Genomic DNA, 72,089 nt, shown 5'->3' with positions numbered 1-72,089 from the left:
CAAGATGACATGATATGCAATGCATGACACGCAAGCAATGACAAGGCAACAACAGCGAATAACTGGATGACACCTGGCACATCGGTCTCGGGGCGTTACAACACTCCACCACTACGAGAGGATCTCATCCCGAGATCTAGAATGGCACCGGAGGGAAAACGGAAGAGAAAGAGAAGAGGTAAAACTAAGTTGCTCCTTTGACAAACGAGTGAAACCAAAGAACCTTGAAAAGGTTAAGCCATATCAAGAAAAGAATACAACGGAGATAAATGAAGTTGAAAGCACTCCGGTAGGGAAGCGGAATAAGGAATTACAAATTCGGACAGCACTTCGGATGAAAAGAGATGAAAGGCTTGATAAAATGAAAGAGCTTGAGCAAAGGGGCACAACACTCCGGTTAAGAGGATAAACATGATGAGGACAAGAAAAAGGTTTGAAGAGAGCAGCAACACAATTCCTCCGGGAGAGAGTAATAGAAGATAGATGATTAAAATAAAGAATGGAGAAGAAAATGCCAACTTCCGTCACAAAGAGTTTGAAAAGGCATCTTTAGGAGAAGGGTCGAATGGAGTTGTTGGAACACCAACAACGAAAAGAATACACTTGATATGGTCTTATGGAATACATCTCAAATTATGAGGTGACAGCCTGCCACTCACGGGAAAAGAATTGGGTTGATATGAACAAGGAGACGAGAAACTTATTTCACCGGGAGGATAAATGAAGAACTTGGGTCCTTTGTAAACACCATAGATAGCAACAATCCTTAGGGAAGGCTTTGGTGAAATATAACCCAAGATAACTCCAAAGAAGAGATTGATGGATTTAAAATACCTCATTCTTAATAACATGTGAATCATGAACTCAAATTATCAAGAATGATGTAAAACCACCTCCAATGATACGGTAGAAAGAAATGCACTCCGGATAGCAAGATGAAGAAAGCTTGAGCTCCTTTGAAAAGAATCTCGATGAACACTTCGAGAAGGAATATAAATCCTTGATGAACCATCATGTAGAACCTTCATGAGAACTCCGGAAATAAAAGAATGGTCAAACGAAAGGAAGAGAAGCTGAAAACACAAGCTGAAACCTTATAACGATTTAGATGGATCTCCGTGATAATTAGAGCTTGGAACTCCGGGAAAGAAAAGATAAGGCATCTCGAACTGAGAATATGATATGAGGAACCACTCCGGAAAAAGAATTTATCACTTGGATGAAACAAGAATAAGAATTACATTATGCTTATCCTTCACCAATTTAAATTGATGACAATCAATGGATTTGGCATACTACTTATTCTCGTAGAAAAGATTAAAAGAGATATATCCAAACTTGAGAAGGTCTTCAACGAACCACCGGTAGAATTGAAATAACGAATAAATTGATATGATAACGAAGGAAGAGAAATCTTGAACGAACCACCGTAAGAATTGAAAACGATTGAAGAAAGGATAAAGAAGCACCGGGAAGAATTATAAAAAAACGAAGATACTTGAGACAATCTAGGTACATGAGAACGAAGGGATCACAAACTGATTGTAGATCACTTGAACGATGCACTGGTAAGATTTGGAGAACCATAGCTGAAAGCCAAGAATGAATACTTCTGAGATGATGGGCTCCGGATAAAACAAATTGAAATACTCTTGAAATGCTCCGGATAGGTGAAAGAATACTCACGATCAAAACAATTACGAGTGGATGGCAACAACCTAGAATCACGAATCTTTGAGAGAACGGATAAGATTGAAGGGAAACTCTTCTTCGGTCTTCAAAATCCGAGAATGACTTCGAGAAACACCACCATGAATTATTGAGGCACACCGGAATGAAGAATGGAAAAGTTAAGCCAACGACGAAAAGAATTTGAAAGATCTTGGAGAAAAGCATTTGACTGATGAAAATTCATTCATACGTCCAACTTGGAAAAGAATTTGAGAGTAACGCCGGGAAAAGAGAAGAGTCAGGTAAGATCCTGGGAAAAGACCTGTGGGTTAGGGCCCACTGAAAAGACACACCGTTGAATGATTGCTAGAAACTGAGATTGCACCGGTTGAATTAAAAGGCTTGAATGAGATAACAACCTCAAAAGATCTTGAACGAATGCAGAGTGGAAAACATGACTCTTCGAGATATCTTGAGCACTTCGGAACAATAGAATAGCGAGCGGTGAAAGATTATGAGGTGTACCGTTATGAGAAGGTTTTTGAAACGAGGAAAAAGATATGACCAACACCGAAAGCTTGAATTGGTTCCACTAGAGAAGAAAACGAGTGATGAGAGACGAACTTGAAGCTCCGTTAGAATCTTCCTGAGAATCACCGGATAAGAATATTGATAGAAAAGAATGGAGAGACTTCACATCAATAAGATGGATACTCGATTAAGAGATCTGAATCCTTGGAGAAAAACAAAGGGAGGGAGGGTGGGAAAAGCAAAGACAATTTGGAATGGATGAAACGAACACCGTTGAGAAGAACTGATACTTGTTCTTGCGGTTATTGAAATGATCGGATCCACTTGAAGAGAAACACGCCGGTTGAAAAACGATTGACATGACAGTCTTGATTACCAAGAAGGATTGGTATTCACATCGGAGCATGAGAACACCATTTAGGAAAGGTATTGAATCAACTCTTGACTTCGAAGCAACTCGAATACCACAACTCAAAACAAAAACAAAGGATTGGCTTGCGAAATAAGCCGGAACAAACATATAATAGAGATTTCGTCCGAAGTTTTCGTGGTGGGGCCTACACGGGCTCGATCGTACAACACCATCAGGTACAAGGCAGTGCACATGACATACGAAGCGTCCCCGAGTCGGCATAGCCAAGGACTCTTTAAGACACAATGAGACCACTTTAAACCTGTTGGGGACCGTTGCAGAAAACAAAAAAATTCTACATTTCACCAAGATCAATCTATGGAGTCAACTAGCAACGAGAGGAGAGTGCATCTACATACCCTTGTAGATCGCGAGCGGAAGCGTTCAATAGAACGGGGATGATGGAGTCGTACTCGCCGTGATCCAAATCACCGATGACCAAGTGCCGAACGGACGACACCTCCGCGTTCAACACACGTACGGGGCGGATGACGTCTCCTCCTTCTTGATCCAGCAAGGGGGAAGGAGAGGTTGATGAAGATCCAGCAGCACGACGGCGTGGTGGTGGATGCAGCAGTGATCGCAGCAGGGCTTCGCCGAGCTTCTGCGAGAGGGAGAGGTGTAGCAGGGGAGAGGGAGGTGCCAAAACTTCAGGGTTTTTCTGCCCTCCCTCCCCCCCTTATATATGCCCCCTAGGGGCTGCGCCGGCCCTAGGAGATGGGATCTCCTAGGGGGGGCGGCGGCCAAGGGGGTGGAGTGCCCCCCAAGGCAAGTGGAGGCGCCCCCTCCCCTAGGGTTCCTAACCCTAGGCGCATGGGGGGGCCCAAGGGGGGCGCACCAGCCCACTAAGGGCTGGTTCCCTCCCCACTTCAGCCCATGGGGCCCTCCGGGATGGGTGGCCCCACCCGGTGGACCCCTGGGACCCTTCTGGTGGTCCCGGTACAATACCAGTGACCCCCGAAACTCTCCCGATGGCCGAAACTGCACTTCCTATATATAATTCTTCACCTCCAGACCATTCCGGAACTCCACGTGACGTCCAGGATCTCATCCGGGACTCCGAACAACTTTCGGGTTACTGCATACTCATATTTCTACAACCCTAGCGTCACCGAACCTTAAGTGTGTAGACCCTACGGGTTCGGGAGACATGTAGACATGACCGAGACGACTCTCCGGTCAATAACCAACAGCGGGATCTGGATACCCATGTTGGCTCCCACATGCTCCTCGATGATCTCATCAGATGAACCACGATGTCGAGGATTCAAGCAACCCCGTATACAATTCCCTTTGTCAATCGGTACGTTACTAGCCCGAGATTCGATCGTCCGTATCCCAATACCTCGTTCAATCTCGTTATCGGCAAGTCACTTTACTCGTACCATAATGCATGATCCCGTGACCAGACACTTGGTCACTTTGAGCTCATTATGATGATGCATTACCGAGTGGGCCCAGAGATACCTCTCCGTCATATGGAGTGACAAATCCCAGTCTTGATCCGTGTCAACCCAATAGACACTTTCGGAGATACCCGTAGTATACCTTTATAGTCACCCAGTTACGTTGTGACGTTTGGTACACCCAAAGCACTCCTACGGTATCCGGGAGTTACACGATCTCATGGTCTAAGGAAAAGATACTTGACATTGGAAAAACTCTAGCAAACGAACTATACGATCTTGTGCTATGTTTAGGATTGGGTCTTGTCCATCACATCATTCTCCTAATGATGTGATCTCGTTATCAATGACATCCAATGTCCATAGTCAGGAAACCATGACTATCTGTTGGTCAACGAGCTAGTCAACTAGAGGCTTACTAGGGACATGTTGGTGTCTATGTATTCACACATGTATTACGATTTCCAGATAACACAATTATAGCATGAATAAAAGACAATCATCATGAACAAGGAAATATAATAATAATCCTTTTATTATTGACTCTAGGGCATATTTCCAACAGTCTCCCACTTGCACTAGAGTCAATAATCTAGTTACATTGTGATGAATCGAAAACCCATAGAGTTCTGGTCTTGATCATGTTTTGCCCTAGGGAGAGGTTTAGTCAACGGATCTGCGACATTCAGATCCGTATGTACTTTACAAATATCTATGTCTCCATCTTGAACATTTTCACGAATGGAGTTGAAGCGACGCTTGATGTGCCTGGTCTTCTTGTGAAACCTGGGCTCCTTGGCAAGTGCAATAGCTCCAGTGTTGTCACAGAAGAGTTTGATCGGCCCTGACGCATTGGGTATGACTCCTAGGTCAGTGATGAACTCCTTCACCCAAATTGCTTCATGCGCTGCCTCCGAGGCTGCCATGTACTCCGCTTCACATGTAGATCCCGCCACGACGCTCTGCTTGCAGCTGCACCAGCTTACTGCTCCACCATTCAACATATACAAGTATCCAGTTTGTGACTTAGAGTCATCCAGATCTGTGTCGAAGCTAGCGTCGACGTAGCCCTTTACGACGAGCTCTTCGTCACCTCCATAAACGAGAAACATGTCCTTAGTCCTTTTCAGGTACTTCAGGATATTCTTGACCGCTGTCCAGTGTTCCTTGCCGGGATTACTTTGGTACCTTTCTACCAAACTTACGGCAAGGTTTACATCAGGTCTGGTACACAGCATGGCATACATAATAGACCCTATGGCTGAGGCATAGGGGATGACACTCATCTCTTCTTTATCTTCTGCCGTGGTCGGACATTGAGCTGAGCTCAATTTCACACCTTGCAACACAGGCAAGAACCCCTTCTTAGACTGATCCATATTGAACTTCTTCAATATCTTATCAAGGTATGTGCTTTGTGAAAGACCTATGAGGCATCTTGATCTATCTCTATAGATCTTGATGCCTAATATATAAGCAGCTTCTCCAAGGTACTTCATTGAAAAACTCTTATTCAAGTTGGCCTTAATGCCGTCCAAAAGTTCTATATCATTTCCCATCAAAAGTATGTCATCTACATATAATATGAGAAATGCTACAGAGCTCCCACTCACTTTCTTGTAAACACAGGCTTCTCCATAAGTCTGCATAAACCCAAACGCTTTGATCATCTCATCAAAGTGAATGTTCCAACTCCGAGATGCTTGCACCAGCCCATAAATCGAGCGTTGGAGCTTGCACACCTTGTCAGCATTCTTAGGATCGACAAAACCTTCCGGCTGCATCATATACAATTCTTCCTTAAGGAAACCATTAAGGAATGTCGTTTTGACGTCCATTTGCCATATCTCATAATCATAAAATGCGGCAACTGCTAACATGATCCGGCCGGACTTCAGATTCGCTACGGGTGAGAAAGTCTCATCGTAGTCAACCCCTTGAACTTGTCGATAACCCTTAGCGACAAGCCGAGCTTTATAGATGGTCACATTACCATCCGCGGCTATCTTCTTCTTAAAGATCCATTTATTTTCTACGGCTCGCCGATCATCGGGCAAGTCAGTCAAAGTCCATACTTTGTTTTCATACATGGATCCTATCTCGGATTTCATGGCTTCCAGACATTTGTCAGAATCCGGGCCCGCCATCGCTTCTTCATAGTTCGAAGGTTCACCATTGTCTAACAACATGATTTCCAAGACAGGGTTGCCGTACCACTCTGGTGCGGAACGTGTCCTTGTGGACCTACGAAGTTTAGTAGCAACTTGATCTGAAGTTTCATGATCATCATCATTAACTTCCTCTCTAGTCGGTGCAGGCACCTCAGGAACATTTTCTTGAGTTGCGCCACTTTCTGGTTCAAGAGGTAATACTTCATCAAGTTCTACTTTCCTCCCACTTACTTCTTTCGAGAGAAACTCTTTCTCTAGAAAGGATCCATTCTTGGCAACAAAGATCTTGCCTTCGAATCTGAGGTAGAAGGTATACCCAATAGTTTCTTTAGGGTATCCTATGAAGACGCATTTTTCCGACTTGTGTTCGAGCTTTTCAGGTTGAAGTTTCTTGACATAAGCATCGCATCCCCAAACTTTTAGAAACGACAGCTTAGGTTCCTTCCCAAACCATAATTCATACGGTGTCGTCTCAACGGATTTCGATGGAGCCCTATTTAAAGTGAATGCGGCAGTCTCTAAAGCATAGCCCCAAAATGACAGCGGTAAATCGGTAAGAGACATCATAGATCGCACCATATCTAATAGAGTGCGATTACGACGTTCGGACACACCATTACGCTGAGGTGTTCCAGGCGGCGTGAGTTGTGAAACTATTCCACATTTTCTTAAGTGTGTGCCAAATTCGTGACTCAAGTATTTCCCCCACGATCTGATCGCAAGAACTTGATTTTCCTGTCACGTTGATTCTCAACCTCACTCTGAAATTCCTTGAACTTTTCAAAGGTCTCAGACTTGTGTTTCATTAAATAGACATACCCATATCTACTCAAGTCATCAGTGAGGGTGAGAACATAACGATAGCCACCGCGAGCCTCAACACTCATTGGACCGCACACATCAGTATGTATGATTTCCAATAAGTTGGTTGCTCGCTCCATTGTTCCTGAGAACGGAGTCCTGGTCATTTTACCCATGAGGCATGGTTCGCACGTGTCAAATGATTCGTAATCAAGAGACTCTAAAAGTCCTTCTGCATGGAGCTTCTTCATGCGTTTGACACCTATGTGACCAAGGCGGCAGTGCCACAAGTATGTGGGACTATCATTATCAACCTTACATCTTTTGGTATTCACACTATGAATATGTGTAGTATTATGCTCGAGATTCATTAAGAATAAACCATTCACCATTGGAGCATGACCATAAAACATATCTCTCATATAAATAGAACAACCATTATTCTCGGATTTAAATGAGTAGCCATCTCGAATTAAACGAGATCCTGATACAATGTTCATGCTCAAAGCTGGCACTAAATAACAATTATTGAGGTTTAAAACTAATCCCGTAGGTAAATGTAGAGGTAGCGTGCCGACGGCGATCACATCGACCTTGGAACCATTCCTGACGCGCATCGTCACCTCGTCCTTCGCCAGTCTCCGCTTATTCCGCAGCTCCTGCTTTGAGTTACAAATGTGAGCAACTGCACCGGTATCAAATACCCAGGAGCTACTACGAGTATTGGTAAGGTACACATCGATTACATGTATATCACATATACCTTTCGTGTTGCCGGCCTTCTTGTCCGCTAAGTATTTGGGGAAGTTCCGCTTCCAGTGACCACTTCCCTTGCAATAAAAGCACTCAGTCTCGGGCTTGGGTCCATTCTTTGGCTTCTTCCTGGCAGCTTGCTTACCGAGCGCGGCAACTCCCTTGTCGTCCTTCTTGAAGTTCTTCTTGCCCTTGCCTTTCTTGAACTTAGTGGTTTTATTCACCATCAACACTTGATGTTCCTTTTTGACTTATACCTCTGCTGATTTCAGCACTGCAAATACTTCAGCCATGGTCTTTTCCATCCCCTGCATATTGAAGTTCATCACAAAGCTCTTGTAGCTCGGTGGAAGCGACTGAAGGATTCGGTCAATGACCGCGTCATCCGGGAGATTAACTCCCAGCTGAGTGAAGCGGTTATGCAACCCAGACATTTTGAGTATATGCTCGCTGACAGAACTATTTTCCTCCATCTTACAGCTGAAGAACTTGTCGGAGACTTCATATCTCTCGACCCAAGCATGAGCTTGAAAAATCATTTTCAGCTCTTCGAACATCTCATATGCTCCGTGTCTCTCAAAACGCTTTTGGAGCCCCGGTTCTAAGCTGTAAAGCATGCCGCACTGAACGAGGGAGTAATCATCAGCACGTGTATGCCAAGCGTTCATAACGTCTTGTTCTGCAGGGAGAGCAGGTGCTTCACCTAGCGGTGCTTGTAGGACATAATCTTTCTTGGCAGCTATAAGGATGATCCTCAGGTTCTGGACCCAGTCCGTATAGTTGCTGCCATCGTCTTTCAGCTTGGTTTTCTCTAGGAACGCGTTGAAGTTGAGGACAACGTTGGCCATTTGATCTACAAGACATGTTGTAAGGATTTTAGACTAAGTTCATGATAATTAAGTTCATCTAATCAAATTATTCAATGAACTCCCACTCAGATAGACATCCCTCCAGTCATCTAAGTATAACATGATCCGAGTTAACTAGGCCGTGTCCGATCATCACGTGAGACGGACTAGTCAACATCGGTGAACATCTTCATGCTGATCGTATCTTCTATACGACTCATGCTCGACCTTTCGGTCTGCTGTGTTCCGAGGCCATGTCTGTACATGCTAGGCACGTCAAGTCAACCTAAGTGTTTGCATGTGTAAATCTGTCTTACACCCATTGTATGTGAACGTTGGAATCTATCACACCCGATCATCACGTGGTGCTTCGAAACAACGAACTGTCACAACGGAGCACAGTTAGGGGGAACACTTTCTTGAAATTATTATGAGGGATCATCTTATTTACTACCATCGTTCTAAGTAAACAAGATGCAAAAACATGATAAACATCACATGCTATCAAATAATAGTGACATGTTATGGCCAGTATCATATAGCTTCCTTTGATCTCCATCTTGGGGCTCCATGATCATCTTGTCACCGGCATGACACCATGATCTCCATCATCGTGTCTCCATGAAGTTGCTCGCCAACTATTACTTCTACTACTATGGCTAACACGTTTAGCAATAAAGTAAAGTAATTTACATGGCGTTTCTCAATGACACGCAGGTCATACAAAAAATAAAGACAACTCCTATGGCTCCTGCCGGTTGTCATACTCATCGACATGCAAGTCGTGATTCCTATTACAAGAACATGATCTCATACATCACATATATATCATTCATCATTCATCACAACTTTGGCCATATCACATCACAAAACACTTGCTGCAAAAACAAGTTAGACGTCCTCTAATTGTTGTTGCAAGTTTTTACGTGGCTGCAATAGGGTTCTAGCAAGAACGTTTTCTTACCTACGCCAAAACCACAACGTGAATTGCCAATTTCTATTTACCCTTCATAAGGACCCTGTTCATTGAATCCGATCTGACTAAAGTGGGAGAGACAGACACCCGCCAGCCACCTTATGCAACTAGTGCATGTCAGTCGGTGGAACCGGTCTCACGTAAGCGTCCGTGTAAGGTTGGTCTGGGCCGCTTCATCCCACGATGCCACTGAATCAAGATAAGACTAGTAACGGCAAGCAAATTGGCAATATCGACGCCCACAACTACTTTGTGTTCTACTCGTGCATAGTAACTACGCATAGACCTAGCTCATGATGCCACTGTTGGGGAACGTTGCAGAAAACAAAAAAAATTCCTACATTTCACCAAGATTAATCTATGGAGTCAACTAGCAACAAGAGGAGAGTGCATCTACATACCCTTGTAGATCGCGAGCGGAAGCGTTCAAGAGAACGGGGATGATGGAGTCGTACTCGCCGTGATCCAAATCACCGATGACCAAGTGCCGAACGGACGGCACCTCCGCGTTCAACACACGTACGGAGCGGATGACGTCTCCTCCTTCTTGATCCAGCAAGGGGGAAGGAGAGGTTGATGAAGATCCAGCAGCACGACGGCGTGGTGGTGGATGCAGCAGTGATCGCAGCAGGGCTTCGCCGAGGTTCTGCGAGAGGGAGAGGTGTAGCAGGGGAGAGGGAGGCGCCAAGGCTTCAGGGTGCAGCTGCCCTCCCTCCCCCCTTTATATGGCTCCCTAGGGGGGTGCACCGGCTCTAGGAGATGGGATCTCCTAGGGGGGCGGCGGCCAAGGGGGTGGAGTGCCCCCCAAGGCAAGTGGAGGCGCCCCCTCTCCTAGGGTTCCCAACCCTAGGCGCATGGGCGGCCCAAGGGGGGTGCACCAGCCCACTATGGGCTGGTTCCCTCCCCACTTCAGCCCATGGGGCCCTCCGGGATGGGTGGCCCCACCCGGTGGACCCCCGGGACCCTTCCGGTGGTCCCGGTACAATACCGTTGACCCCCGAAACTCTCCCGATGGCCGAACTGCACTTCCTATATGTAATTCTTCACCTCCGGACCATTTCGGAACTCCTCGTAACGTCCGGGATCTCATCCGGGACTCCGAACAACTTTCGGGTTACTGCATACTCATATCTCTACAACCCTAGCGTCACCGAACCTTAAGTGTGTAGACCCTACGGGTTCGGGAGACATGTAGACATGACCGAGACGACTCTCCGGTCAATAACCAACAGCGGGATCTGGATACCCATGTTGGCTCCCACATGCTCCTCGATGATCTCATCGGATGAACCACGATGTCGAGGATTCAAGCAACCCCGTATACAATTCCCTTTGTCAATCGGTACGTTACTAGCCCGAGATTCGATCGTCGGTATCCCAATACCTCGTTCAATCTCGTTACCGGCAAGTCACTTTACTCGTACCGTAATGCATGATCCCGTGACCAGACACTTGGTCACTTTGAGCTCATTATGATGATGCATTACTGAGTGGGCCCAGAGATACCTCTCCGTCATATGGAGTGACAAATCCCAGTCTTGATCCGTGTCAACCCAATAGACACTTTCGGAGATACCCGTAGTATACCTTTATAGTCACCCAGTTACGTTGTGACGTTTGGTACACCCAAAGCACTCCTACGGTATCCGGGAGTTACACGATCTCATGGTCTAAGGAAAAGATACTTGACATTGGAAAAACTCTAGCAAACGAACTATACGATCTTGTGCTATGTTTAGGATTGGGTCTTGTCCATCACATCATTCTCCTAATGATGTGATCTCGTTATCAATGACATCCAATGTCCATAGTCAGGAAACCATGACTATCTGTTGATCAACGAGCTAGTCAACTAGAGGCTTACTAGGGACATGTTGGTGCCTATGTATTCACACATGTATTACGATTTCCGGATAACACAATTATAGCATGAATAAAAGACAATTATCATGAACAAGGAAATATAATAATAATCCTTTTATTATTGCCTCTAGGGCATATTTCCAACATATCATGCACACAATAATCATGGCAAAAATGACAAATATCTAATTGGAGCAGCAGATCTGACAATTAACTCAAATAGCACTCTTCCAACAGCATTTCGGGCATCAAGATGAGCTCAAAAGAAAATGATGCAATGAGATGAAATGATGTACTCTCTAAGATGAACATTTTGATATGCTATATGCGCAAAACGGATCTACGGATGCGGAGTTACGACATGATGAACATGAGCATATGAATCTGGGAATTTTGGGGACTTCGTGGAATTATACCTCCGCGAAAGTCAACGCGGGACGGAGATATCCGGGACGAGGAGATCCGGATCGAGGGGCCGCGTTTGGATGAGATCCCGGTGGATCTCGTCCTGATCCACCGGATCTCACCGGAGAGGACGACGGCGGCCGGAGGGAGGACAATGCCGGCGAGGTCGGTGGCGGCGGCCGGGGTCGGCGGCGAGCTCTGCGGCGGAGGCGGCGGCCGGCGGCGAGCGAACATGGCGGCGGGGCGATGGCGGCGAGGAGAGGTGCGGGCGCCGGTGGAGTGGCGCGGCGGCGCGAAGTTCGGTGCGGTGGCGGTGCGCTGCGGTGGCGGCGGCCATGCCGGCGAGGGCGGCGCGGCGGAGCACCTGGCGACGGCGGGGGGGGCGCCTCGGGCACGCGGCAAGGAGGCAGGCGACGCGCGGGGGCTCGGGCCCGGTCGCGGCTCGGGCGGGCCGGCCTCGGGCCCCGCGGGCTGCGGCGGCGGGAGGAGAGAGAGAGAGGGTGACGTGGCGGCGTGGGATTCGCCGGGGACGGCGGTGCGGACACGTCCGGTCCGGGATGGACACGTCCGGCGGCTGGAGGTGGAAGAAGGCTAGGGTTCATCCGCGAATTTCGGGAGGGGAGCACATATTTATAGGTAGAGGGAGCTAGGAGAGTCCAAATGAGGTGCGGTTTTCGGCCACGCGATCGTGATCGAACGACCGAGATGATGGAGGAGGTTTAGGTGGGTTTTGGGCCACTATGGAGAGGTGTTGGGCTGCAGCACACACGAGGCCTTCTCGGTCCCTCGGTTAACCGTTGGAGCATCAAACGAAGTCCAAACGGTACGAAACTTGACAGGCGGTCTACCGGTAGTAAACCAAGGCCGCTTGGCAAGTCTCGGTCCAATCCGGAAATGTTTAATCCCCACACACAAGAAGAAGGTAGAAATGACCACCGGAGGAGAACGGAGCGCCGGAATGCAAAACGGACAACGGGGAAAATGCTCGGATGCATGAGATGAACACGTATGCAAATGAAATGCACAAGATGACATGATATGCAATGCATGACACGCAAGCAATGACAAGGCAACAACAGCGAAGAACTAGACGACACCTGTCACATCGGTCTCGGGGCGTTACAGTGCTACCTGGTCCTTCTTCCCGGAGCACAAATTTTCGATGATGAGCTAAGCTTACGTCGATCTTCCTCGTCATATCAGTTCGCCTTGAACAACAAGCTTGATTTCAAGTTTGTGTCCTACCCATGGTTCCAATAACCTTCCGCTTCATCATTCCTTTGACTGGATGTCGTCGCTGATTGATTACATCTTCATGAAATCTCTCGACAAATGTGTCGTGATCATCATCAACCTTATGAGCTCTTCCAGGATATCAATTGAGTTCATGATGAGAAATACCATCCTTGCCCTTGATGATCTGTGTTATCATCGACCACTTTATTGCCTTCCCACCAACACAAGCTTGTTCGTGTTTGGTGTTATACCTTGAGTTCCTTGCTATCCAGTAATTGTTCTTCTTTACCTTGGAACATATTTCCAAGACTTATAACAATGGTCTTTATGAGACCCGGTAAGGTGATGTCGTGCCTAGCACACCTAGCCAGAGGCCCTATTGTTATAGATTCCTTTTCAGCAAGTTTATCCATTCTTCCATTAGGAAACTATAAGTTGTTACCGATGGATCCTTTGTATCCAAAGTCTGACCTTTGCTTGAAGACCATGTCAATACTGTCTCGAAGCATGTCTGTGCTACTTCGATTTTCAACAAGAACATTTGAATCACAATGCCAAATGTTTCTTGCTCAATTGTCCAAACACGTTGTATGGATAATGTCATGAAATTTCTTCCCCCTTTCCTAAAAGGTTTTCTACATATATCCTATCGTGGATATCATGCTCTGTTTGTCCTTGGGAAGGATATACCCCTGAATAATGTGTTTAAACACATTTTCTTTTCCATTGTTCTATTTAATCTGATGATCACATTTTCCTTTCCATTGTTTTGTTTAACCTTTCTTGTGATCTATATGATTTAAGCAGTAATATTTCCCTACTTATGTAAACACCTCGGTTGTGCAACTCTGTCAGTAGGACCCTGTTACTATTGTTGATGACATTTCGGTAGCCACCGATGGACGAGAACTTTGCCTAATGGTCCGCCTCGTTCAACGAGCAGGAAAATGGTTCTCTTCGTCCCTCGCCCTTGGTATCGATGTTGTTGCCGACATAACTAACAGACTACCCTCTGACATGCCTTGCTATCGTGATCGTGCAAGATGTCAGCCTCCTTCCTACTTTTAATCCACATGGTGGGCCCATAACCCACAGTTCCATAGGATCGAAACCTGACTCTTCTGTACATCCTGTTGTCAAAGTTATTCCTCGCGCTTGACTTCATATGTAATTCACGGGCTGCCTGCCTAGTGATCTGTTCTGGTATCAGATGCAATACTTGTTCTCTTTGCTCTGAACCCCTTTCACCTTCTGTCTGGGCATTGAACGATTGCCTGGCTGCTTGAAACTTCTTATTGTACCTTCGAACTTTACTCTCGATGTGTTTTAATTGTTCAACTCGAGAGGTTCTCATATGCTCATTCATGGGTTAATCCCAGATTATTACCCCTATGGCATTCTGTCATTGTCGATCTGCCCCGTTACCTATTCGTAAGTACGAAGGAACCCCTGAAGAAAGGATTACGACTTCATACTGATGACCTGAAGCAGTGGAACGAAGACATAAACGTAATGGATCGACCTCTTCGAGAAGAGCAACTAAGACTGAGAAGAATCGTTAGAATTTCATAACCTATTCTTCCCCCTTACTCCCGGATAATTAGGCTACAATAAAACTCTCCTAATGATGCCAAGTCATCTTTGGTTACTGTTGCTAAACTTCCGTTAGTTCAAACCGATTCAAAAATCAATTCAAAAAAATTGACAAACAACAAATTTTTTAAAATATTGAACTAAAATGTTCGGAGTGTGCAGTTAAATGCCAGTGTAATTAAACACATTTTTATAAAATGCCTAAATGATTTAAAATGATTTAAAACAGAAAAGAAAATAAATAAAAAGAAAAGAAACTACAAAAATATAAAACAAACAAAAAAGGAAAAGGAGAGAAAGGCCCCCACTGGGCTTCGGCCCAGCAGGCCGGCCCATTCGGCCACAGGCCCAACCGGCCACCTCCCTCCCCTTATCCACTCACTCCCTCCCGAAACCCTAACCACCCCGCACTTCCCCCCCCCCCCCACTTCCTCGTCTCTCCCTCTCCCCCCCCCCCCCGATCCAGATCGGATCGGGGCTGACCCCGTGGCCATCGCCCGAAGCCGCCTCGCCGGCCCCTCCCTCATCCTCGCGCCCCCGTCCCCTCTCCCTCAGCGGCGCCCCTCGTCGCGCCTGCCGCGACGCCCCGACGCCCTGCGCCCGCCTTCCGTCGACTGCTGCTGCCCGGAACGCCGCCCGTCGTCGGACCTCCCTCGCCGGACTCCTTCAATGTTGTCCCCTCCCTCGTCGGACCTCCCCGACCTCTGTCAAGCCCACTGCCCCGTCCCTACGAACGCCTCGTGAGATCCCCCCTCTCCTCCTCCGTGCGCACGTACGTGCACACACTCACGCGCCGTCCCCCTCGCCCGCACGCTTGCCAGCGTTGCCGCCCGCCCGGCCGTGGCTAGCCGCCGCACTCGGTGCCCTGCTGCGTCGAAGGCCGCGCCCGCAGTCACGCGCGCCTTGCCGTCGACGCGTTCCGGGCCTCGCCTCTGCTGGTCCGTCGCCGCGCCACCGCACGCGACCGCACCTGCCCGCGCCCTTCGCCTCGCTCCACCGCGCCATCACCGCGCGCCGCCTGCCCCCTACTCGTCTGCTCCAACGCGCCCGCCGCCTGTTGTGCGTGCCCGCACGCAACCACCCCGGTGCCGGCCACAACGCCCGCACACCCGCGCCGGCCTTCCCCGGCTGAGCCCCGCCGTGGCCTCCGCTGGCCGCCCTGCTGGATCCAGCGGCTCCGCCCGGGTCCGTTCCCTCGGGCACGCGCCCGTTCGTGCGCCCGTGAGCCCCTGCGCCCGAACGCCCAGCGCCCGTTAAGGCCCTGGGCCACTTACACGCGGGCCCCAGCGCCCAGAACGTTCATAAAAACGTAAAAAAATAAAAAATAAAAGAATATATAAAATAAAATTGAATTAATTAAAATAATAATTAACTATTAAACAACTAATTAAACTAATTACACATTAGCAACCTAATTAACCTGATCTGTTAATTAGTTAATTAATTAGTATGACAGTTGGGCCCACCCCCTAATTAATACTAATTAGGGTAATTAACTTGTTTAATTAAAATGTGTCTCTAACCAGTGGGACCCACTGGTCAGGTTGACCAGTCAACCATGTTGACTGCTGACGTCAGCATGACATCATGCTGATGTCATAAATCCAATTTCGAATCAAATTAAATAATTAATTAAATTCCAAAAATTAATAAAATCTTTAGAAAATCATATCTTTTAATCCGTAACTCGGATTAAATTATTTTCATCATGAAAGTTGCTCAGAACGACGAGACGAATCCGGATACGTAGCCCGTTCGTCCGCCACACATCCCTAATATACTGAACTCACAACTTTCCCCCTCTGGCTCCTCTGCCCGAAAACACGAAACACCGGGGATACTTTCCCGGATGTTTCCCCCCTTCACCGGTATCACCTCATACCGCGTTAGGGCACGCATAGCTTCACGCCTTATCATGTCATGCATCGTCATGCATTTGCTTGCATTGTATTTATTGTTTCTTCCCCCTCTTCTCTCGCTAGACACGGAGACCGACGACGCTGCTACCCAGTATGACTACGGAGTTGACGACCCCTCTCTCTTGCCAGAGCAACCAGGCAAGCCCCCCCCCCTGATCACCAGATATCACCTATTCTTCTCTATACTGCTTGCATTAGAGTAGTGTGGCATGTTACTGCTTTCCGTTAATCCTATCCTGATGCATAGCCTGTCCTTTCTACTACTATTGTTACCTTTACCTGCAACCCTACATGCTTAGTTTAGGATGCTAGTATTCCATCTGTGGCCCTACATTCTTGTCCGTCTGCTGTGCTATACTATCGGGCCATGATCACTTGGGAGGTGATCACGGGTATATACTATATACTTTATACATGATACATGTGGTGACCAAAGTCAGGTCGGCTCGAGGAGCACCCGCGAGTGATTCACGGATTGGGGCTGAAAGGACCTTTGTCCCAACGGCCCTCTATGTGGATCTTTGTGGCGGAGCGTCAGGGCAGGTTGAGACTACCTGGGTGAGAGGTGGGCCTGGCCCTGTTCGGCGTTCGCGGATACTTAACACGCTTAACGAGATCTTGGTATTTGATCTGAGTTGGGTCGTTGACCTTATACGCACTAACCGCCACGTGGGACAAGATATGGGCAACCGGCGTCGTGGTATCAGCCGAAGCATTTCGTGACGTTAGCGACTGAGAGGCGCACGCCGGATTGGACTGGAACGCCTGTTAGGCTAGGTCTGCTTCCGGCCACCCACGGAACGTGCAGGTGTGCTAAGGGTGATGGGCCCAGACCCCTGTGCGCTTAGGTTTAGACCGGCGTGCTGACCTCTCTGTTGTGCCTAGGTGGGGCTGCGACGTGTTGATCTTCCGCGGTCGGGCATGACCCAGAAAAGTGTGTGCGGCCAAATGGGATCGAGCGTGTCGGGTAATGTGGTGCACCCCTGCAGGGAAGTTTATCTATTCGAATAGCCGTGATCTTCGGTAACATGACGACTTGGAGTTGTACCTTGACCTTATGACAACTAGAACCAGATACTTAATAAAACACACCCTTCCAAGTGCCAGATACAACCCGGTGATCGCTCTCTAACAGGGCGACGAGGAGGGGATCGCCGGGTAGGATTATGCTATGCGATGCTACTTGGAGGACTTCAGTCTACTCTCTTCTACATGCTGCAAGACGGAGGCTGCTAGAAGCGTAGTCTTCGACAGGATTAGCTATCCCCCTCTTATTCTGGCATTCTGTAGTTCAGTCCATCGATATGGCCCTTTACACATATACCCATGCATATGTAGTGTAGCTCCTTGCTTGCGAGTACTTTGGATGAGTACTCACGGTTGCTTTCTCCCCCTTTTCCCCCTTTCCTTTCTTCTGGTTGTCGCAACCAGATGCCGGAGCCCAGGAGCCAGACGCCACCGTCGACGACGACTCCTACTACACCGGAGGTGCCTACTACTACGTGCTGCCCGCTGACGACCAGGAGTAGGTAGGAGGATCCCAGGCAGGAGGCCTGCGCCTCTTTCGATCTGTATCCCAGTTTGTGCTAGTCTTCTTAAGGCAAACTTGTTTAACTTATGTCTATACTCAGATATTGTTGCTTCTGCTGACTCGTCTATGATCGAGCACTTGTATTCGAGCCCTCGAGGCCCCTGGCTTGTATTATGATGCTTGTATGACTTATTTATGTTTTAGAGTTGTGTTGTGATATCTTCCCATGAGTCCCTGATCTTGATCGTACACATTTGCATGCATGATTAGTGTACGATTGAATCGGGGGCGTCATAGGCATGACCCAAGAAAGTGTGTCCGGCCAAATGGGATCAAGCGTGTTGGGTTATGTGGTGCACCCCTGCAGGGAAGTTAATCTATTCGAATAGCCGTGATCTTCGGTAACAGGACGGCTTGGAGTTGTACCTTGACCTTATGACAACTAGAACCGGATACTTAATAAAACCGACCCTTCCAAGTGCCAGATACAACCCGATGATCGCTCTCTAACAGGGCTACGAGGAGGGGATCACCGGGTAGGATTATGCTATGCGATGCTACTTGGAGGACTTCAGTCTACCCTCTCCTACATGCTGCAAGACGGAGGCTTCCAGAAGCATAGTCTTCGACAGGATTAGCTATCCCCCTCTTATTCTGGCATTCTGCAGTTCAGTCCACCGATATGGCCCTTTACACATATACCCATGCATATGCAGTGTAGCTCCTTGCTTGCGGGTACTTTGGATGGTACTCACGGTTGCTTTTCTCCCTCTTTTCCCCTTTCCCTTCTACCTGGTTGTCGCAACCAGATGCCGGAGCCCAGGAGCTAGACGCCACCGTTAACGACGACTCCTACTACACCGGAGGTGCCTACTACTGCGTGCAGCCCGCTGATGACGACCAGGAGTAGTTAGGAGGATCCCAGGCAGGAGGCCTGCGCCTCTTTCAATCTGTATCCCAGTTTGTGCTAGCCATCTTATGGCATCTTGTTTAACTTATGTCTGTACTCAGATATTGTTGCTTCCGCTGACTCGTCTATGATCGAGCACTTGTATTCGAGCCCTTGAGGCCCCTGGCTTGTATTATGATGCTTGTATGACTTATTTTATTTGTAGAGTTGTGTTGTGATATCTTCCTGTGAGTCCCTGATCTTGATCGTACATGTTTGCATGTATGATTAGTGTACGATTGAATCGGGGGCGTCACAAGTTGGTATCAGAGCCGACTGCCTGTAGGAGTCCCCTTCCACACTCCTTGGCCGAAGTTGAGTCTAGTCGATGAAAATTGTTTTACTAACACGGATGTGCGGCCCATGGGCCCACGGCACCGTTGGGTGTTATTAGGATCTTTTATTCCTCGACCTATACTTTGGGACTCTGATCTCTCTTCTATTCGGGTTAAATGATGTTCCTAAAATCTAACTCTAGGTTCTCGTTACCACTTCCTGCCGGAGAGCCCCTTCATTACAGATGATCGACTGCTTCACCAGAAGATTCCGAAGATAATCCCCGATGTTCTCTCGAGACAGTTGTGCCCACCGCCTTTGCAAATTCCCTACGACTGTTATATTATTATGGATAACTACCTACACTTGTCCTTTCAATCCCATTGATCTTGTTATTACAAGATACCCCGAAAATTCTCTCTATTGTTTCGAGAATACTTTGTGCCTACTGCCTTGCAGTTCATTACCCACATGAACACCCCAATGGATAATTCCTCGCACTTCCGAGTATCCGCCCATCCCCAGTTGTTTATGTGTTTCACTAAGTTCTTCGAAATAATATTCGATATTCCGAAAATCCTTAGCAGCTTATTGTTATTGAAATTCTTGGTTGCTTGCATTATGGTTAATCCCATAAGTATAGTAATCTTATGGGCAGCCTTTGTCACTATCATTTTGAGTACATTGATTCAATATGTTGCGAATGCTCGCAATCCTCAATCAGATCCTAGAATTCATCCTTTCGGCTCAGACATCGCCTTAAGCATGAGCTGGATCTCGACCAATCAAATTGTTGGCGATTTTACCCCTAAGCTTACTCAACTTATCCATCCTTAATCAGAGTGTTTGCTTCTGATCCTTTGATTTGAAAATCATAATCCCTTTGCATTTGAGCTCTGGATTAGTCTGTTGTTTCTATAATTCAAAGCCCTTGCTTTGTTTTGTCCTCTAATTGTGTGCCGATGCTCACATCAGCTCCATTATGGACCGGCAGATCCTTTGTTGGGTTTTATCCAACAGCGTCCTTCATACTCAATAACCTTGTGAGCCTTCCCTCATATACATAATGCCTTTGGTAATTTGTATCCTCTGCTTTCTCAACCATGCTTAGCTTTCGAGCTGGTGGTATTTACTATTGAAGCTTGTGGTATATATTTCCACGATACCCTGATGGGTTGAACCTATGCCTTCCTTAATATGTGTGAACTCGAAAGTTTTCACGAGTCATGCATACACTTCTGGTATTTTTCCAGATAAAATTTCAACACTACAACTTCCTCGAAGGTGAGAAGTGAATGAAAGGTTATGCATTGGAGAAGTGGGAGTCGACCTTGAACTTTGTGTTCATGCCCATGGACACGATGTAGATCTTATCATTAAAGCTTCTCTTAAATTAATCATTCCTTTGGTATAAGTTCATTTTATATCTAGGATCTGGCCTTTTGCAATCGTGGTTCCGACCATGTTCTCCTTTAAATACCATTTCCATGCAAGTTTAAGCGCTTGTCTTCTGTAGAGCAATACCCCAGTCCAACCTCTACTTGGATCTGTCATCGAGTATTACCCCCTCTGGTATCTCGAGATTATCACAGAACTGCATAACTTCTTATGAGTTCTTCTTCAAGTATTATTTCTCACTGATTCCAAAATTTTCCCCGGGTTCTGAGTTGTTAGACACTCAAGGACACCGATAGTGAATCGAGTCTGTACTCCGATTCAATAACTATAAGTAATTTTCATTGCTTACGAGTTTAATAACCCTTCAAGTCATTCCTATCCCGGTTGGCTATATCATTATCGTGCTAAATTTTAACTGTGCTACCTGGTCCTTCTTCTCGGAGCAAAATTTTCGAAGATGACCTAATCTTACGTTGATCTTCCTCGTCATATCATTTCTACTGGAACAACAAACTTGATTTCGAGTTTGTGGCATACCCTTGGTTCCCATAACCTTTCACTGCATCATCATTTGACTTGATGTCATCGCCGACCGATTACATCTTCATGAAACCTCTCGACAAATGTGTCATGGTCATCATCAACATCCTGAGCTCTTCCAAGATATATATCGAATTCTTGATGATAAATACCATCCTCGCCCCTCAATGGTTTGTGTTTCATCGACCACTTTATTGCCTTCCGTTCAACACAAACTTATTCATGTTTTGTGTTATACCTTGAGATCCTTGCTATCCAGCATTTTTTCTTCTTTACCTTGGAATATTACCACCTTTTATGTCAAGAATGTCATGGTAATTTTACCACCTCTTGAGAATTCTTGATATAGTAATATCTCTCGCCTTTTGCGTTCATTTCTTGGTCTCCGTGTTGTTTCTAACCGGAATACCGACAAATGGTCTGTGATGTGTAAATTCTAAACTTCTAGCAACCCTATTGCTTTGAAGTTATTGGTCTACAGTTTCATTCTAAGTCTATTGCTTATTGAATCATCATTCGAACATTGATCATGCTACCTAGTCCAGATTCCTGGGTGCACCCTTCTATCATTGTTCAGTTGTGTATGTTTCCCTCGAGCATACATCATTATATCATTTGATCCGACAAATGATATTTCCTTGTTCACATAATTGTGGAAATTCATCCTTTGGAAATCTCAATGATTTGTTGCTGAGCCTATCAGCCACCTCCTCATCATCTCCTTGGTTTACTGATGAACTCTTGTTTCAGAGCTCACTTCCATAGATCATTTCTGAGAATCTCACAATGTCATCTCGTCAAATTGTGTTGCACCTTTTCTTCTCAGGCATCCTGAGTCTGAGGTATCCTGACACCAATCAAATCTAAAACTCGGTCACATATGATGGTTGCAATATTTTTCCAAGAGTCATAACATTGGTCCTTATATGACCCGGTAAGGTGATGTCATGCCTAGCACACCTGGCCGGAGAACCTATTGTTATAGTTTCCTATTTAGCAAGGTTAACCATTCTTCCATGAGGAAATCGTAAGACTTATTCTATATGTTGTTCCTGATGAATCCTTTCTGTATCCAAGTTCGACCTTTACTTGAAGACCATGTCAATGCTATCTCGAAGCATGTCTGCGGTACTCTGATTTTCAACAAGAACATTTGAAGCCCAATGCTAAATGTTTCTTGCTCAGTTATCCAAACACTGCTGTATGGGTAATGTCATTAAATTTATCTCCCCTTACCTAAATGATTTTCTACTTTATATCATGTCATGGATATCTTGCTCTTCTTGTCCTTGGGAAGGAAATGCCCTTGGTTTATGTGTCGAACACATTTTCCTTTCCATTATTCTGTTTGATCTGATGATCACTGTCGGGGTAATCGACCACGAGTGCCCCGAGGACGGCAAGACGATATTTCAAGACATCGGGGCTAGCAAAGCCCCTCAGTCCGACTGCCCGGCTGCTCCTGCCGGCTCCCCGTCCGACTGCTCTACCCGGCCGGCTGCCAACTACGCCAACCAGCCAGCTGCCGACTCCGCCAACCAGCCGGCTGCCGACTGCAGCCCAACCCGACACCGACAAGACACCGATGAGACGGCCATACCGCGGACAAGACAACTGTACCGCGACGACATCATGTACAGTGTCACTTGTCCCCTGGCACTATTTATGAAGTGACCCAGGGGACAAGCATGACATGCACCATGCCTTACCCATGCCCACTACCAAGCTTACATCCTAAGCTACCCTCTCCTATATAAAGGGGCAGACATCCATCCATCCAGGGATGGACTCTCACGCACACACGCAAGCTAGCAAGCAAGCTAGCTATCCATCCATCCATCCATCCACATGAGCGCATATGCTCACGGCCATGAGTATGGCCGGCCACTAGCATGCCTCATATAGGCATATACAAAGCCAGATGCCTATGGCACTGATCTCAGATACAGCTCTAGGAGCGACTCTGTACCAGATATATCAGATACACTCAGACATGCAGCAGTAGGAGTATTATCTCTACGGAGAGCTCCGAAGCTGGGTAAACTAGAGCGTGCTACTCGCATACCCGCTCTCGGTCCTATCAGCAGCAGTCTTACCCTCACACTAAGCCCTTGTGGCATATGTCGACTCGCAAGCCCCCCGTGAGAAATACCACGACAGTTGGCGCCCACCGTGGGGCGGTACTATGCTACCGCGCTGCTGCTGGTTTCGCAGTCCGGGCGGGACCATCTTCTTCATCGCCTCCGCCGTGGCGTCGCGCCATCTCTCCGGTAGCGCTCGGGGGCTCGACTTCGACCCGTCCCCGGAGCGGCCGTGCGGGACGGCGCGTCCTCGCCGTCGGTCTCACCATCTTCATCATCACCGCGACGTCGCCACCTCTCCGGCGCCTGTCGAGGGCTCGACATCGGCACGCCCTCGGCACGTTCGTGCTGGGAGGTGCATCTTCGTCACCACCGTTGCGACGCCGGCCATCCGTCCGAGCACGGCGGTGCCTCGTTTCGGTCGGCCGCATCCATGCGCGCGCCGTGCCGCGCCGCTCGCGCCTGCTCCCCTTCGCATTGCGCCTTGTTCTGGCCGAAACACGCGCACTGCTCCCCCATACGCTAGCAAGCAACCAGACACACACTCATACCCAAGCTAGCTAGCTACCTTTTCCATTGGCCCTACTAAGCTAGCTAGCTAGCCATCACGACCCTTGTTCGCGCAGGAGGGCAGTCTCGCGGGTGTCCTCTTCCGCTCGCCGCTCCCACATGGCCGCTACGGCCACGCGTTCGGGCCATCCGAGCCACAGCACTCGCGTCCACGCCCGCTCAACGTGCGCACTCCCTCTCCCGCGCGTGGCTCCGCCTGTGGCCACCCCTGCGCCGCCTCAAGCTCACGCGCCAGCGGGCTCCTTGCAGATCCCGCTCACTGCTCCTCTCCTGCGCGCCTCGCCCCGCTCCTGCCGAGTCCGCGCGTCTCGGCGCGTTGCCTTCGCCACGACTCTCCCCCGTGGTCGTCCCACCTCGCTCGCGCCTGCGCCGACCGTGCCGGCTGCTTGGCCGGGTGCCCGTGCGTCTGCCCGGCCTCGTCCCGCTCCCGGCGCTTGGGCCGGATCCCCGACGCTGGCCCGCCCTGCGCCGGTTCCTCCCCGCGCCGGCTTCCCCGCGCGTCGCCTCGCGCGGGAGGCCTGTCCGCCTCGCCGCTGTGGCCGACTACCGCTACCCCGGCCGACTGCGGCTCAGCCGACCTCGCCTGCTCGCCCGCCTCCGTCCGCGGCGTGGCTCCCCTGCTCCGCACCCGCGTGCCCGCCTGCTCCCGCGCCGGCTGCGCCGGGCCCGGCCGGCTCCGGCCTCCTCCTCCACCTGGTCGTGCTCGCGACCGCCTCCTGCACCACTCGACCCCGGCCTCCGCCTCGCCTCGCCTCGCCTCCGACTGCGCCTCACGCGCGCACATCTACGCCGGCTACAGCCCCAGCATGGCCCGGCCGACTGCGCCCACGCCGGGCTCCCTCCCGCGCCGCCTGCTGGCCGTGCCGCCCGGCAACCTACTGGCTCTACACCGACTTCTGCCCGCGTGCCGGCTGGCCAAGGCCGGCTCCGGTCCCTGCGCGCACCTGCATCCGGCCTCAGGGCCGGCCATCCCCGTGCTGACCTCTGCTCCCTCGTGCCGCCTCGTGCCGGCCTCCGCCCGCTGCTACCGCTTCCATGCTGCCCGCTCTTGTGCATGTCCGGCCGCTGCACTCCGCCCTACCGAGTCTTCGCGGCCGCCCTCGGCCTCGTGGCACAGCTCCACCCCAGCGCGTGGCTCCGCCCGCGTTCGGCCTCCCTCGCTCGTCTCTGGGCTGCTTTTCCCCCGGCTGCCCATACGCTGCTCCACCAAGCGTTGCTCCACCACCATGGTCGTGGCTGCCTCAACGCCATGGCCCTGAGCGCCCTTCTCGCTCTCCGCCTCATCGTGCTGCTGCAGTCCATGGCGTTCTTATCCTCCTGCCGCCCCATCTCGCTGCTCGTCTCCATCCATGCCCGGGCGTCCGAGCTCCCTCCTGCGCTGCTCCGGCCATCGTGGACGAGCCCCATCCGTCCAGCTCTTCCTAGCGAGCCTGGCGCCGCGCTCACTGCCTCCTCCGCCCGCGCCTCCTCGGCCGAGCCCGCGGCCAGCAGCGCCGGGCCCCCCCTCCACCGTAGCTCGGCCGCAGCTTGCCCCGTCGTCAGCGGCCGCGTCGCGCTGCTCCATCCTCCATGCACGCGCGTGGCTCCGCCCGCTCCGGCCCAGCGCCCTGCAGTCCACCCTCTGCGTCACCTACTCTGCTTCGTCCCACGCGCGTCGGCTCCACCTGCTGCGCGCCCGCTCCCCCGCGTCCCTGCGTCGTCCCGCGGCACCTCCGCCTACGACACCCGGCCCTGCCCCACGGCCGGCTTCATTTGCCCAAACTGCGCCTACAGCTGCACGCCCGCGCCGGATTCCCCGCAACCCGACGTGTCGGCTTCGCCCGTGCCGGATTCCCTGCAACCCGACCTGCCGGCTTCCCCGTAACCCGGCCTGCCGACTTCGTCCGCGCCGGCTTCCCCGGCGACCCGGCCGCTTGCCGGCTCCTCCCGCCAACCCGGCGACCCGGACACTTGCCGGCTCCGCGCGCGCCCGGGCTGCGGCGTCCGGCCGGCGCCTACCTCTGGCCCCGCCCGTGCTCCCAGGCCGCCCATGGTCGGCCGCTGGCTTGCCGTTCCTCGCGGCTCCGGTCTTAGCCCTCCCAGGCCGGCTGCCCCGCGCTGTGACAGAAAGAAAAGTAAGATATGCTGGCTGGAAAAATAAAAAGAACCCGGCTGGTCAGGCCGGATGTGTAAAAAAAAGAGAGAGGTCGGCTGGTTCCGCACAGTGCGCCGGCTGATGCAAAGAGAAAAGAAGTGGCCGGGTGCCCAGTCGGCTGACTGCAAAAAAAAGGCCGAGTACCCAATCCGGCTGAGAAGAGGTCGGATGCCTAGCCAGCTGACTAAAAAAATGTGTGCACGTCCGGCTGTCCACAGCCGGCTGATGATAAAAAGTCTTCGTCCGGCTGCAGCCGTCCGAAGAGAAGAAAAAAAAACATCTGTTCGTCCGTCCGCCTACTTCGACACTCGGACGGCTTGACGTGACCCGGCCTACCTGCCCGCGTCAATGTGTGGCCGGCAGGAGCGCCGACCCATTTGCTCGTCTGCCTCGACGCCGGCTACGCCAAGCTGGCCCAGCCGTCAAGACCTCCTTGAGCGCCCGAATCTCGGGGGCTACACCCAGCGGGTGCGCTGACGCGCCCCCGCGAGAGAGAAGACAAAGTAGTCGCCGGGAGATCCGGCCTGACTGCTCAGCAGTCGGCCCGAATCTCGGGGGCTACACCCAGCGGGTGCGCTGACGCGCCCCCGCGAAGAAGAAGACAAAGTAGTTGCCGGGAGATCCGGCCCGACTGCTCAGCAGTCGGCCCGAATCTCGGGGGCTACACCCAGCGGGTGCGCTGACGCGCTCCCGCGAAGATGAAGACAAAGTAGCTGCCGGAAGATCCGACCCGACTGCTCAGCAGTCGGCCCGAATCTCGGGGGCTACACCCAGCGGGTGCGCTGACGCGCCCCCGTGAAGAAGAAGACAAAGTAGTTACTGGGAGATCCGGCCCGACTGCTCAACAGTCGGCCCGAATCTCGGGGGCTACACCCAGCGGGTGCGCTGGCGCGCCCCCGCAAAGATTGCAGACAAGAGAAGAGTTATGTCCGGCTGCCAGCAGCTGGCAGAAGAGGAAAAGAAGAAAAAGGGCGCTGCAAGATGCCTCGCCGCCTGGCCGGTCGAGCCTGACCGGCCGGGACCCCTTCGAGCACCCGGGGGCTCGAGGGCTACACCCAGCGGGTGCGCCGACGCGCTCCGCGAGCGCCGAGCCGCGCCGGCTGTCTTTGACGACCGCGACTACACAAAAATCAATGTGAGCTCTTCACCCGCATATTTTTGCACTACGCAAGCACGGATAATCCCGAGCGATCCTCGGGGAACTATCTCCGCATTTCATTACAGTTGCATCACTGTTCGCCCCGGTGCCAGCCAGAGTTGGCCCGGGGGCTGGCCGCTTGGCCTGAGGCGTTTGTTCCCGCAGACGGCTTAGTAGCATGCGCAGTACCAAAGGCTCACTCTTAGTCACAGACCGCAGAGCGGCTGTCCGGCTAGCAAGGGTGAATGCTGGAGGCCACCCACGCGAAAAACGTCCGGGAAGAAAAACGGTTCGGGCGACCCGGCCGTTTTCCTTTACAAGTATCTACTCGGTTGAATCTGCTCCTAGACTCTGAGTACTGTACACTCCACTTCGCGGCCCACTCTTAGCCACAGACCGCAGAGCGGCTGTCCGGCAAGCAAGAGCACAAGCCAAAAAGCGGAGGGAACACGAAAAAGATTAAGGGGGCTCGGACGAAACCGAGTCGGCACCCTCCACATAAAACTTGCAATGCTAAAAGCAAACATTTGATATATCTGCATGGACTAACTTTGTCTTTTTTCTTGACAATTTCCATGAACACTCGCCAAAAAACCTCCGCCCAACTTTGCCAAGTTGCCCGGAGGCTTGGGGGCTACTGTCGGGGTAATCGACCACGGGTACCCCGAGGATGGCAAGACGATATTTCAAGACATCGGGGCTAGCAAAGTCCCTCAGTCCGACTGCCCGGCTGCTCCTGCCGGCTCCCCGTCCGACTGCTCTACCCGGCCGGCTGCCGACTACGCCAACCAGCCGGCTGCCGACTGCAGCCCAACCCAACACCAACAAGACACCGACGAGACGGCCATACCGCGGACAAGACAACCGTACCGCGACGACATCATGTACAGTGTCACTTGTCCCCTGGCACTATTTATGAAGTGACCCAGGGGACAAGCATGACATGCACCATGCCTTACCCATGCCCACTACCAAGCTTACATCCTAAGCTACCCTCTCCTATATAAAGGGGCACACATCCATTCATCCAGGGATGGACTCTCACGCACACACGCAAGCTAGCAAGCAAGCTAGCTATCCATCCATCCATCCACATGAGCGCATATGCTCACGGCCATGAGCATGGCCGGCCACTAGCATGCCTCATATAGGCATATACAAAGCCAGATGCCTATGGCACTGATCTCAGATACAGCTCTAGGAGCGACTCTGTACCAGATATATCAGATACACTCAGACATGCAGCAGTAGGAGTATTATCTCTACGGAGAGCTTCGAAGCTGGGTAAACTAGAGCGTGCTACTCGCATACCCGCTCCCGGTCCTATCAGCAGCAGTCTTACCCTCACACTAAGCCCTTGTGGCATTTGTCGACTCGCAAGCCCCCCGTGAGAAATACCACGACAATCACATTTTCCTTTCCATTGATTTGTTTAGCCTTCCTTGTGATCCATATGATCTAAGCAGTAATATTCTTCTGCTTATGTAAACACCTTGGTGTACAACCGTGTCGGTAAGACCCTGTTACATTTGTCGATAGCATTCTGGTAACCACCGATGGATGAGAACTTTGCCTATTGGTCCGCCTCATTCAACGAGCAGGAAAATGGTTCTCTTCGTCCCTCGCCCTTGGTACCGACATTGTTGCCGACATAACTGATAGGCTACTGTCGGTGTCAAAACCGGCGGATCTCGGGTAGGGGGTCCCGAACTGTGCGTCTAGGCGGATGGTAACAGGAGACAAGGGACACGATGTTTTTACCCAGGTTCGGGCCCTCTCGATGGAGGTAAAACCCTACTCCTGCTTGATTAATATTGATGATATGGGTAGTTCAAGAGTAGATCTACCACGAGATCAAGGAGGCTAAACCCTAGAAGCTAGCCTATGGTATGATTGTTGTTCGTCCTGCGGACTAAAACCCTCCGGTTTATATAGACACGGGAGAGGGCTAGGGTTACACAGAGTCGGTTACAATGGTAGGAGATCTATATATCCGTATCGCCAAGCTTGCCTTCCACGCCAAGGAAAAGTCCCTTCCGGACACGGGACGAAGTCTTCAACCTTGTATCTTCATAGTCCAGGAGTCCGGCTGAAGGTATAGTCCGGCTATTTGGACACCCCCTAATCCAGGACTCCCTCAGTAGCCCCTGAACCAGGCTTCAATGACGATGAGTCCGGCGCGCAGATCGTCTTCGGCATTGCAAGGCGGGTTCCTCCTCCAAGTACTTCATAGAAGATTTTGAACACAAAGGATAGTGTCCGGCTCTGCAAAATAAGCTTCCACATATGGCCATAGAGAGAATAATGTTTACACAAATCTAATCTGCTGACGTATTCCGTAGCGTGACATCACACCACGGCCAAGCCTTTATTCGAATCGTTTTTACTACCCCACCTCAGCGCGTTTCGCGAGGCGGTTTCCTTGGCACGTCTTGTCAAAGCAGAGATCGTGTCCCCTCATTTCACGGGATTCTCATCAATACAGACGTGGGTAACCCAACCGCGCCATTGATTACGGCGCTTGGGAGATAAGCGAGTTTTATCAGGCTGGTGGGGACGCATAGTTGCGTCCGCCCATATAAGGGGATAAGAATCCACCTTTTTCATCCACGCCTTCTTCCTCCTTTTCTCATCCATTTCCGTGCACTCGAGCTCCAACGCCCAAGTCTGCACTCCCCACCTCAACCTTCTCCAGCCATGTCCGGAGCGGGAGGCAAGTGGATGGTCTCCTCCGTCACGGAGGGACACATCAAAAAACTGAGGAAGGCCGGATACTTGTCTAACGACATCGCGCACCGGCTTCCCGAAGAGGGGCAGCTCCTCCCCACCCCAAGGCCCCATGAGAGGGTAGTGTTCCTTCCCCACTTCCTCTGTGGACTGGGCTTTCCTCTCCACCCATTCGTCCGGGGGCTCATGTTCTACTATGGCCTGGATTTCCATGATCTGGCCCCGAACTTCATCCTCAACATCTCGGCGTTTATCATCGTGTGCGAGGCTTTCCTCTGCATCCGCCCCCATTTCGGCCTATGGCTCAAGACTTTCAATGTCAAGCCAAAGGTGGTGCGCGGCAACCAGGCGGAGTGCGGAGGCGCCATGGCGGGCAAGATGCCCAACGTCCTATGGCTCGAGGGCTCCTTCGTGGAGACCCTAAAGGGATGGCAATCGGGGTGGTTTTACATCACCGAGCCGCGCGACCCTGAATGGGTCACAGCCCCCGAGTTCTGGTCCGGACCCCCTACATGGCTCACGTCCTGGAAAGAGACGGGCCTGTCGTGGGGCAACAAAGGAGAGGTGACTGGACTGTAAACATGCATCCAAACCCTGGTCAACAAGCAGCTCAAACTTGTCAACGTAGTCCAGGTTATGCTCATCCGTCGGATCCTCCCGTGTCAACAACGGGCTTTCAACCTGTGGGAGTTCGACCTGGCGCAGCACCAAACTCTGAGCAGGCTCTTCGACATGACGTACGAAGATGCCTGGAAGGCGCTATTCAAGGGCACCGAGGCTCCCGCGTCCACTTCCGAGGATCGCGGATTCAGCACGTCGCGTCACGCTAGTGCGGTAAGCTATTTTTACCTTTTACAGGGTATTAGTTTTTCATAGTTTGACTCTATGCGGGATCTAAGCTCCCTTACCTTTGACAGGATCGGCAGGCGAAGTCCGGACAGATCAACTGTCTGGCTCCTTTGCCCGAAGACCCAGCCGATGCTCGCTTGGCGAAGCTGCTGGTTCCGGCACCCTATGTGGTGCCGGAGAAGAAGGCCAAGAAGAAGGCCACAGGGACTCGAAAGAGTGCCCGGCGCCTGGAGGTGTCGGATTCATCATCCGACGACTCCGAGGCGCGCTCCTCCCGTGAAGACGAGGAGGAGGAAGAAGAAACCTCTCCCCCTCCAGCGGGGGGAGGAAAGAAAAGGAAGGCCGCCCTGACCGGGGAGGCCGAAGGGTCCAAGAAGGGGAAGACCCTTCCTCCGGACTACTCCACCGGCGCCGACGACGGCGAAGGGGAGTGGCCACACAGGGCCAAGCGCCCGGCTAAATCGTAAGTATCAGGATACCAGAGTAATTCATAGTATTCCTTTATTGCACAGCCTTTCCTTATGTCGAATATAATTATGCAGTCCGCCCAAGGCCGGACTCGACGAGTCGTCGAGCGGCTCCCTGGATTCGTTGGACGTGAATTCACTTCCGCCCGCCACCTCCCCCCATCCTACGGACGACGCCGAGGTGCTGTCCCAACAGGTGCCAAGCCAGGAGGAGGTGGTCCTGGAGGCGCCGCAAGGCGACCTCCCGGACTCCAGGCGCAAAGGGGATAGATCCCCCAAGGGCTCCGAGTCTGGCTTTGAGCCGGACTCCGTGCCAGAACCTTCAACGGTTCCGAACTCTAGTAGGCAGCCTCCTTCCAAGAGGAGCAAGCCTACCGAGCCGGTGACCTCCGTCCAACCGGAGGTACCGGACAATTTGCTGGAGGTGCTTAACGGCGCCTCCATTGACGAGGAGCACCGCACCATTATGAGTGTGGTGATCTGGAAGGTTCAGTCTGCCAAGAGCGGACTGACTAAAGCCTGTGCCAGCCTTTTAACAGGCTTTGAGGTAAGTAAAGAATATGTAAAAATATTACCGCATAGACAGTAGCCCCTGATGCTCTGTTTGGCGTTCGGAAAGAAAAGCCGAATAGAGGATCTAATGAAATTTGCAGGAGTCTAACAAAAAATGAGTCAATATGCGTATGCAGGCTTCGCTGCTAATGTCCGCCACACTGACTGCGGAGGTGGACACGCTGAAGCAGAACCTCGAGCAGTCCGAGCAAGAGCTCGGGCTTGCCAAGAAGCAGCTCGAGGACAAGGAAGGTAAGAAATACCTTATTGAAATATATAAAAGGTGCAATTGCAAAAAATGACAGGATTAACGTGGCTATTGTAGGGGCCACGACTGAGGTGGTGACCCTTAAGCAAGCGCTGTCCGAGGCCGAGAAGAGGGCGGCCACGGAGCACACCGAGCGGGAGAAGTATGAGGCGCAGGTTGGCGAGGTGCGGCAAGAGCTCCAGGCTCTCATGAAAAAACATGAGAGTTTGGAGCTTGACTCAAAGACGCGAGCTCCGAGCTCGCGGCGGCCATTGAAAATGCCAAGTCTGCCAAGGCCGAAGCCCAGAAGGCCCTCCAGGAGGTGGATGCGATGAAAAAGATAGCGGCGGGTAAGGCATTCTTTATGCAAAGCAAACATGTAAAAGTGAGTTACTTGTTACTTACCCGAATCCGGAGCTCTCCGGGAGCATTCACATATTTGCCCTGTAGCGTGTTCGATGCCGCCGCATTCTACCGAGCAGAGGAGGGCAGCTCGACGGAGAAGGTGTCCTGGTCTCAGTATGCTGAGGCCGGACACCCTGTGCCCCTGAGCGACCAGCTGAAGCAACTGGTCGAGCTCCACAAGATGGCCGAACAGGCCATGAAGGGCCTCATAGTTCGGCTGTGGCCTAGAGAGGCTCTGCCTAGGAGCTACTTCGGGCTGGTGCGGCGGCTGGTGGAGGCCTGTCCAAGGCTCGAAGTCATCAAGCGCTCCGTCTGCATCGAAGGTGCCCATAGGGCCCTTGCCCGCGCTAAGGTGCACTGGGGCAAGTTGGATGCTGAGAAGCTTGTGAAGGACGGGCCACCGCCGGGGAAAGAGCATCGCAAGCCCGAGATGTATTATGAGGGCGTTCTGAAGGGTGCCCGCCTTATGGCGGATGAATGTTCCAGGGATGTAATTTTTGAGTAAACTCGCTCGTTTTGTCATGTGCGCTGAAAACTTGTTCATATGCGCTAAGCAATGCTTTTTGAATTTAAAATATTACCTTCTGTGCGGCCGTTTATCAAATTTGAGAGATGGCGAGTTGTTGGCTTCTGCCCCCATGCCACTAGTGCTGGGGTGTTCGGGATAAACCTGAGCGCTCTTTTCCCATTTTTGGGTCCTTCGAGGGAGGCGCTCAGCACAACGAACAAGGCAATCGGACTATAATGCTTGAACATTCTCACTTAGCCATAGAATTCTATAATTTTAAATTTCGGCGAAGCCCCTACTATTCGGAAGATCGAGTTCGGGGCGCTATCCACGCCTAGGCCGGAAAAGCCGACTCCTCGCTCTAAGCGGCATAAGTCTTTAGGGACTCAAAAAACCTCTCGAACAGCGACCAGCTCTCGCTTCATCATGACAGTCAGTTTTAGCTTTCTCTACTGAGGTGCTTAGCCCAGCTCAACTGGGGCACAATCACAGTAGTTCTCCTAGTGCTACCTTAGCCGATATAGCGGAACGTAAGGCACCAAAACATAGGAGCCGGGCAAACCCAACTATTGACCCAAGACATGATTCGGAGCCGATGCATATAATGCTATAAGTTCGGGGTGCCGCACTTGTTAAAGTGTTCAGACTTCTCACACCATATTGAGGGGTGCTGAAGCCCCTAGCGTATTGGCCGTACCAAAGTGTATGGGTGCAACATGTCGTTAATGAACATATATTTGTAAAAAAGAGTAATGCAAAAATAGACAAAAGTTATGCATTGTTTATTAAAAAGGTTGCGATCAAGGCAGAACGATACAAATAACGCGATAAGCAAAAGGTTGGACTATTTAACATGTCCTTTCCAGGGGCAGGCTGCGGAATGGTATGCGAAACAGGTATACTGCTCGTGATAGAGACCACCTGGGAGTTCCATAATGCGGCGTAGCTTTCTGCTTCCCTAGTTCTTGCATCGTTTGTGCGGCAATTATACTGCCGGACAGGCCTTCCGAAGAATGGAGTCCTAAAAGTAAGAGAAAATTAAAAAAATTGGCAGCCCCTAGTGCGGTTTAAGTCGTGTTTCGGGCGTGCCGTGATGGTGCCCCTCCCCCTGTGCCCATGGTATTTCCAGAGCGTAGTTATGTACGCGAAGCACTGGTTTCACAATTTCGCGAGGGCTGGGGTTGGGGCCGCACTACTACGCCTACTCGGAACGTGCCAGGCGGTCTTGTTTTAGGTTACTCCGGGCGCGCTTGATGGTGTCCGGACGTTTAATGGCCGGACTGGACAATTGCCTTGAGAGGCTGCTTTGTACTTCCGCTGCGAGGGCCGCCGTATGCTCCTCCGTTCGGAGGGAGCGCTCGGTGTTTCCATTGACCGTAATGACTCCTCGAGGGCCTGGCATCTTGAGCTTAAGGTATGCGTAGTGCAGTACCGCATTGAACTTGGCAAATGCAGTTCGCCCGAGCAGTGCGTGATAGCCACTGCGAAACGGGACTATGTCGAAGATTAACTCCTCGCTTCGGAAATTATCCGAAGACCACTTAAAGTGTAACTGAGCCTGTACAGTTGGCCTCTACACCTGGTATGACGCCTTTAAAGGTCGTTTTAGTGGGTTTAATCCTCGAAGGATCGATGCCCATTTTCCGTACTGTATCCTGGTAAAGCAGGTTCAGGCTGCTGTCGCCGTCCATAAGGACTCTAGTGAGGTGAAATCCGTCAATAATTGGGTCTAAAACCAATGCGGCGAATCCGCCATGACGGATGCTAGTGGGGTGGTCCCTTCGATCAAAAGTGATCGGGTAGGAGGACCATGGGTTGAACTTTGGGGCAACTAGCTCCATCGCGTATACGTCCCTTAACGCACGCTTCCACTCCCTCTTGGGGATGTGGGTTGCGTATATCATGTTCACCGTCCGCACCTGTGGGGGGAATCCCTTCTGTCCACTGTTGTTCGGCGGCCGGGGCTCCTCCTCGTCATCGCTATGCAGCCCCTTGTCTCTATTTTCGGCATTTAACTTGCCTGCCTGCTTGAACACCCAACAATCCCTGTTGGTGTGATTGGCTGGCTTTTCGGGGGTGCCATGTATCTGGCACAAGCGGTCGAGTATTCGGTCCAAACTGGACGGGCCCGGAGTATTTCTTTTGAATGGATTTTTCCGCTGACCGGATTTTGAGCCTCTGAATCCGGCATTAACTGTTGTATCCTCAGTGTTGTTGTTGTTAATGCGGCGCTTTTGCTTGTTGCGACGCGACCTGCCACTGCTGTCCTTGGTATCGGAATTACCAGGGTTCTTGGTCATGTTGTTGCTACGAGCAAGCCAGCTGTCTTCTCCTGCACAAAAGCGGGTCATGAGTGTCGTGAGGGCTGCCATAGATTTCGGCTTTTCCTGTCCAAGGTGCCGGGCGAGCCACTCGTCACGGATATTATGCTTGAAGGCCGCTAGGGCCTCTGCGTCCGGACAGTCGACGATTTGATTTTTCTTTGTTAGGAACCGTGTCCAGAATTGCCTGGCCGACTCCTCTGGCTGCTGAATTATGTGGCTTAGGTCATCGGCGTCTGGTGGTCGCACATAAGTGCCCTGGAAATTGTCGAGGAATGCGGCTTCCAGGTCCTCCCAACAACCAATTGATTCTGCTGGCAAGCCGTTAAGCCAATGCCAAGCTGGTCCTTTAAGCTTGAGTGGGAGGTATTTGATGGCGTGTAGATCATCGCCACGGGCCATGTGGATATGAAGGAGATAATCCTCGATCCATACCGCAGGATCTGTTGTGCCATCGTATGACTCAATGTTTACGGGTTTAAAACCCTCGGGGATTTGATGATCCATTACTTCATCTGTGAAGCATAGTGGGTGTGCGGCGCCTCTGTACTGGGCTATGTCACGACGTAGCTCAAATGAGCTTTGTCTATTGTGTTCGGCCCGGCCGGATTTACTATATCCGGAGTGACGATTACCGTCTCATACCGTGGGGCACCCACACGATCCGTAGATCGATCTTGTTTGCCTTGCCTTGTCCTCCAATATATCTCGCAGGTCTGGCGCATTTTCCCGTGCCTTGGTATTTTTTGAGCGGCGCCGGGGTGCGGCTTGAGTGGAGGGCCGAGAGGCCTCTTTGTCGCGGCCACGAGGTGGCCGGTCGGTCGTATCATGTGCTGGTGATGTAGGTTTAGGTGCTTCCTCCTCTAATCGGGGTAGCAACCTGCGCTTTGGGTAGCTCTTGGAGGGGCGTTCGAGTTCATACTCTTCGGCCGCAAGGACTTCAGTCCATCTGTCGGCCAGCAAATCTTGATCAGCTCTAAGCTGTTGCTGTTTTTTCTTGAGGCTGCTTGCCATGGCCATAAGCCCGCGTTTGAAACGCTCTTGTTCGACAGGAACCTCCGGCATGACGAATTCGTCATCGTCGAGGCTTGCCTCGTCTTCGGAGGGAGGCATATAATTATCGTCCTTGACCTCTTTGTCTGCCGCTCTCTCATGAGGGCTGGCTTCTCCATCCTCCTGTGCTGAATCTTGCTGGAGGGGGTTTTCTTCGGCACTGTCCGGAGTGTTATTATCTCCCGTGCCAGAATCACCATTTTTGTTTTGGCGGGATTTAGAGCGGCGCCGTTGACGCCAACGCTTAGGCTGTTTCTTGGAGGGGTCATCCTCCACTGTTCCATCGCCATCTCCTTCTTTTGGGGTGTCCACCATGTATATGTCATACGACGAGGTGGCTTTCCAGTGCCCTATAGGCGCTGGTTCTTGATCGTCTCCTGCATCGGCGTCCATACCGTCGATGTCTTCGGAGTCGAAGTCGAGCATGTTAAATCATCGACAGTGGCTACAAAGTGGGTGGTGGGTGGGCTTTGAATTTCTTCATCGTCTGTATCCCAACCTTGCTGACCGTAGTCCGGCCAGGGCTCTCCTGATAAAGAGAGAGACTTTAGTGATTTCAGAATATCGCCGAAGGGCGAGTGCTGAAAGATGTCCGCGGCAGTGAACTCCATGATCGGCGCCCAATCGGATTCGATCGGCAGGGGCGCGGAGGGCTCGGAGTCCGGAAAGGAGTCCGGCTCCTTGGAGTCACGAGCTTCGCAGAGGACAGGGCTGGTGTTCGGCTCGATCACCATAGAGATTACAGCCCCCGAGGCGGTGTCCAACCACCCATCCTCGATCGGCACAGTTGGCTCCGAATTAAGGGTTGGAGCCGATGCGGGTGCGGCCTCCAGGGCACTGTTCGGTGGCAGAGCTAGATCATGCCCATCGTGAAAGCGCGGCGCGCTCGGCTGTGGCTCGAATCCGTCGAAGATCAAGTCCCCGTGGATGTCAGCCGTGTAGTTTAAACTTCCAAATCTGACCCGATGGCCAGGGGCGTAGCTTTCGATCTGCTCCAGATGGCCAAGCGAATTGGCCCGCAGTGCGAAGCTGCCAAAGACGAAGATCTGTCCGGGGAGAAAAGTCTCACCCTGGACAGCATCGTTGTTGATGATCGGAGGAGCCATCGGGCCTAAAAGTGACGACACAGAGGAACTCTCAATGAAAGCACCAATGTCGGTGTCAAAACCGGCGGATCTCGGGTAGGGGGTCCCGAACTGTGCGTCTAGGCGGATGGTAACCGGAGACAAGGGACACGATGTTTTTACCCAGGTTCGGGCCCTCTCGATGGAGGTAAAACCCTACTCCTGCTTGATTAATATTGATGATATGGGTAGTACAAGAGTAGATCTACCATGAGATCAAGGAGGCTAAACCCTAGAAGCTAGCCTATGGTATGATTGTTGTTCGTCCTACAGACTAAAACCCTCCGGTTTATATAGACACCGGAGAGGGCTAGGGTTACACAGAGTCGGTTACAATGGTAGGAGATCTATATATCCGTATCGCCAAGCTTGCCTTCCACGCCAAGGAAAAGTCCCTTCTAGACACGGGACGAAGTCTTCAATCTTGTATCTTCATAGTCCAGGAGTCCGGCTATCCGGACACCCCCTAATCCAGGACTCCCTCAGCTACCCTCTGACTTGTCTTGCTATCATGACCATGCAAGATGTCAACGCCCTTCCTACTTTTAACCACAAGGTGGGCCCATAACCCACAGTTCCAAAGGATCGAAACTTAACTCTCCTCTACAACCCTGTTACTAATGGTTATTCCCCACGCTTAGCTTCGTATTTAATTCACGGGCCACCTTCCTAGTGCTCTATTCTGGTATCAGACGCAATACTTACTCTCGCTGCTCTGAACCCCTTTCTCACTCTGGTTCAGACTTCGAGCAGCTATCTATCCGCTTGGAACCTCTTATTGTACCTTCGTACCTTACTCTCGATGTATTTTATATGTTCAACTCGAGAGATAATCTTATGCTCATTCATGGGTTAACCCCAGATTGTTACCCTCATAAGCATTCTGTCGTAGCCGAGCTGCCCCTTACCTATTCGTAAGTACGTTGCAGTTCCCAAAGAAAAGGATGACTTCATCATGATGACATGAAGCAGAGAAATGGAGACATCAACGTAATGGATCGACCGCTTCGAGAAGAGCAACCAAGATCGAGAAGACTCGTTAGAATTTCGTAACCAAATTCCTTCCCCATCACTCCCCTCTTAAATCTCGGGACGAGATTTCTTGTAGTGGAGGAGAAATTGTGACGCCCGGATAATTAAGCTACAGTAACCCTCTGCTAATGATGCCATGTCACCTTGATTACTGTTGCTAACCTTGCGTTAGTTCGAAAACGATTCAAATTCAAATTCAAAATCAAGCAAGCAACGAAAGTTCTGAAACGCTAAAACAAAAATGTCCTAAAGGTGCCGGATAAATCATAGGTAATTGTGGTGGCAAAACCAAACTCTGAAGAAGTGTTTAAAGGCTCTAAAATAATTATGACAGTATCAAAAAATATAATTACATGCCTTTTACAATTAACAAAATACTAAACTATTTTATTGGGGTCCATAGTTAATGTGGTAGTAGTATATTTAGATACACTAAATTAGAAACTACTTTTATCCTTTTAGATTTGAAAATAAACTAAAGGCTAAAAGAAAACATGATAGGAGAAATAAATAAGCAGAAAAGAAAATAAAGAAAAAGGAAAAGATCAAAAAAAAGAGAACGCCCCCCCCCCTCGCTAGGCCATGGCCCAGATGGCCTCGGTGCCAAACAGGCCGGCCCAGCCGGTGCCTACATCACCCATGGGACGACCGAACCCTAAACTCCCTCCCCAGTCACCCCACTCCCTACTCACCTCGCCCCCACACACCCCCACTCCCCCACTGGATCTGGATCGAGGCAACCGTGCCCCGACCCCATCGACGCCCCTCGCCGGACCGCTCCCCCCCGCCGGACCCCCCCTCCCCGTCGGACTGCCTCCCCATCGCCCGGTCGTCTTCGCCCTCCTCCTCACCCCCGTTGCCCCTGACCCTACAACCCCCGTGAGGAAACCCCCTCCTCCTCCCTCTCTCCCCTCTCTGACCCCGAGCCCATGGCGTCCTCGCCGGCGATGACCGCGCCCCGCTAGCCCGCGCTCAGGCCGCCCCATGCTCGCGCACCCACCCTGGCCTCACCTCCTTCCGCAGCCCGCCTCGCGCCCACTGTCCCGCTTCGCCGCACGACTGCGCCCGCGCTCACTACGCTCGGTCGTGTCCTAGGCAGCGCGCGCGCCCGCGCCCTGCCTCCCGCGCCCACGCGCCACACCGGACCGCGCATGCGCTGCGTCTGGCCTCACCCGTGTCAGCGCGCCCCGCCACCGCTCATGGCCACGCTGCCGTTGCTGGCCCCTCCGCGCGCGCTTGCGCAGGCCCGTGCACCTCCGTTTGCCGACTGCATGGCGCGTCCACCCCCCTTCTCCGCCCGGTCGCTGCTCGCCGGCGCTCCATGCCGGTGTGCTAGCACCATCTTCCACCAGGCGCCCGCACGCCCCTACGAGCCCGATGTGCCCGAGCCCGCTAACGCTGGCTGCGCCCGCTCAGGCACTGACTGCTGCCCACACCCGTTAAGGCCCCTAGGCCCTTTGACATGTGGGGCCCCAACCCCCCCAGAACGTTTTTTATCAAAAATAAAAATAATTAAAATTGTTAATTAATTAATTAAGTTAATTAATCATAATTAGATTAATCTAATCACTAATTAACCTAATTAACCGTTAGTTAACTAAATAGTCTATGACAAACGGGCCCCGTCTGTCAGTTTGACTGGTCAACGGTCCCAGTTGACTGCTGATGTCATGATGACGTCAGCAAACACTATTCTGGATAATATTGAATTAAATAAATTCTAAAAATGATTTAAAACTTTAGAAAATCATATAAAATAAACCGTGACTCAAATGAAAATACTTTCTACATGAAAGTTGCTCAGAACGACGAGACGAATCCGGATACGCAGCCCGTTCATCCGCCACACATCCCTAGCATAGCAAACTCACAACTTTCCCCCTCCGGTTCATTTGTCCAAAAACGCGGAACACCGGGGATATTTTCCCGGATGTTTCCCCCCTTCGCCGTTATCACCTACCACTACGTTAGGTCACCCCTAGCACCGCATATTGCCGCATCCTGCTTTTTGTTACATTTGATTGCTCTGTTATTTATTGTGTTCCCCCTCCGTTACTTCTTTCCGGTAGACTCTGAGACCGGTGCCGATGTCCGTGTGTTCGACTACACCGAAGATGACCCCTCCTTCTTGCCGGAGCAACCAGGCAAGCCCCCCCTTGATCACCAGATATCGCCCATTCTTCTCTATACTGCTTGCATTAGAGTAGTGTAGCATGTTACTGCTTTCAGTTAATCATATACTACTGCATAGCCTGTCCTTGCTACTACTGTTGTTACCTTTACCTGCTATCCTACTGCTTAGTATAGGATGCTAGTGTTCCATCAGTGGCCCTACACTCTTGTCCGTCTGCCATGCTATACTACTGGGCTGTGATCACTTCGGGAGGTGATCACGGGCATATACTATATACTTTACACTGTTACATTACCTGTGATATTGTTCGGAGATGGGGGCTGAAGGGGCAGGTGGTTCCACCCAGGTAGTGGTGGGCCTGGGTTCTCGACGGCCCCTGACTGTTACTTTGTGGCGGAGCGACAGGGCAGGTTGAGACCACCTAGGAGAGAGGTGGGCCTGGCCCTGGTCGGCGTTCGCGGATACTTAACATGCTTAACGAGATCTTGGTATTTGATCTGAGTCTGGCTACTGGCCTATACGCACTAACCAACTACGCGGGAACAGTTATGGGTACTCGACGTCATGGTATCAGCCGAAGCACTTTGTGACGTCAGCGACTGAGTGGCGCGCGCCGGATTGGAACGTAATCCTGCTCTTGTATTAAGGGGGCTAGTTCTGCTTTCGGCCGCCCTCGCAACGTGCAGGTGTGCAATGGGCGATGGGCCCAGACCCCTACGCCATAGGATTTAGACCGGCGTACTGACCTCTCTGTTGTGCCTAGGTAGAGCTGCGACGTGTTGATCTCCCGAGGCCGGGCATGACCCAAGAAAGTGTGTCCGGCCAAATGGGATCAAGCGTGTTGGGTTATGTGGTGCACCCCTGCAAGGAAGTTAATCTATTCGAATAGCCGTGATCTTCGGTAACAGGATGACTTGGAGTTGTACCTTGACCTTATGACAACTAGAACCGGATACTTAATAAAACACACCCTTCCAAGTGCCAGATACAACCCGGTGATCGCTCTCTAACAGGGCTACGAGGAGGGGATCGCCGGGTAGGATTATGCTATGCGATGCTACTTGGAGGACTTCAGTCTACCCTCTCCTACATGCTGCACGACGGAGGCTTCCAGAAGCATAGTCTTCGACAGGATTAGCTATCCCCCTCTTATTCTGGCATTCTGCAGTTCAGTCCACCGATATGGCCCTTTACACATATACCCATGCAGATCTAGTGTAGCTCCTTGCTTGCGAGTACTTTGGATGAGTACTCATGGTTGCTTTTCTCCCTCTTTTCCCCTTTCCCTTCTACCTGGTTGTTGCAACTAGATGCCAGAGCCCAGGAGCTAGACGCCACCGTCGACAACGACTCCTACTACACCGGAGGTGCCTACTACTGCGTGCAGCCCGCTGACGACGACCAAGAGAAGTTAGGAGGATCCCAGGCAGGAGGCCTGCGCCTCTTTTGATCTGTATCCCAGTTTGTGCTAGCCATCTTATGGCATCTTGTTTAACTTATGTCTGTACTCAGATATTGTTGCTTCCGCTGACTCGTCTTGTATCGAGCACTTGTATTCGAGCCCTCGAGGCCCCTGGCTTGTATTATGATGCTTGTATGACTTATTTTATTTGTAGAGTTGTGTTGTGATATCTTCCCGTGAGTCCCTAATCTTGATCGTACACGTTTGCGCGTATGATTAGTGTACGATTGAATCGGGGGCGTCACAGTATCATCAATGGGCCTTATACGGGCCGTATGATCGATTGGCCAAACATGGGCCAATAACAGGCCGCATTATGGCCGTAAAGGGGCTAGAGTTGGAATCGTCCGTTCATGGGCCGACCGTAATGGGCCATCGTTAATAGGTCGTATTTGATGACGCTATGAAAACGGCCCAACGTATTAACGGACCACAAACGGGCCGACTGTAACCACGGGCTGAATTTGGCCCACAAGCAGAAAATGACAGTAACAGGGCGTAAGTAAACAAATGCTGGAAATGAGCCCAAGAATAAATGGGCTCTGAGAAGGCCGAAAGATAACATGGGCTGGAAACGGCCCAACAGAATAACAGGCCATTAATGGGTATAAAGTGATACACTGTTCATTACGGGCCAGTTTCACCACGGGCCGTTAATGGGTGTAAAGTGATACACTGTTCATTACGGGCCAGTTTCACCATGGGCCGTTAATAGGCCAAGAGTTACATAGGGCCTCATATGGGCCGAAAGACGTCATGGGCCATACATGGGCCAGAAGTGAAAACGGGCTAGAATCATATTGAATGGCCCAGATGATGCTACTGGGCCTAATTCGGATAGGGCGTAATGGGCCTTGGGTTAGCGGGCTATAAATGGGCTATATGCGAACAGGTCGTTAATAGGCTTTCCATGGGCCGGCCCGCCAGCTTTTGACCAAGTCAAACGGGCCGGCCTTTTCACAGGAATGGGCCTCTGTTGGGCCGTGCCATGTGTCGACGTATCATAGGCGCCTATCTGACCCACTGACGAGCTGACACGTGTTTCATCCGGCCAATAAGAATTTTACACGTGGAAATTTCCCATTGGTCGGGGCTGTTAACGGGTTATCGGATCCAAAACCCGACCCAATAGCTTAACGGCGTTCCGTTACGGTGGATGCCACGTGTCGGTCACCCTTGACGAAAGCACTTCTGTGAAGCGCGATTTATCGTCATGGAAGTGGACACTTCCGTGATGATAATTTTGGTAATGTCATGGAACACTTCTACGGCAGCAACGTATGACTATCTTGATTCTGTCATAAATTTGTCATGGATGTACATGCATGACAAAAAACGCGACCTACTGTGACAAACACGTATCATCACGGAAGTGTATTTTTTTTGTAGTGTTAGATGGGCTCTCTTGCTACAAGAATTTGATTTGCATATTATTGATAGAAAGGGAGCTGAGAACCCCGTTGCAGACAACTTGTCTAGGTTAGAGAATGTTCTTGATGACCCACTACCTATTGACGATAGCTTTCCTGATGAACAACTAAATGTCATAAATGCTTCTCGAACTGCTCCATGGTATGCTGATTATGCTAATTATATTGTTGCTAAATTTATACCACCTAGTTTCACATACCAGCAAAAGAAAAAGTTCGTCTATGATTTGAGACATTACTTCTGGTATGACCCACATCTTTATAAAGAAGGGGTAGATGGTGTTATTAGATGTTGTGTACCTGAGCATGAACATGAACAGATCCTACGCAAGTGTCACTCCGAGGCTTACGGAGGGCACCACGCTGGAGATAGAACTGCACATAAGGTATTGCAATCCGGTTTTTATTGGCCTACTCTCTTCAAGGATGCTCGTAAGTTTGTCTTGTCTTGTGATGAATGTCAAAGAATTGGTAATATTAGTAGACGTCAAGAAATGCCTATGAATTATTCACTTGTTATTGAACCATTTGATGTTTGGGGCTTCGATTATATGGGACTGTTTCCTGCCTCTAATGGATACACACATATTTTAGTCGTTGTTGATTATGTTACTAAGTGGGTAGAAGCTATTCCAACTAGTAGTGCTGATCATAACACTTCTATTAAGATGCTTAAAGAAGTTATTTTTTCCGAGGTTTGGAGTCCCTAGATATTTAATGACTGATGGTGGTTCACATTTTATTCATGGTGCTTTCCGTAAGATGCTTGCTAAATATGACGGTAATCATAGAATTGCATTTCCATATCACCCACGGTCTAGTGGTCAAGTAGAATTGAGCAATAGAGAGCTCAAATTGATCTTGCAAAAGACCGTCAATAGATCTAGAAAGAATTGGTCTAAGAAACTTGATGATGCATTATGGGCTTACAGAACTGCATATAAGAATCCTATGGGTATGTCTCCGTATAAAATGGTTTATGGAAAAGCATGTCACTTACCCCTCGAACTTGAACATAAGGCGTATTGGGCTATTAAAGAGCTCAACTATGATTTTAAACTTGCCGGTGAGAAGAGGTTATTTGACATTAGCTCACTTGATGAATGGAGAACCCAGGCTTATGAAAATGCCAAACTATTTAAAGAAAAAGTTAAAAGATGGCATGACGAAAGGATACAAAAGCGTGAGTTCAATGTAGGTGATTATGTTTTGCTATACAACTCTCATTTAAGATTTTTTGCATGAAAGCTTCTCTCTAAATGGGAAGGCCCTTACGTTATCGAGGAGGTCTATCGTTCCGGTGCCATAAAAATCAACAACTTCGCAGGTACAAATCCAAAGGTGGTTAACGGTCAAAGAATCAAACATTATATCTCAGGTAATCCAATAAATGTTGAAACCAACATTATCGAAACCGTAACCCCAGAGGAATACATACGGGGCACTTTCCGGAACATTTTAGACTTCGAAAAGGAATAGGTATATGGTACAGTAAGTAAACCGACTCCAAAACAGTTCTAATGGCAATTTTTCTCCGTTTTGGAATATTTAGAAGAATAGAAAAATAAGAAGCAGTCCGGGAAGGACATGAGGCCTCCACGAGGGTGGAGGGCGCGCCCCCCCTACCTCGTGGGCACCTCGTGCGCTCTCCGGACTCTGCTTTCTTGCACGATACTTCTTTCGGTCGGTAAAAATTCATTATATAATCTCCCGAAGGTTTTGACTCATGTATCACGCAATTATCCCATGTTTTCGTTTCGAGCTGTTTCCTTGACAGATCTAGATCATCATGACGTCTCCAAGCTCCCCCAAGGACAAGTTCTTCGAGAAGGTCATCAAGCCCTACCTCGCGGAGGTGCTGCAACACCCTCAAACCGTTGAGATGCGTGATGGGTTGCTGCACATCCGCGATGTTGAGGGACCACGGAGGACTGGAAGCGTGGAGACAAGGCTCGAGGCAATGGAGCAACAAGTTTTCAAGTGCCAGGAGATGGTGGAGCGTGGACTTGATTCCAATCACATAATGATCACGGAGTTCACCAACAACCACAAGCTGGATGCCAAGAACATTGGGGAGACCATCTTCAAGCTTCACGAGAAAATCGAGCACCTCCAGGCCCAGATCTATGACCTGCAAAACCAAAACTGTGAGTATGAATATAGATTCAAGAGAATGAGTTTGGCTGCAGATTTAAGGATTCCGGAGACTCGATCATCCTTCTATGATGGTGAGCCTATGCCTTGGAAGATGGACAACAAGCCTACATCATCAACAACTCCATCGTCACTACTTCTGAGGAAGGAGAACTGAGTATTGGGTATGGGCACTCCCCTTGGCAACTGCCAAGCTTGGGGGAGATGCCCCGGTATCGTATCACCATCACACTCCTATCTTTACCTTTTTTCTTAGTCCGATCCTTTTGGTAATATCTTGATCTAGTAGAGTAAAGTTTTAGTATGATCTAGTCGTGAGTTTTGCTTTATGATCTCTCTATGTAATCGAGTCCGTGAGCTATATAATAAAGATTAGTGTTGAGTCAAGGGCTTGATTTTCTTGCTATGATCTTGAGTGAATAATAATAAAAATAAAGAGAAAAAAATAATAAAAAGAAACGAAGAGATCATATTGATCTTATGGATAGTAATGACTTCACATAGTAAGAGTATGATGATTAAAAGTTGTTGAAGGTTGACAAACCTAGTTTTGGTCATCGTTGCAATTAAAAGGAAGTAATAAAGAAAGAGAGGTTCACATATAAATATACTATCTTGGACATCTTTTATGATTGTGAGCACTCATTAAAATATGACATGCTAAAGAGTTGATGTTGGACAAGGAAGACAACGTAATGGGTTATGTTTTCTTATATCTGAGATAAAGTATATTGTCATGGATCATCCAACATGTTGAGCTTGCCTTTCCCCCTCATGCTAGCCAATTTCTTGCACCAAGTAGAGATACTACTTGTGCTTCCAAATTCCCTTAAACCAAGTTTTGCCATGAGACTCCACCATACCTACCTATGGATTGAGTAAGATCCTTCAAGTAAGTTGTTATTGGTGCAAGCAATAAAATTGCTCTCTAAATATGTATGATTTATTAGTGAGGGAGAAAATAAGCTTTATACGATCTTGTGATGTAGAAATAATAAAAGCGACAGACTGCATAATAAAGGTCTATATCACAAGTGGCAATATAAAGTGACGTTCTTTCGCTTTAAGATTTTGTGCATCCAACCCTTAAGCACATGACAACCTCTGCTTCCCTCTGCGAAGGGCCTATCTTTTACTTTTATCTTCTACCCTATGCAAGAGTCATGGTGATCTTCACCTTTTCTTTTTACATTTTATCCTTTGGCAAGCCCAGTATGTTGGTACGATCCTGATATATATATATATATATATATATATATATATATATATATATATATATATATATATATAATCGGATGTGAGTTAGCATGAACTATTATTGTTGACATTTACCCTTGAGGTAAGAAGTTGGGAGGCAAAACCATAAGCCCCTATCTTTCTCTGTGTTCGATTAAAACTTCGTAACCACAAGTATTGCGTGAGTGTTAGCAATTGTGAAAGACTAAATGATAGTTGAGTATGTGGATTTGCTGAAAATCTCTGACATAGACTCTTTCGGATGTTATGATAAATTGCAATTGCTTCAATGACCGAGATTATAGTTTGTTGGTTCTCAATGAAGTTTCTGATTCATACTTGACATTGTGAATAGATTATTACTTGAGCATAAGAAATCATATGACAATATCCATATATGTTGCTGTTATAAGAATGATCATGATGGCCTCATGTCCGTATTTTATTTTATCGACACCTCTATCTCTAAACATGTGGACATATTTATCGATTTCGGCTTTTCGCTTGAGGACAAGCGAGGTCTAAGCTTGGTGGAGTTGATACGTCCATTTTGCATCATGCTTTGATATTGATATTTATCGCATTATGGGCTGTTATTACATATTATGTCACAATACTTATACCTTTTCTCTCTTATTTTATAAGGTTTACATGAAGAGGGAGAATGCCGGTAGCTAGAATTCTGGGCTGGAAAAGGAGCAAATATTAGAGACCTATTCTGCGCAACTCCAAAAGTCCTGAAACTCCACGGAAGTTATTTTTGGAAAATATAAAAAATACTGGATGAAGAAAGTACCAGAGGGGGCCCACACCCTGTCCACGAGGGTGGGGGCGCGCCCTACCCCCCTGGGCACGCCCCCTGCCTCGTGGGCCCCCTGGTGGCCCTCCGGTGCCCATCTTCTACTATATGAAGTCTTTCGTCCGAGAAAAAATCAGTAGCAAGCTTACGGGACGAGACTCCGTCGCCACGAGGCGGAACCTTGACGGAACCAATCTAGGGCTCCGGCGGAGCTGTTCTGCCGGGGAAACTTCCCTCCGGGAGGGGGAAATCATCGCCATCATCATCACCAACGCTCCTCTCATCGGGAGAGGGCAATCTCCATCAACATCTTCACCAGCACCATCTCCTCCCAAACCCTAGTTCATCTCTTGTATCCAATTCTTGTCTCTAAGTCTGAGATTGGTACCTGTAGGTTGCTAGTAGTGTTGATTACTCCTTGTAGTTGATGCTAGTTGGTTTATTTGGTGGAAGATTATATATTCAGATCCTATATGCATATTAATACCCCTTTGATTATGAACATGAATATGATTTGTGAGTAGTTACGTTTGTTCCTGAGGACATGGGAGAAGTCTTGTTATTAGTAGTCATGTGAATTTGGTATTCGTTCGATATTTTGATGAGATGTATGTTGTCTCTCCTCTAGTGGTGTCATGTGAACGTCGACTACATGACACTTCACCATTGTTTGGGCCTAGAGGAAGGCATTGGAAAGTAATAAGTAGATGATGGGCTGCTAGAGTGACAGAAGCTTAAACCCTAGTTTATGCGTTGCTTCGTAAGGGGCAGATTTGGATCCATATGTTTCCTGCTATGGTTAGGTTTACCTTAAATCTTCTTTTTGTAGTTGCGGATGCTTGCATTAGGAGTTAATCATAAGTGAGATGCTTGTCCAAGTAAGGGCAGCACCCAAGCATCGGTCCACCCACATATCAGATTATCAAAATAACGAACGCGAATCATATGAACATGATGAAAACTAGCTTGACGATAATTCCCATGTGTCCTCGGGAGCGTTTTCCTTTATATAAGAAATTGTCCAGGCTTGTCCTTTGGTACAAAAAGGATTGGGCCACCTTGCTGCACCTTATTCACTTTTATTACTTGTTGCTCGTTACTATTTACCTTATCACAAAACTATCTGTTACCGATAATTTCAGTGCTTGAAGAGAATACCTTACTAAAAACCGCTTGTCATTTCCTTCTGCTCCTCGTTGGGTTCGACACTCTTATTTATCGAAAGGACTACGATAGATCCCCTATACTTGTGGGTCATCAGCCCACTAAGGGGCTGTGCGCTCCTCCCACCCCATCTCACGTAACGTGGAGAGGTAGGGGCGCCTCCCCTAAGGCAGCCACCCCTCCCGGCTTGGTGGGCAAGTTTCCTAGGGGTGGGGGCGCCCAAACCCATGGTACACAACTCTCCTGAACTGAAGCACTTTGCTAGACTTGATACACAACTCAGGGTTGAAGAGAAAATATTTATGTGCTGACATGATCAGTGTGGCATTGATTTTATTGTTTCATTCTCCTAACTGAAGCACTTTGCTAGACTTGATTAATAAAGTTAGTTTTCAACTTTCTTCTTTCCAAGTTTCCAGATTTTAGTTGCTGGCTCTTACTGCGTAAGTTTATGCGTGTTCGCCAATTATCTAAATATATATACACTTATACTTTTTTATGCAGTTTGTGGGAGTACACCAATGTCATTATGAACTATATATGCACTCCATCTGTCAGAGACAGTGACATCCACACTTGGCTTGAGTACTTTGATGTTGTAATGACAAGATGGTTGGTTTTTTTTCCTTTTGCCCTGTCATTAAAATCTATGCTGGGTAAAATTGTCTGTTTCTTCATGTCAACATGGTCTTTCTATTTTTTTTCAGCCTGAAACCACATTTTTTCAATGACGACCAAGCGGCACTCCTTGCCGTGGAGGTTGAATCTGGAAAACTTATAAATGTAGACATTGAGGCTAGCATGGTAATTTAAAAGTCTGATCCATCTTCATGATCCATATTTTATTTTATTTCTAATATGTCTGATCCTTTTTCAAGATGAGGAGACCAGGTCAGCCTCTTGAACAAAGACAGAAAGTTTACCAGGTAATTATGCTCCTGACATGGTGCATGTAGTGGTTGCAATTATATACTGTTGCTGGTTAATATAGTATGGTTTGTTACCTCGTCTTTGTTTAGTTACTCAATTTTTTTTGACCATCTATCTTTTCCTTAAGTAAGCGAGTGAGTGTTTTTTCTCAGGGAGGTAACGCTGTTCACATACAAAGGTTACTTGCTGTTGAGTCTAGTTCCCAGGTAGGAATGTTATACTAATTGTAGACTTATTATATGGTTAATTCCCTATTTATTGAGAATTTCATTTTATATATGGCACATTAATCAAATAAAATTACACAACATTTATAATAATATAGATCTTCTACGCTAGTCAGAAATTGTATGAAGACATATTTCCCAGCAAGAAGGTTCGAGGTATGTGCCTTTCATTCTCTACTTTTTGATTAAATTTGGTAGTTTGGATTACATAAGATTTTTGTGCGAGATCAGGGTGGCTGCCCACTAAGCACCTTGTGGCAGTACATGAATGTGCAGCCCCACATGTCATGTTTTTTTATATCCAGTGAATCCAACTGATATTGCATTTGCTCTATTCACTTTCTAAGTGTTTATTTGATATTATTAAAAGGTTGGCGGACGATGCTTGTCATACCTGAGCTTCAGCAAGAGATTGCTGTATTTGCAGAATCAAGTGCTGTGAGAGAGGTATGTATTGATATACAGTTATCGATATTGAAAATGACCCATAAGTCCTAACAACTCATATATTAACTGGGCAAAAACTAGAAAATATTAGTGGTTGATGTTGAGTTGTCACCTTTAGAATGACAGTGAAACGTGGTTGCAGAGCCCATTTCTATTATTGGTGAATGTACTGAACTTAGCACTGATTTATACAACAAGTTGCATTTAGATTCACATTTTTTTACCAAGGTCTGTGATTTTATCTCAGGTCAGAATAGAGTTTGCAAGGAATATTGATAAAATACAAGTGCAGTTTTAGTGTAAGAAGAGAGAGAGAGAGAGAGAGATCCATAAAGAAGTGCCGAGTTGTATGGTCCTAAAAACTAAAAAAAAAATGTACCACTTGTGTATGCTAATTTCTATGCTGTCAGCTGATGATAATAACTCGTTGGCCCTTCTTTATGTTCTACATAGGAACTTGGACAATTGAGGATCAAGCGCAGTTCAATTACAAATGAAATCCATCATTGTAGCCGGACTCACCGGTAAGTTAATTTACGCTGTTTTCCACTATAGAGTTGCCTCTCTTAATATTTTTCTAAATTTCCTTAATTATTTTGTATTTTAATCCAGATATCAAGCACTTGTAGAGAAGAACAAACAGAGTGCCGCTTATGTTGAGTCTACGGCTAGTTATTGAGTTTACGGGTGAGTTTTTAATGTCCATTGGCCGGTACATGAGAAAAACAAGATTTGCCTTCTTGAACAAAATAATTATAAGTCTACGGCTAGGATATCAATTCTGTACCAGTTAAACCAATTTTTTGGTTTGTAATTATAGTTTCAGCTGGATGCACTGAACCGGAAGGAACAAGTGGCCCGCAGAAACTACCATGAAAAGGTAATGCAGGTTACTCTGACTACATACATCTCCCCCTCTGCCCCATCATCTAATCGAGTGCTCTGTCGTCATTTGATCATGCAGTTTAACTTGCGGTGGGGTCAGATTATGAAGGCAGGACTTAAAGATTCTAGGTTTGCTGACCAGGTGCTAATTTCATGTTTCTATTGAAGTTTTATTCATGAATGAAAGTTTGCACTTGTTTTTTCCCATTGCAACAGTAAGCTAATATATTTTTGTTTGTTTTAGGTGATGACAATTCCGTGTCTCTACACCAGTTCTGTTACGAGCTTGATTCATTATGATTGGGAGGTGGAGATTAGCCCGCAGGAAGATGACACAGCTTATGAGTTATCCGAGCTAGACTTACGTAGCCATGTGTGATGATGTGTACTGATTGTTAAATGAGTGGAGTATTAGCGAGACGATGTGTACCGATGGTTTGGTAAGTGCAAGCAACCCATGTGTGATGTATCTTACAACCTCTCGTCGGAGGACCAACTACTTTTAGGTGTTCTGATAAGCATACATGATACATTACGCCACAGCCGGCAAAGACCATCCTGCGTTCTAGAATCCTCGGCCGTACAACGTCGTCTAGAGCCCAAACAAACAACGTTTCTTTACCGGTTCGACGCTGTCGACAAGTTTCTTAGCAGCCACAATGGCCAAAATCAGATTTTTATTTTGTTTTGCCACTCTGTCCAATCCATGGATACAGGAAACTTGGTTTCCGGAAACCCAATATTTGGTGTTTATGGAAACTCGAGTATTATTAGTTTATTTATCGCAAAACCATGAACAACAACTGAATAGTACATAGAGCATCGCCATCCTTTGTTTCTCCTTCACGGAAAACAGAAACATACATAGTGATGTTGATGAGCGTGCCGGAGCTGTCCCTGACGCATGGCTGGCTACCATGGTTTGGCCGAGCTCCAGCCCTCGCTTGGCCGTCGTGGCTTGGCTGACTGACATGGGCGTTTCGATGGATGGCATCGAGCACTCTCTGCCTGTGTATTTGTTGGAGGTAATATGACTGGGAGTCATAGACCAGGGGTGAAGGGGGGACGAGCCCCCCCCCCCCCCAAATGGCAGCGTCATACACAAAGTAGGAAAATCCTATTTGACGCTAACTGCGTCAAACTTTAAGGGTTCGCACAGGTGATCCCCCCAGCACGAGAATTGGGCCGGCCCACTATCCCATAGCGAGGTAGACAGTTTTAGGAACCTTCCAGAAGGTTCCCTGAACCGGGCTTTTTTATACCGGTTTACTGGTTTTCTTTTGTGATTGTTTTTTCTTTTTCTTTTTTTCTGTTTCATTTCTTTGTTTTCGTTTCTTGTTCCTTTTTCACGTACATATTTTCTTGTTTGCCTTTTTTTAAAAATCGCAAATTTCAAAAATATTTAACATCTTCCAAAGTTGTTTGTATTTTATATTTTTCAAAAAAAATTGATGTTTCAAAAAATTGTTCATGTTTTCAAAAAAATAGAATTTTGAAATTGTTCATGTTTTTCAAAAAGTTTGAAGTTTCAAAATTTTGTTCATGTTTTTCAAAACAAATCGTGATTTAAAAATGTGTTCATGTTTTAAAAAATGTTCAGAGTTAAAAACATATGTTTACAAAAAAATTTCGTAAATTTTTGTTCTCATTTTCAAAATTTGTTTGCATGTTCAAAAAATGTTCGTAAATGCCAAATTTTGTTCACATTGAAAAAAATTGTTCACATTTTCCAAAGTATTCAGAATTTTGAAATTTGTTCACATTTTCAAAAAAGGTCAAAGTATTAAAAAATATCATGTTTCGAAAATTGTTTGCAATTTTTAAATTTGTTCGTATTTTCTTGACAGTTCAGAGTTCCAATTTTTTTTCATGATTTCAAAATTTGTTCTCGTTTTTTAAAATTTCAAAATGTGTTCCAAGATTTTGAGGATTGTTCATGCTTTCAAAAAAAATCTCACAATATTGAAAAATGTTTGTGTTTCAAAAAGTATTCAGATTTTTCAAAAATAAAAAAACATGTTCGAAATTTCAAAAATCTTTCAAATATATGGCTATTACTAGTTCTTAAAGCACTGCACTACCCATTAGTCACGAATGCTTGGTTGGTGCATTGGTATGCCACTGTGTCTGAGAGCATAAGGTGTTGTGTTTGACTCCCAGCCACAACACTAATTTTTGGAATTTGCCGCAAAATGCGGCAGATAGGAGCTCCCCATGTCGACACCCAACGCCGTGGGACGGAGCCGCGTGCGCAGGGGCGGCAACAAGATCATCGAGGGCACGTACAATGCATAGCCTTATGGTGATGTACCGTGCGCCATGTAGGATCAAATGTTAGGAGAAGCAGGTTCGGACAGAGTAGTGGGATCCTCTATAGGAGGCGGATGCTTAGGAAGAGAAAATGTGATCCGATGCATAAAGCTAAAAAAATAAAGTGAACAATAAGGATGGATGTGTAGTGAGTACAGGCCCGTCTACAAGAGGGGCCAAATTGGCCTACCGCACAGTGCCCCCCCCCCTCCCCCTAGGGAAAAGAAAAGACCGCAACCCTCTGGTGGCAATTGATTTGAAGCCTTTACACATGCACGCGCACTATCCACTCAGAGGTATGTTACCAACAACGAAAAAAGTTAGGGAAGATTGGCTTGAAGGCAGACCAAGCACTAGTTCGAACAGGGCGGAGAAGGCATGGTCACAACTATGGAAGATCAAGGTACCATCTAAAGTGCGAGTCTTTGTTTGGCGGCTCGCACAACACTCTTTCCCTTCGGGCTCAGAGATGCATCATCGGAAAATGGCCACTAGCCCTCGATGTGTTATTTGTCAAGCAGAGAATGACTCTTGGAGACATTCATTAATAGATTGTACCATGTCACATTGTGTTTGGGCATTACTTAATGAATCCCTCATAGAGCACATGTGCATGAATTCTTGCTCGGATGCGAAGGAGTGGTTGTTCCACATGATGAAGACTACAACACATGAAGAGTTCACCAAAATTTTATTGACACTTTGGGCGATCTGGGGTGCGCGCCGAAAGGCAATTCATGAATCTATCTCCCAAAGCCCGGTGACTATTCATGGTTTTGTTACCAGTCTCATTGCCGATCTTCAAATGGTGAACACAAAACTGGATAAAGCTGCTCCAAATCCACAAGCAGCAGCGCCGAGATGGAGGCCACCGCTGGAGGGCTGGGCCAAAATTTATGTTGATGGTGGTACAAACAAGATAGGATCAAAGGGAGCAGATGTCGTCATCTGCAGGAATGATACAGGGAAGTACCTGGGGTCTTCAGCGAGGGTATTGAACAATTGCACCGACCCAGCAACTCTTGAAGCAATAGCATGCTGTGAAGCGCTGACTTTGGCGGAGGATTTAAACATTCAGAAAGTTATTATCGCATGTGATGCTTCCACGGTTATCAAGAACATCAATGAAGGTAGTAGATGCCAGTATAGCTCGGTTCTTACGGAGATTAAGGAGCGATCGAGACGTTTTCTTAATGTTAGTTTTGTGCACGAGGATAGAGCAACAAATATAGAAGCTCACAATCTTGTAAAAAGTGCTTTATCACTCGAACATGGTCGATTCCTATGGCTACTCCAGCCATGGGATCCCTCTATGGCTACTCCAGCCATGGGATCCCTCTACTCCAGCCATGAGCAATAAAATGACCATGTGATCCTCAAAAAAAAATCCACTCAGAGGTGAGAGGCCCCTAGCTCAGCGATTGATTAGATTAGATTGATTATGATTCTCAAAAAAAGAGAAGCTCAACGATTGATTAGATTAGCCTACACATGCAAGCAGGGATTAGAGATCGATTTGAGTTGCTTACTCAACTTGAAGATCGATTAGAAGATTACTTGACTAATGAACGGCTAAAATAATAATGATCTACTACTATTTTTAGCCTTCATCTTGGCAAATACTATTTTTTGGCGAGAATTGGCAAATACTATATTGATTAATTATATATTTTTATTTTCAATTTTGTTGTATATGTGCATCAATTTATTGAAAAATGCATCATTTTCTCCAACGTCAAATTATTTTGGCAAGCTAGTCAAGCAATAACACATCCAATATTTTTGTAAGTTCATAAGCACATTTTCGTCCGTCCGTGTACAAAAAGAACGATTCATTTGGTCACTTCGTCTGGCGCTAGGTGTCGCCCGTATGGGGCCGACGGGGACATATATCAAAACCATGGCACTATGTATAACAAACAACGTAATTATACAAGTAATTAAATATCTAAATCACACAAACATGATTTTTTTTATATAAAAATGATAAGAATAAGAGGCTCACCACAAGGTGGTGCCATCGACGGGGACGGTGCGGGCGATCGACGGTGGTTAGGACGGAGACGGGAAGGCACTAAGTAAACCACACCTATATATGCAAACTAAGAGTTATTTTGACCTCATATTGCATTTAAATCAAATACTACCACATATAATTCCTCCCAAACTAAAACCCACAAATCACTATACTTATAGAGCATTGCAAGAGCTAATCTAGAGAGATGAAAGGACAAAGTTGCTAACCTTTGTGATCATTTGAATGGATGGGGTGCCTTCAAATCTTGACAAATTTTGGCAAAAATGGAGGATGAGCTCGATAGGAAGAGGAAGAAAATAGAGAAGAGGAAAGGGGAAGAACAGAGAGCTCGGGCTCGACGAAGGGTTTACATAGGATGATCTTTAGTCCCGGGACTAAAGGTGTTGCAGCCTGACACCAGCCTGCCACCACCTCTTTAAAGGAGCTGCAGCCTGACACCAGCCTGCCACCACCTCTTTAGTCCCAATTTGTGGCACAAACCGGTACTAAAGGTTCGCCACGAACCAGGACTAATGAGCGCCGCCCGCCTAGCCGTTGGAACCGGCACTAATGGTCACATTAGTGCCGGTTCAATTACAAACCGGGACTAATGAGCTGAACATTAGGCTCTTTTTCTATTAGTGAACGTTCGATGTTTGCTATTTTATTTGCAATGTACATAAGCAATTAATGTTCCATAATCATATAGATAAATTATTGATTCAAAATGAAATTTAGATCCATTATTTCTTTTCGGAAACAACAAGATCATCATATCCAAGCCCTATGGATCTCTAAATGGAATGTGATGGAAATATGCATATAATAGATGTGTTACACAAAAGAATCTTCACACACTTACTATGTCCTTTGATTACAAGTGTTGTACGGGGTTAAAAGAGGACAATAATCAATGTATGCTTTCGAGGGAACAAGTCATTGTGGATCCAACCGGCACTAGAGCTTATGATGATGATTTGTGAGAGGGTGGCTAATGCGCGCGCGCTCTCGGACGCGCGTAGTTTCCGACCGGAACAAGCAGAACTTAACTTTCCTTCTGAGAAAATCGGATTAAGAGAAAATTAATGACCATGTTGGGCCCCATCCATTGAATTCAAGGGGGCTGAGAGATTTATGGTAGGCCAAGTTGGGGCCTACCCATTGAAGTTGGGGGGGGGGGGGAGATTTATGGAAAGGCCACACAATTGATTCACGGGAGGGGAGATATTTTTTTTATCTGAAGCTCCTTCAAATCAGGGAGTGGCGAGTTTAACGATCGAGTGTTCCAACGCTCACTTGTGAAAGAGAGTTTTCGGATTTAAGATACCTAAATGAGTGTAACAACGGAATTTTGAGAAATAAGTTGCTCCCATTGCGAGTGATGAAGAAAGTTAAAACAAGATAGCATTCAATGCTTGTTATTTCAACCACAAGCCTTGGCTAGGGCAATGTCTGCATAAACATCATTATGACTTGCTCAATTTGCATGATATGTTAGGTTTCATTTTCGCGGTAGGGAGTGGTGGTGAGAGAGGGGTGTGGGTCTACTATTGTCAAAAGTTGGGATTTCTTGAAGGTTCCCTTAACGTGTAGTCTATTTTCTAATTCGACACGTTCATGTAATGATCAACTTCCCCTCATCATGCCGTGTCCGCTTCCTTCACAAAAGATGTATGTCGTGCATCAGTCGACCATCCATCCTAGGCGACTAGCAACATCTGAACATACGATATGTCACTTGTTGATATTGGTTCAAGAGGGACTGCATTTTCTCCAACCCCAACACTTTGGCTGATCCACGGTCCACAATATGTTTTTGAAGAACAAGTGATGTGACAATTTGCATTTAAGAGGGCCCAAATCTTCCAAAAGGCGAGTTGCATCACCGACGCCATGGTTCCTATAAATGTGCATTTTGTGTGCCGCCATCATTGTCGAGTACTCCCACTCCCCGCACCGCGTGAATTTTTCAACAAATTGATGTCGGCGCCGGCGATAACCAACCAAACTTGATTGATCCATGATCATTTGACTACTTGCTCGGTGATGCGTGTTGGTTAAGTGAAAGAGGTACTTCGGCTGGTTTTGCCGTCGTACACGCTCATGTGCAACCGTGTACTACACAATAAGGGTACGGCTGTCACACGGTGCACACATCGATCATGCATAGCGGTAACCCACTTCATCCCGCGAAACTCATCAACTAGTTCATAATGTGTCCACCACTCGTCAATGTTAACACTATATCTGTCTTAAGCTATTGTCCGCTAGCCCGCCCCGCTTGCATCCCTAAACATGCACGAGCCGACGACATATGCTCGGTGGTTTTGCCGTGGTCGGAGAAAAGACATGGCGCGTATGGTACGTAATGGAACTCTCGCGTGATTCGATCAACCTCGCTAAATCTTGTGCAAACACAGTAATAGTATGCTTCCATCCCAATCCTTGTTACACAATTGATGTTCTTGGACAGCAGAGATGATTGAGGAGGACGCTGAGCCATTTATCCAGGAGATGTGATCCACCATATCCATATGTGTGACGCCGACGCAGACATGCAATCAAGATGCACAAGTAGCGGTCCGGCGCAGCGCCGGCCACTTTTGCTGCCAACCACTCGATCGCCGGCGACGTTCCTATCCTGTTCCGGCGCAAAACAAAACAGAGCTCACGTCTAATCTCTCCGACGCAAAGCTCGCCATGGTTACACAAAAGCTAAGGATAATTATCCCATACATACACGCATCATCCTCACCAGCTAGTGGCACCTGAACCTAGAGAATTATATACCCCAAAATAGTATCATGTTGCTAGGGATGGCAAGTTGTTTTGGGCGGAATAAGCTCCGTGGCAATTGCATCTTTTTGAGGTGCTAAACAAAGATGGGATGGTGGATATTGGATAGTGATGTCAAATTAGGTGGAACGGTCAACTTAACCGGTGCATCAAGTGAAAGAATGGTTAAATTATGCTATCAGTGAGCATGTTAACTCCAGTTCCATGAATTGATGCGATGATTAGTGAGCTCACATATGCATGACTGAGCCGATGGAACACCTGTGCACCCTGCCAAGAACACCTCTTGTTTGTGTACTGGCGTGCACGCCACGTACGCCCATTATTTGCTCTTGTTGATCGATCTTGTCCCTGGTCCGATGCCGCAGTTTGATTAGGATGCATCAGGATTTTGAATGTTTAACATCTTCATGAAACTAGTTATTGAGTTTGCACATGTTTACACCGGTTCCAGTAGCATGATTACCCGGGCTCACGATGAGCCGAGACCATGCAGAGCTTTCTGGTACTCGGTTTGGCACAAACAAGCAATTTGCATTCTCTCATCCTCTTTGCAGTATTTGACTCGTCGTTTGCATTTTCGAACTATATGATCAGCTCGAAACCTTGTGAATTCCATGTGTTGGAATGTTGTGATCAGCTCGATCGTTCATCATGTTTGGCAGAGAGCACCACACCCAACCAACTTTGCCCTCTTCCTGGACACGTTTCTTGGTCCGAACAGGACGAAAAACTTTCAAAAATTTCAATCCTGATCGTCGTTCCATCAAAGACTAGCTGATATTTGAGTTGTGCATCGTGAAACCATCTGAAATTACGATGAAATTTGATCTGAGAGGTAGAACAAGGCAACTTGTATCACCTGGTAGACTTTCCCCAACCACAGGAACAAGTGTTGATCACTCCGGTGCAAATTCATCCGAGTTCAAGTGTGACAACCCAAATGCAGCAGCTGGGTAGCCTTCCCCATGTCCACAACTACCGGAGCACGGCGGTTCTCCGGCGAGCCGGCCGGCCATCGCGCCGGCAAACAGTGCAAAGCCCGGCCGAACTCACACACCACCAGCAAAGGTCTCCACAAGTTGTGCAACTTGGGTCGTGTTCCATCGACTCGTAGCCTATCAAAACGACGTAGGATCGACGTGATTCTTGAACCTACGGAATGCTACGTTAACCAGCTACACGACCATGCCGTAAAATCTCATTGTTCGCCGGTGCACCCCGTGCCGGCGGCCGGAAATCTCCACCAAACTCCCACCAAGGCACCATCCCGACCAGTCCCTGATCACCGGCTCATTTCTCCCAGAATACTCAACCAAATCACACAAACTCAATCTCATTACAAAGCCATGATCCTTTCCTACACAGTGAAAAAAATTGCATTCGAATTGGTGCATCCGATCGAGCGATATTTGATCGGAAATCGAGAGGAGAAGCACACTCTGGAAGTCTGGAGGCTGGTTCGCGAGACGGCCGGCCAACTAGGGGGGGCTTGAATCCGCGGCATCGGATGGGGCGCGTTGATGGCCGTCGGATGGGAACGGATCGGACGCGCCAGGTTTGATGACGGCTGCTTAGGGGGGCGATCCGTGGCAACGCCCCCTCGACCAATCAGCGCGCGGCATTCGGCCTTCCCCGTCTCCCCGACGTCTCCCACTATATAACCACCGTCTCCTCCGCCCTGACCTCCTCACCCAGCTCACACGCATCTCTCTCACCTCCGGCGAAAACACACCAGCGCTCCCCTCTCCCCTCGCTTCCCCGCCGCAATGTCGACCGACGCCGCTGCCGCCGACATCCCGGTGCCTCAGGTGGAGGCGACCGCCGACCCCGTCGTGGAGACCACGACTGACGCCCCCGCCGGCGACGCGAAGACGACCAAGGCGACCAAGGCCAAGGCCACCAAGACCCCCAAGGCGCCCAAGGTGAAGAAGCCCTCCGCCCCGAGGAAGCCCAAGGCCGCCCCCGCCCACCCGACCTACGCTGAGGTAAACCCCCCGACCGTCGCCGAATCTCGCTCGCTCCATTGTCGTTCTCTGTTCGCTCGTCGTGCTCTCTGTTCGTTCGTGTTCGCCTTGATCTGACTGGCTTTGTTCGTGCGTGCTTGTTTTTGCGCAGATGGTGACGGAGGCGATCGCCGCGCTGAAGGAGAGAGGCGGGTCGAGCACCGTCGCCATCGCCAAGTACATCGAGGACAAGCACAAGGCGCACCTCCCGGCCAACTTCCGCAAGTTCATGCTGACGCAGATCAAGAAGCTCGTCGCCGCCGGCAAGCTGACCAAGGTCAAGGCCTCCTACAAGCTCACCAAGGCCCCCGCAGCGCCCAAGAAGCCCAAGACCAAGGCGCCAGCCAAGAAGAAGCCCGCGGCGAAGAAGAAGGCGCCGGCCAAGAAGCCCGCCGCCAAGTCCCCAGCCAAGAAGAAGCCCGCCGCCAAGCCCAAGGCCAAGGCCCCTGCCAAGACCACCAAGGCCGCCGCCAAGCCCAAGGCGGCAGCGAAGCCCAAGGCCGCCGCCAAGACCACCAAGGCCGCCGCGAAGCCCAAGCCGGCCGCCAAGACGAAGGCGCCCGCCAAGCCTCGGGGCCGCCCCGCCAAGGCCGCCAAGACCTCCGCCAAGGACGCGCCAGGGAAGAAGGCGCCCGCCGCCGCCGCCACCCCCAAGAAGGCCGCCCCCAGGAAGCCGCCCACCAAGCGGTCGGCGCCGGTGAAGAAGGCCGCGCCCGCCAAGAAGACCCCCGCCAAGAAGGCCAAGAAGTAGAGCCTCCGTCCTCCGGCAAACCAGTTTCCATTAGCGGTTTTCCCCTGTTCTGTGTCGGTGGTAGTCCAGGATTGTGTGTTCTAGACTGTAAATTTTTACATCCGGGTCGGGGTGCTCTGGTTCAATCCGGCGTACCCTTGGAGGTGTATCTGTGGGGGAAACGATGACGACGACGGCGGCGGCGAGGGTTCGTCCCCGAGCCTCCGTTTTACCGTAGCAGCTTGATTTGTCGAGGTTTTTTAGCGTAGCAAGATCCTTGTGATGGTGTCGAAAACAAATAGTGCATTGTTTATCTAATTAATTATGGCTATTGTCAATCGCTCTTGCCCTGCAATGCAAATTCTTGTTCTGCATCTTTGGATTTCCAGATCTGAAATCGGGTTGAGATGTGGAATGTGATGGAATTTGAGATCTGAAAATTGGTTGCTTGTTTGTATTTTAGTATGGAAATGCCAATCCTCGTCCTTAATTTGCTTCCGTCCAAAAATTTCAGAGTAACGTGGCTGGCATCATAGCTGTAAGAAATACAAAAAAGCAAAGGCTGTATTCTTCTGTGTACATGACCGGGGCGTCGGTTACTACTGCTGAAATTTGGAATATTCAATGCGATTTTGGATGGACCTACTTTGGTGATTCAGCATCAGCTGCTACCGCGTGAATCTTCCTTCGTACGCTTGGTTTTTAGGTAGATCTTTTTTAGAAAGAAAGGCAGTCTCGGAGAGATGAATGTGATCTTAACGGAGTACGGTACTCTTACAACAGTAAGCTAATTGGCCCGTTAATGGCGATGCAGGCTTGGAGAGATTTACGGGCTTGGTGATGCAGGAAAATGAATGGGATCTTGTTAGCTAATACGTGGGGTATGCATGTCTTGCATTGGAGCGGGAGCCTGGGAGAGGGGTCTGCGGCAGAAGATTCGCAGTAACCGTCGGCTGCCATGGCCGTTTTGGGTGGGCCGCGGGCGCGCGCTTTTGCTTTCGGTTTTTGGGTTCTGCCGCCCGAACTGCAATGTTTCCGTTTCCGCGCTTCCTCGAATTGACCTTCTCCCTCTGTGGCGTGGGAAAGACAGGGAATGCCTATGAGGCTATGAACAAACAGCCAGAGCCATCGATCATGTGCGCTACGGCCGTGCCAAAGTTTTGGGGACAGCGGAACGCACCAATGAGCAACTTCAACTGGCCAACCCGGACGGCGATTTCGTTCGCTTTTTTTTCCGTTTGAACCGGCCAGACGGACACGGATGTCCGCTTTCGTATTTGGGTCGACGCGTGCGCCCAACGCTAGGCTGGACCCATTTTGACAGCGCAAAAACAAAAAATAAACACATGCATATTAAAAAAAAGAAACAACATTAATTAAACATTAAAGCCGGCCATGAAGGTAGTCTGTGATCTCTGTCCTTCTCAAACTCACATTGAGGAATATTTATCAGGGCCAGAAAATGATCTGCCAAACATTTGATTCTCTCTCTGCGAGTCATCCATTCTAGTGTCCAGGTAGAGGTATTTCCAATTTCTCCTGAGATGTATAGCGTGGCATAAAACTGAATAATAACTTCCTTGTTTCAGCCATGATTAAAGCGCATGAAACCCTACAAAAGAGCATGCTCAATATGCTCAGCTAGGGGCATAAAACGATAACGCTTGTTGGGAGGCAACCCAATGAATAAAATTTATTTTTGTCTTTTTTTTAAATTTCTGTTCTTGAGTGTTTGCACAATTATTATACTGTTATGATTGTGTTTTTTGTGTTTTAATTAGTGTTTGTGCCAAGCAAAGACTTTTGGATCATGTTGGGTGATAATTGTTTTGATCTTACTAAAAACAGAAACTTTTTTGCCCAGAAAAATAATTCTCATTTTAAAAAGAAGTGCGATAAAATACTGACTCTTTCTTCATAAGATTAGTATACAAATTACTCACGTCGTCCTAATTTTTCAAAATATTTGGAGTTACATAAGTATTCAAAATATCCAGATTGCTACAGACTGTTTTGTTTTTGACAGATTCTGTTTTCTTTGTGTTGTTTGCTTGTTTTGATGATTCTATGGTTTCCTTTGAAGAGTTTTTGCCATAAAAAAGTTGGAATAAAGTAGATATAATGCAAAAATAAAATATGAATGGGTTGGCAACAATACTTATAGTAGTGATTTGCTTTCTTATACTAACGGATCTCACAAAGGTTTTGTTGAGTTTTGTGTGATTGAAGTTTTTAAGTTTTGGATGATATTACGATGGATGAAGAAATAAGGAGTAAGAAGAGCCTAAGCTTGGGGATGCCCATGGCATCTCAACTATTATCGGCATCCCAACTATTATCCAAAGAGAATCAAGCAACTAAGCTTGGGGATGCCCGAGTGACATCCCCTCTTTCTTCTAACAACCATCGGTATTTTACTTGGAGCTATATTTTTATTCGTCACATATCATGAGTATTGCTTGGAGCCTCTTGTATGATATGAGTCTTTGCTTGTTTTGCCTTTTATTTTTAGTAATGAATCCTTGCTGGACACACCTATTTGAGAAAGCCAAAATTATGCTATGACTTGTTAGAATTGCTCTCTATGCTTCACTTATATCTTTTTGAGCACGGTGTGCTTTAGTATTTTTTTTGAAGAAATTTTCTCATGCTTCACTTAGATTTATTTGAGAGTTAGTAAATTTTTTCAGAAATTCTCTCATGCTTCACTTAGATTATTTTGAGAGAAGAAATTTTTTTATGCTCATGTTCTTCACTTATATTTGTTTGAGCTTATTAAAAGCAACATATGAAACTAGTCCCAAAGTGATAGATATTCAAGAGGGATATAATAAAAAATTTCATGAAGATCATTGGACAAAATAAACTTGATGCCTTGTAATAGTTTTGCAATATGGTGATATAATATGTGAGCCATGTTGACGAGTAATTATGCTTTAGTAAGAGTATTGGTGTTAAGGTTTGTGATTCCCTATGCAAGCACGAAAGTCAATAGTTATGCAATGAAATTACATCCTACTTGTGGTGCATTATTTGGTGTTAGTTATGCTTAATGTTCGCTTATGAGATTTTTCGTTTCTTGGTTGGATGATTCTTAATCTTTTTGCTAGCCTTCATTTGCACTAAGTATGATCACTACTTGTGCATCCAAAATCCTTTAAACCAGTTTTTGCCACATGAGTCCACTATACCTACCTATATGCGGCATTCTTTTGCAGTTCTAAGCAAATTTGTATGTGCCATCTCTAATTTTCAAAATAAATTTCTCTTTTGTGTGCTTGTACTGCTCATGAAACGGTAGGGGGTGGCTTATTTCCGTGCTAGATGTGTTATTCTCAAGATGAGTGTTTATTCACTTGCCATTGCACGAGAGTGCGACAAAGGTATTAGGGATGCCCAGTCCCGAAATGAAAAATGAATTTACTTTATGTTGTCAAATAATAAATTCCTTGGAAAAGTGTTGGTATGGAAGGCACCCGTGGATACAGTTAGCCATGGAAAGTGAAAGTATGATGGAAAAAGGAATAAACTTTATTTTCTGTTTGGGAACCGCCCATGATATATCTAGCATGAGAAGTATTGAGAGCTACTCGATCGTTTTCGCTGACAGGAAAAGCATGCCACCCAAAATGTTTTATCTCTATCTTTTTCGCTTTGAGCTCTGACACCTCTACAAATCCCTACTTCCCTCCGCGGAGGGCCTTTCTATTTACTTTATGCAATTTTTATTTTTACTTGAGTCTCCATCTTCTCTTATAAAGCACCGACTAAGGGGCACTATGATAGTACTTGAGCATTGGGCGTAGCTAATATGCGAGTGTGTTTCATGAATGGATCAATGGTTGAGAATAATCGGCTAGGGATAACTTGCTTTAGCGTTGATATTTTGAAAGACATGGTTGCTTGTTGATATGCTTGAGTATTGAAATCTTCATGTCAAAACTAGACTATTGCTTTGAATCATATAAAGTCCAAATGTCCATGCTAAAAAGAAAAGAATATGTGATGAACATGTTAGGCAACATTCCACATCAAAAATTCTGTTTTTATCATTTACCTACTCGAGGACGAGTAGGAATTAAACTTGGGGATGCTGATACGTCTCCAACGTATCTATAATTTTTGGAGAAACAGAGTAATGCAATAAGAACGATGACATGATGTAGAAAAGATCTATCTATGTAGAGATAGACCCCATCGTTTTATCCTTAGTAGCAATGATACATACGTGTCAATTCCCCTTCTGTCACTAGGATCAAGCACTGTAAGATCGAACCCACTACAAAGCACGTATTCCCATTGCAAGATAAATAGATCAAGTTGGCCAAACAAAATCCAAATATCGGAGAAGAAATACGAGGCTATAAGCAATCATGCATATAAGAGATCAAAGAAACTCAAATAACTTTCATGGATATAAAAAGATATATCTGATCATAAACCCAAAGTTCATCGATCCCAACAAACACACCGCAAAAGAGTTACATCATATGGATCTCCAAGAGACCATTGTATTAAGAATTCAGCGAGAGAGAGGAAGCCATCTAGCTACTAACTACGGACCCGAAGGTCTACAAAGAACTACTCATGCATCATTGGAGAGGCAGCAATGGAGGTGGTGAACCCCATCTGAGATGGTGTCTAGATTGGATCTGGTGGTTCTGGACTCTGCGGTGGCTGGATGAATATTTCGTCGACTCCCCTAGGGTTTTGGGAATATTGGGGTATTTATAGAGCAAAGAGGCGGTCCGGGGGCCCATGCACGCCCTGGTGGGTTGTGCTCTCCTCAGAGCACCCCCAGGCGCAGCCAGGGCCCATTATGTTCCTTCTGGTCCAAAAAAAATCTCCGTAAAATTTTGTTGCATTTGGACTCCGTCCGATATTGATTTCCTGTGATGTAAAAAACATGTAGAAAACAACAACTGACGCTTGGCACAATGTCAATAGTTTAGTACCAACAAATGATATAAAATGACTAAAAATGATTATAAAACATCCAAGATTGATAATATAACAGCATGGAACAATCAAAAATTATAGATACGTTGGAGACGTATCATATGCCAAGTTCAGCAAATGTGAGTTTTGGCTCAAGCAAGTTGGATTCTTGGGGCATGTTCTCTCAGCATAAGGCATATCTGTGGATCCAAGCAAGGTCAAAGATGTGCTTAAGTGGCCAGCACCCACGACAGTGACAAAAATTAGGAGTCTTCTTGGACTCACGGGATACTACCGTCGATTCATTGAAGGATTCTCTAAGGTTGCCAAGCCTATGACAGATCTACTCAAGAAGGACCAGAAATTTATATGGTTCGAAGACTGCGAGAAGAGTTTCAATGAGTTGAATACTTGACTGACCTCAGCACCTGTGTTGACACTTCCCGACATCTACCAAATCTTTGACGTATACTGCGACGCATCCAGGAAAGGTATTGGATGTGTACTCATGCAAGACGGCAAGGTTGTACCTTATGCATCTCGACAGCTATGACCCCACGAAGGGAATTACCCGACGCACGACTTGGAATTGGCTGTAGTTGTGCATGCTTTGAAGATTTGGAGGCATTATCTCATTGGCAAGAGATGCCAAATATTCACCGACCATAAGAGTCTCAAGTACATATTAACTCAACCAGATTTAAATCTCCGACAAGGAAGATGGCTGGAATTGGTCAAGGACTATGACCTCAAAATCAACTACCATCCTGGCAAAGCTAACGTGGTTGCCGACGCTCTCAGCGGCAAACCCGCCAACTTGAATGCCTTAATGGAGTCCTTGCCTCCCGAGCTGCAAGAAGTGATCGCTCAGCTCAACCTGACTATTGTTGGGACTGACTGCGCCAATATGCTGGAAGTCACTCCTACTCTCGAAGAAGAAATCCACAAGACTCAGGCAGAAGACACAGTCCTACAACACCATATCAAGCATATGCGAGCTGGAAAGACCCAAGATTTCAGGATTGATGAGCAAGGTACCCTACGGTTTCGAGGCCGAATCTGTGTACCTGACCAAGAGGACTTGAGAAAGAAGATATTGGTAGAAGCACATGAATCATCATACTCAATTCACCCAGGAGATACTAAGATGTACAAAGACATTCAACAGATATTCTTGTGGGACGGAATAAAGAAGGATGTTGCATATTTCGTCGCCTGCTGTGATATATGCAACAAGGTAAAGGCGGAACATCAGAAACCTGCCGGGCTACTCCAACCCTTACCCGTTCCGCAACGGAAGTGGGACGATGTATGCATGGACTTCATCATCGGACTTCCCAAGACTCATTGAGGAAATGGCACTGTATGGGTTGTGGTGGACATGTTGACAAAGGTAGCCCATTTCATTCCTATCTAGACCACTTATCGGGCAGATCAACTCGCGCAACTGTATGTCTCTAGAATTATTAGCCTTCATGGAGTGCCCCAAACCATCACTTCCGACTGATGTTCTCTTCTTACCTCGGCATTCTGGTCACGACTCCGTCAAGCTTTGGGGACATCATCGAAGTACATCATAGAGTATCACCCTCAGACTGATGGGCAGACCGAGCGAGTAAATCAAATACTCGAAGACATGTTCCGAGCATGTGCCCTAGCCCAAGGACCCAAGTGGGAAGATAGTGTGCCGTATGCGGAGTTCTCATACAACAACAGTTTCTAGACCAGCCTCAAGATGTCACCATATGAAGCATTGTATGGCCGTAAGTGCCGCAATCCGCTAAACTGGTCTCAAACCGGAGATAGCCGCATCTTCGAAACTGATCTTATGATGGAGGCTGAGAAGCAAGTCAGAGAAATTCGAGACAGACTTCAAGTGGCCAAGTCTCGACAGAAGATCTATTATGACTCCAAGCACCGACAAGGTTTTGAGCCCGGAGAATATGCTTACCTCCGAGTCACTCCTATGAAAGGAGTGAATAGATTTCAGACTCGAGGAAAGCTAGCACACATGTTCATTGGCCCATTCCCAGTTATGTCCAGAGTTGGTACAATGTCTTATCAGTTGGAACTTCCATCAGAATTGTCAGAAGTGCACGATGTGTTTCACGTCCCACAGTTAAGAAGGTGTATATCACCACCCGAGAAAAGGATTGATATGATAGAGATAGAGCTTTCTAAGGATTTGACTTATGAGGAGAAACCGTTCAGGATATTGGATGAGATGGAAAGAGTCACCCGCAGCAAGACAGTTAAATTCTATAAGGTACAGTGGGAACACCATACCGAGGATGAGGCTACATGGGAAAGAGAAGACTTTTTGAGAGCTTTCTATCCGGAGTTGTTTTCCCGAGCAACCGAATCTCGGGACAAGATTCATCCTAAGTGGGGGAGGTTTGTGACACCCTGGTTTTTGCCAGCATTTATTCTCTTGGGTTTATTTGCCATTTTATTGGAAAATGAGTTTTTGAATGAATTTATTTGGACTTAGCACTTGGGAATTATTTTGGCATTCACCCAAGTGGCTCCATTCACCTCCCACATTCTCTCTTTACCTCTCTTATGTCATAACATAGCTTTGGGAATTTTTCTTTCAAAGGAAAAAAACCATTTTCATTCTGAAAATGACTTATTTTCACTTCTATCCCAAAGCAACCCCTCTTTTCCTTTCTTAGAAAAATCCGAGAATTCCCACAACTCCTTTGCATCATGCCTCATCACTCCATGCAAAAATATCTCATGAGTATGTGGAGCATTTTTTCTCTAAAGCCTCATCTGCATTCTGTCCTCAAATGCACTATACAATGGAAGTGTATTTTTCCTTGATCCAATGAAGCTGATTTTTCTTGAGCTTCATTACCTTCCTAAGTAAACCTTAACCTCCAAAGATCAGTACTAAACTCCTTGTAGAACCTATCCAAATATTGCTCACAATTTTCTGTCCAGAAACTTGCTCCCCCTCTCATGTCTATCTTGGTCGGCCTGGCAGTGTGCCATCCACATCCCTAGACCCCTCACTGCACGAACTACACACCAGACATGATTTGAACAGCTCAGGCCGCGTGATGCCAGAGTTCACGCGGTGACCGCGCGAGGACAAGGCCCCTGGCATGCAGTCGGCGCACTCTGCGTCGCGCCAGTGCCTTTGTTTTGCTCGTGCACGGGTTGGAGCTCGCCCCAGCCTGTCGCACCGTGCCACCACCCTTGACTAATCACCCTTGACCCGCCCCTGCTGCTCGCCGATGCTGGAGTTCGTCGCAGCGAGCACGGGCACGATGAGGCCAAGTGCATAGTGCACCCGTGCCCCTGTGCTCGTATCCACCTGCGTCCTGTGCTCGTCGGTGCCCTCCCATAGTGGCCGCGTGAGCCATGGAGCTTTCCCCATCTCTCACTGGCGCTAGTTGTTGCCGAGCCCCGCTTCCAGAGCCCTCCAGCGAGCGCGAGACCCCCCCTCCTCTCCGCCTATAAATACAACTCATCCCACCCCTCTCCGAGCACCAAACCACACTCATCTAACCCCCACACCTCCGCAGCTAGCCGCGGCCAGGCCAGGCGAGCCTCTGGATGCCAATCCCCTCCGCCGCTCGCCGGTGATCCAAGTCTTCTGCTCCCTCCCACTCCACTGCCTCTCGAGCTCCATCGTCTTCTCCGGCGTGTTCCTGGTGGTCCACTGGTTCGAGCTGACGCCTCTAGAGCCCCTGAAACTGCCTCTCGCCGCAGGCGTCTTCTTCTCCGACGAGCTCCGTCCGCTGCAGCCACTGGAGACGACCACGCCGACCTCTTCCGACCACCTCTCTCCACGTTTCAGGTACATGCAGGTGCGCCGTGACCTTGCACGTTGATACGTCCATTTTGCATCATGCTTTTATATCGATATTAATTGCATTATGGGCTGTTATTACACATCATGTAACAATACTTATGCCTATTCTCTCTTATTTTACAAGGTTTACATAAAGAGGGAGAATGTCGGCAGTTGGGATTCTGGGCTGGAAAAGGAGAAAATATTAGAGACCTATTCTGCACAGCTCCAAAAGTCCTGAAACTTCACGGAGGACGTTTTTAGAATATATAAAAAATACTAAGCGCAAGAAGTTCACCAGGGGGGCCACACCCTGCCCACTAGGGTGGGGGGAGCGCCCTACCCCCCGGGCGTCCCCCTACCTCGTGGCCCCCCTGGTGTCCCTCCGATGGCCATCTTCTGCTATATGGAGTCTTTCGATGAGAAAAATCATAAGCCATCTCCTCCGATGAAACTCCGCCGCCACGAGGCGGAACCTTGGCGGATCCAATCTAGGGCTCTGGCGGAGCTGTTCTGCCGGGGAAACTTCCCTTCGGGAGGGGGAAATCATCGCCATCGTCATCACCAACACTCCTCTCATCGGGAGAGGCAATCTCCATCAACATCTTCACCAGCACCATCTCCTCTCAAAACCCTAGTTCATCTCTTGTATCCAATTCTTGTCTCCAAGTCCGGGATTGGTACTAGTAGGTTGCTAGTAGTGTTAATTACTCCTTGTAGTTGATGCTAGTTGGTTTATTTGGTGGAAGATCATATGTTCAGATCCTATATGCATATTAATACCCCTCTGATTATGAACATGATTATGCTTTGTGAGTAGTTACGTTTGTTCCTTAGGACATGGGAGAAGTCTTGCTATTAGTAGTCATGTGAAATTAGTATTCGTTCGATATTTTGATGAGATGTATGTTGTCTCTCCTCTAGTGGTGTTATGTGAACGTTGACTACATAACACTTCACCATTATTTGGGCCCAGAGGAAGGCATTGGGAAGTAATAAGTAGATGATGGGTTGCTAGAGTGACAGAAGCTTAAACCCTAGTTTATGCGTTGCTTCGTAAGGGGCTGATTTGGATCCATATGTTTCATGCTATGGTTAGGTTTACCTTAATACTTTTGTTGTAGTTGCGGATGCTTGCAATAGAGGTTAATCATAAGTGGGATGCTTGTCCAAATAAGGACAGTACCCAAGCACCGGTCCACCCACATACCAAATTATCAAAGTACCGAACGCGAATCATATGAACGTGATGAAAACTAGCTTGACGATATTCCCATGTGTCCTCGGGAGCGCTTTTCTCTATATAAGAGTTTGTCCAGGCTTGTCCTTTGCTACAAAAAGGATTGGGCCACCTTTCTGCACTTTATTTACTTTTGTTACTTGTTGCTCGTTACAAATTATCCTATCACAAAACTATCTGTTACCACTTATTTCAGTACTTGCAGAGAATACCTTACTGGAAACCGCTTATCATTTCCTTCTGCTCCTCGTTGGGTTAGACACTCTTACTTAACGAAAGGACTATGATAGATCCCCTATACTTGTGGGTCATAACACGTCCATCCTTCCCTTCCATGGCGGCCGCCGAGCTCTCCTCGCCGGCGTACGCACCGGTGACAACCGCTTCCTCTATTTCTTCTCTTTCCCTCTCTCTCACCTGACCAGGCGGGCCCGCTACCAGCCTCACAGCGCGCGCCCAAAGCGGCATGAGTGGAGGCGCATTCCCGGGAATACATCTTCGACGTCAGCCACTCTGGTTTTTTCTAATATTCAGTTTAATTCAAATATTTTGACTCAACTTTGACCATCTATAACTCCTATTCTATAAGTCCAAATGAGTTGATTCTTTTTGCACTAATTTTGTCTTGCTCTTCTCTTTCAGCATGCAAAAGATGAGATTTTTGCCCGCTGTAAATCTTTTCTGTGGTATTTAAATGTGTTATGTGACATTTTCTTTTGTCACTTTTAAATGTTTTCAGAAGGAGAAACTTGCCTTGAGGAGATCCAGGAGGAGTGTGAACCTCCTCTGTGCTAAGGCAAGCCATCACAAATATTTGCAGAATGCCATTTCAATAATCATGATTTCCAACTTGAATATGACTTATTTTCATGCATTTAAATATTTGGTTAATCAC

At 48.0% G+C, this 72,089-nt stretch overlaps 2 protein-coding genes across 2 annotated transcripts; both read left to right on the top strand.

The window, feature by feature from the left end:
- Positions 1-39,686: 39,686 nt before the first annotated feature.
- Positions 39,687-51,734, top strand: LOC147973262 (uncharacterized). Its single transcript, XM_087524619.1, has 10 exons — positions 39,687-39,814; positions 49,371-49,478; positions 49,574-49,670; positions 49,745-49,792; positions 49,949-50,002; positions 50,122-50,179; positions 50,394-50,470; positions 51,291-51,350; positions 51,435-51,497; positions 51,600-51,734. The coding sequence occupies exons 1-10, from the start codon at positions 39,687-39,689 to the stop codon at positions 51,732-51,734; spliced, it is 828 nt and encodes a 275-aa protein (XP_087380745.1).
- An 8,421-nt stretch (positions 51,735-60,155) lies between these two features.
- LOC125510918 (histone H1) lies at positions 60,156-61,552 on the top strand. The gene is made up of 2 exons (XM_048676209.2): positions 60,156-60,466; positions 60,597-61,552. Exons 1-2 carry the CDS (start codon positions 60,248-60,250, stop codon positions 61,233-61,235), a joined length of 858 nt encoding a protein of 285 aa, XP_048532166.2. The 5' UTR covers positions 60,156-60,247; the 3' UTR covers positions 61,236-61,552.
- The last annotated feature ends 10,537 nt before the right edge of the window (positions 61,553-72,089 follow it).

Source organism: Triticum urartu, chromosome 5A (assembly GCF_056163025.1).
Source record: "Triticum urartu cultivar PI428250 chromosome 5A, HENAU_Tu73, whole genome shotgun sequence".
Taxonomy (NCBI): domain Eukaryota; kingdom Viridiplantae; phylum Streptophyta; class Magnoliopsida; order Poales; family Poaceae; genus Triticum; species Triticum urartu.
Note: the sequence above shows the minus strand (reverse complement) of the source record. Positions and strands in the feature narration are given on the sequence as shown.

What these genes read in the sequence shown, in the direction of transcription:
- LOC147973262 (XM_087524619.1), top strand. Translation starts at nt 39,687, where the DNA reads ATGGCCACGCTGCCGTTGCTGGCCCCTCCGCGCGCGCTTGCGCAGGCC. An exon ending in AATCAAGTGCTGTGAGAGAG is followed by an intron (nt 50,471 to 51,290) that starts GTATGTATTGAT and finishes TTGTAATTATAG; the next exon opens with TTTCAGCTGGATGCACTGAA. An exon ending in GCAGAAACTACCATGAAAAG is followed by an intron (nt 51,351 to 51,434) that starts GTAATGCAGGTT and finishes TTGATCATGCAG; the next exon opens with TTTAACTTGCGGTGGGGTCA.
- LOC125510918 (XM_048676209.2), top strand. Translation starts at nt 60,248, where the DNA reads ATGTCGACCGACGCCGCTGCCGCCGACATCCCGGTGCCTCAGGTGGAG. An exon ending in CCCACCCGACCTACGCTGAG is followed by an intron (nt 60,467 to 60,596) that starts GTAAACCCCCCG and finishes GTTTTTGCGCAG; the next exon opens with ATGGTGACGGAGGCGATCGC.